Source organism: Mauremys reevesii, linkage group 2, assembly GCF_016161935.1.
Source record: "Mauremys reevesii isolate NIE-2019 linkage group 2, ASM1616193v1, whole genome shotgun sequence".
Lineage (NCBI taxonomy): Eukaryota > Metazoa > Chordata > Testudines > Geoemydidae > Mauremys > Mauremys reevesii.
This window is the reverse complement of record NC_052624.1, coordinates 261,886,699-261,958,787: the sequence shown is the minus strand read 5'-3', so window position 1 is coordinate 261,958,787 and position 72,089 is coordinate 261,886,699. Positions and strand designations below refer to the sequence as shown.

Below are 72,089 nucleotides of genomic sequence, written 5' to 3'. Positions count from 1 at the left end.
CAGTGAAATCCCACGGATCTTAGTACAGCTACATGTTCCGAAAGACAAGCTGCCTGCTTGCTCCATGCCCTGGTCATCCACTCTGAGAAGATAATTTGGAGGTAAATATGGAGATTCTAGTAGATTTTTTCCCTGAAGAAGATAATACGGACTTTTGTTGGCACAGTTACCAAAATGAACATAAAATATGTTCATTCCACCAACTTCATTAGAGGCCATGAGTGCAATAAAAGGGTTAAAAAGTCACCTCCTCAGCATTTAGACACTATTTTTTATTGCTAAAAGTTCAATTACAGTAATATACATTTTAAATACACTGGAGTTTTATGGCCTAGATATGTGTGCTTTTATGAATCATCCTCAGATCTTTCAGTTATTTTAGTCTAGTAAAGAAAATTAAATTGTTATTTGGTACTAAAATATTTTGTTTAAAGAAAACAACATAAAATGAATTAATTCCAAGGCACACTTAAAAATTTTCACTCTGGAGGAAAAAACATTTAAACTAATGAAAACTTGAAGTGACAGGTAATGAAATAAAATGGGCCTGGGTTCCGAATGCTAAGGTAACCCTAGGCAATAAAACTGGCAGAACAGTAAACATATAGAGGAATGGGGAATGAAGCAGAAAGATCTCACACTTTCTAGACATTATTTCTCCCTCCACCCCCATTTCCCACAAGACAGGAAGATTTCAAACCCTAATACGTACAGCATTCCCCACCCCCAAGATTCACACTTGAACTTTGCTGTAATTTTCAAATAATACCATGTATTCTGCTACCAAATTGGATCTAGAAGTTTGTGCAGCTTATCCATAATGTTGTTGTCAGAATCATTTATGGAATGTATATTTCATCTTCAGGGTTTATGTCTTGAAACACAGTTTATTATTCTGGGCTTATAGCAATGTTCAGTGCCTTGGATTCTGAAGCTGCTGACAATTCATTTTCATTTCTCAGTCTCTGCATTTCCATGTTTAAATCCAGTAAAGTTTTGGCAAGATGATGGTTCTGAGAGCGAATCTCCAGCTAGAAACACAAAAGAGGAGAAGATTTTTATGAGTAGAAGATAACCATCAAACTAAATTGCTACATGACTCTTGATAGGACAGATAGATAAATCTGGGTGGAAAGATAAAGGTAACTGATATAAAATGTTAGGAAAATATTCTCATCCTGTTTTCAAGTGATAACCTCTTCTTACTGGCTATTTATAGATAGCCAAAAAATTCTGTATTAGAGAAGCGGACTTCTCTAGTGGATACTTATAAACAGACTTCCTAAATAGACAAGAAAAGAAAGGAAAAATAGCTTATGCTCAAGAAAACAGTATGATGTTGTGAAATATATAAGCTGAAACACACAACAGGGTGCAAATTTATTAGTTAATATGGGGCTCGATCCTGAAAACTGCTGAGCACTATGGTCCCAATCCAGTAAAACACTTTAAGCATGTGAGTAGTCCCACTGGTATTTAACTTTAATCATGTGTTTTATTTGGTTTGTTGGATCAAAGTCACAGAAATCAGCGCCTTGCAAGACTGAGTCCTACATACACACCTTAGATGTGCTGAGGTACTGCCTAATTCAGCACACTGGATCACAGTAAATCAGGAAGATGGTTGCAAGAAGAGAAAGGAAGTTCTCCTGTTTTGACCACTGCATTGGGACCCAGGACAGAGAGGTTATCTTCATGGCTCAGCCACAGACTTCATATGTGAAGTTGGGAGAGACTGTGGTCAGGTCTATACCATGGACGCTATAGATGCACAGTTACAGCACCAACTCCATTGCCATTGTAACTCCATAGCGTAGAAGCAGCCTAGAGAAATGAAAGGGGTTTTTCCATTGCTGTAGGAACTCCACTGCTCTGAGCAACACTAGCTAGTCATGTGTACACCAAGGGTTGGTATAGCTAACAGGTGCAGATTCTCCATATCCCTGAGCACTGTAGCTATGTCAAACTACTTTTTAAGTGTAGACCAGACCAAACATAATATATATGCACATGGCAGCTGAACCATAGTTGAACAAGCAGCCATAATAATGGCTTTTCCTAACTTTTGAGTGCTTTACTTTGCAATCTTAACATTTCAAGGGTTTTTTTGGTATGTATTATTAATCATAATGTCTATATCCGCAAATTATCCAGTCTAAATAATTGAAAAACAATCTTAGCTTTGTTTTAGCAATATCATTAATTCTATAACTGAAAGTAAGAAGTTGTAAATGTCGATTACATTCACCAATCCAAAAAAAAAAAAGTATATATAGAATGTCAATACTGTCTTGAGTATTTGAGCTTTGCTGAAGAGAAAATCGGATATTATGTAATTTTGAAACAAAGATCTCGCCTGACTCTCATGTTTTTCTTTATTAATGCCACCACAGCATAAAGTGCTACATTATGCTGAATATTATTAATGCTTAACGCTAGTGCATTAAATATTTTAATAAAACTATAGTCTGAATAAGTGCTTCAACATCTATAAAATATGAAACCCTCTGAACAAGTTTTATTTTCCAAAATCTTATTAAAATGAAAGATGAGGGTGGAGATATACTGCAGGGACAGCGTATGGAAAGGTGCTCAGTCATTCCCTACACTGTGTTCCCTAGCAAAAGTGGTTTTCAGTTTTCAGTGCAATCATTTGTGCACCTTCCACGTGCACTACTGTCTTTTAAATACATGGACTGAGAAAAAAATATGACCACGAGCTAAATAAAATGCCTAATGAGGATTGAGAGAGAATCATGTTTATGACTATTAATGATTTAGGAGAAAATATTTTATGAGTCATGAGTTCTGCTTACTGCTTTTCAACTAGTGCTGGGAGTCTAGATGGATGGAAAAGAAAACTGAGTCCACAAAAGAAAGATGTAGGACATATACGCATATAGTCATATAGACATTGAGTATAAATTTGAATGGGGCATACTTCTAAAAACTTTGTTAATGGATTTAATAAGAAGCTTTGAAGCAGCTTGATTTTGAGCCATAGAGCGAAATAACCTTTTACCCAGTATCCCAGATGTCACAAATTCTTATTTTGTTTCCAAAAGCTTGCCTGTCTAGAGGAAGCGTAAGTATGAGATGTGTGAATGGGCAAGGAACTACTTTTGTAGTTTTGTAAATCAAAGAACAATGGATCATAAGAATGACCAGGAAGACAACAAAACCCAATAGTCAAGAGGCCACTTAAGACTCTCTGTTGTTCACCTAAATACAAGGAGATACACTGATAAAGTCATAATCTCCCAATGTTGCTTATTGGGGGCGGGGGGCACAATCACCAACATGACTAAGAAACAGTAACCTAAAAGGAGAACCCCAAAAGTGGACCAAGAGACAGATAGACAACACCTATTCAGGATTGGACAATGCAGTTGGGGTGAGAAACCTGTGATTCCCCAACTGGATCAGAAAGTCGTAAGGCGAAGCCCAGTGGGATGATGCCAGCCTGAGTTTCAGTCATAAAAGACCAGATAAATGAGGAAGAAGTGTGCTCCTCTCAAAGTCACCATGACAACTCGACAGCTGATATTCCTACTTCCCCTTCCCAGGAAAGTAGAGACAAAGACATCACAGACCAGCCTGCTGACCCAAGAATGATGCTTGTTAGCGAGATAGTACCTGAGCCAGAAGACACTGCCTGGTTCCCCAAGGTGCAGTTCCTAACTGATTCTGAATATCTACATACAAGCCAGCTAAAGAACAGATACTTTTTCTTTATATCATTTTTGTCTCTTTCAAGGACATTTAAACACCAGTGAATGGACCCCTGCCAGGCAAGATGTGTCCTAACAATTTTAGGTGTGAAGGTGTGTGCATGTGTGGCCATTAATAGTAATAGCATGTGCATATATAAACCCATAGGGTAAGTTACCATTAGGTACTGATTAACCTAGGTTCGAGGCAAATCTCATTACAGATTTCTAAGAGTCACCTGGGATACATAAAGATTTAAACTTTAACCTATTCTTTCCACATGGAAAAGTATAAGCTGCTAAGTAAATTGCATAGGGATAAAAAAAATTAAATAAGTCATTTAATAAGTCATTGGTGTTATGTTAACTTTGTAATTTGATTACTGATTATGCTCATGCAATAACTTGGTCAACTGTCGGTCTTATGTTGTTCTTTTTGTAGTTAACCAATTTTAAATTGTATTATTGTTAACTCCTTGACCTGACAATTATTGTCATAGCAATATTTATTACCATATTATTTAATACTTTCGGGAAATATAAGAATAATCTAATTTTGTGGTTGTTTGGGCTCTTGAATAAAAATTGTAATAACACACCAAATTCATTTTCTCTGATCAACTGGAGACAAGGCAAAAACAACTCTAAATTAAAGGGTTTTTAATTAAATATTCCAACAGCGTTGGACTCAAGTCCTAAGAAAACCCTTTTTATCACTACAAAGCGTTCCTTCAGAATGGTGGGGAACCCTGAAGGACTGGCTGATCAGGAGGGAGCTATAATTAATGATAGGTTTCAGAGTAGCAGCCGTGTTAGTCTGTAGCCGCAAAAAGAACAGGAGTACTTGTGGCACCTTAGAGACTAACAAATTTATTTGAGCATAAATTTGTTACTCTCTAAGGTGCCGCAAGTACTCCTGTTCTTTTTATAATTAATGATGTGCAATAAGACATATCTTCCTTCTACACAAACTACAAGTTATTCCATCCAGCGTAATACTCCCTTATCTTCACTGTGTTGTTCCCTTGAGCTGTCACCCCAGCTTTACCCCTAACCCGACTCCGTCCATACACAAAAATCTCTAGCGGGAGTGAAGTGGTTCTTTAAGCCGGATCTAACAGGCGTGGGTGTAAGCTAGCGTGCTGCCCGCACTACAGAAACTAAAGCAGCAGGGATGCAACAAGTCCCCAGCTGATAAGCTAGTCACTGTGTGCACTCAATGTTGCAGTGCAGCCGAGCCTTAGATGCCCTGAAGTCTCTGGATACAGGCAGGGGCGGCTCCAGACCTCAGCACGCCAAGCACGTGCTTGGGGCGGCATGCCGCAGGGGGCGCTCTGCCGGTCGCCGGGAGGGTGGCAGGCGGCTCCGGTGGACCTCCCGCAGGCATGCCTGCGGAGGGTCCGCTGGTCCCGCGGCTTCGGTGGAGCCTCCGCAGGCACGTCTGCGGGAGGTCCACCGGAGCCGCGGGACCGGCGACCGGCAGAGCGCCCCCTGCGGCGTGCCGCGGTGCTTGGGGCGGCGAAATGGCTAGAGCTGCCCCTGGGTACAGGGCTATCACGCAGTGCTCCCTCCTGCCGCGAGTCTCCCCATCGGCAGGCTGCCCGCTGTCCCAGCAGGTACGCACTATGCAGTGTGCTCTGTTATTCATGCCCCACACACACCATGCCCACCATACGGGGGCTCCTCCGTCCTGCCAAGCAGCGCCCCGTCAAATAGGGCATGTGCATTACATGGAGCCTGCCCCCGCCCCCAGCTTCACATGCTGCAGCACCCCCCCCCCCCGCCGCCACACCGCGCTGCCTGGGGCTGCCCAGTCCCCTGCCACGCCCGGCCCACAGGCGCGCCCTCCCTGCGGGCTCTCATCAGCTCCGCGCGGAGCCAGGCCCTGGCCCCAGGGACGCCCTGTCCACCGCCCCGCTCCGGCGGCCCCTGCCGGCTGCGGGGCGGTCAGCCCCGCACTTCCCGCCTCCTCCCCCAGCTGCCTTTGTTCCCCCCAGCCCTGGAGTTGGGACTGTGCAGGCTGCCACGTGCGGCCGGGAACATTCCCACCACGATCCATCTCCCCCTTCCACACCAAGGAGCTGGCCGGCCTGGGGCTGGGGGTGTGGAAGGGCATCTCCCCTCCCGCAGCCCCTGAAGGAAACACTCGCTCGGGGGGCTCAGGCTGCTGGCATAACTCGAAGGGGCGGAGACAATACATGTCTCCCTCCAGCGCACCCAGCTACCCCTCCTCCCTATGAGAGGGCGCTGAATTCACCCCTGACTTACCATTCACCCCCGCTGGATGGATGGACGAACACTCCCCTTCCCCGCCGGGCGAGACTTAGGACAAGCAAGTGAACCAGGGATGCCCATTGAAAACTCAGCAGCCATAGCTGTGAAAGTCTTAAAATGTGAAGCTTGAACCCACAGGGTTCTGCTCCGAGATCTCCCTTGCGAGAAATAACGGGGCAGGGCGACCATTTTACACTGAAATCCTTCTCTTGGCTCTTCACAATGCAGGTTCACTAGGCCTGACACTGCAATTGTGCAATTATAGTGCACTGAATCTCATGCTAAACTCTTTCTCTGCCGTAGCTGAGATCAGTATAATCTAACCCCACTCTATTCATAGGTATGTTTATAAAAGTATTGTTTTAAACGTTCTAATTGAATGAAGCAAGCCCTTTCTCGCTGAAGCCAAGTGTTTCTGCTGTTCAGTAAAGACAAGCACTATCTTTTTCTTTCCTAGAGCAAGCCGTGTATGGAATGAAACAGAACAGAGTATTTGGAGAAATGGAACATATCTGGTTTGGTTTAATAACGGGGGGCGAGGGGAGCAGGAGAAAAAAGCAGGAAGCTTCATTCATAACATAAAGACACAAATAATTCCCAGTTGTTTTGCCTGATCTTGAGCAGTGCTACTGCTGGATATAAATGAGGAAACTTTCATTTGTGTAGGTTTTTAAAGGTTTGGAAAATCAGATAGAAAACTGTGCTGGTAGTCAGAACATGCAGTGTCTACATTAAACATCAGCAATGTCCTGTCAGGAATGTAAGCATTCAAGGGCAGAAAATAAGACAATTTTCAATAGTTTTTGTAATGCTGTTCATATGTAGTGGTAACAGATGTGAAGGTCTGTAGCCCAGTATGTAATGATTAAATTGCAATATATTTCTTATTGAATAGGAAAAGCATCAGAGACAATAAATGTTGCAAATGCAGCAACAACAGTTTCATGTGAAGAATGTGAATATTCATGGTCTGAAGATGGGAAAAATACAGCAGTTTATGTTACACAGTTTATATTTTCATCTTGAATGTGCAATAGATTCAGAGCTACTTGGAATTGCTTGGAATTGCTACTTTGCTATATAGGGTGGTTTTTCTTTGTGTTTATTGTATCTATAAAGCATGACTGACAATAACTGTACAAGCTATACCAACAGCAGAAATGCACAATGGAGATATTCTGCACTTCTTCTGGCAATGTTGGACCACTGCAAACTAGTTACCTCTGCATCCCAATGGATGCATTTGATCCTGCATGCATTTGATCCTGTCCTCAAATGCATGCAGATATGTACAGTATGACAGTGTAGTCTGTAAGATAGGTACACCTGAGTGCTGAAAATTCTCTTGAACAATTTTAATATACATTGGACTTTGCAGAATAAAGAACATGTTGGAGAGATGAGATGCCAAATTCAGCCCATCAGCATTAGGGGTTGTGACTCTAATGCCACAGCTGAATTTAGTCAGAAGTCTTTAGCAATGAAAGTACTGTCGTATTTATTGTGTTCAAAAATACTTTCCAATTCAGCAATTTTTTAAAGAATACTTAATAGTTGGAGCAGGCAACCGGGCACCAAACATTCCTGGGCTTTATGCCCAGCTCTTGCAGGGACTTGTTGAGCAATTACGTAACCGGTTTGTGGCTCAGTTTTATTTTTAGAAAACAGGATATGAATATTAAGTACTTCATAGGGGTAGTGGAAGGTTTATTTCACTGCAGCATTGCCTAGTGGAGAGGACACTGGACCAAGACATCTTGGTTCTAATCTCACTTCTGCTGCTGACTTATTGTGTGACCTTGGGCAAGTCACATCATCTCTCTGTTTCCTCTCTCATCCTTTCATAGGTTCCAAGACTAGAAGAGGCCATTGTGATCATCTAGTCTGATCTCCTGTGAAACACAGGCCACAGGACTCTACATAATTCTTTTTGAATTAGAGCATATTATTACCAAAAAATATCCAATCTTGGATTAAAAATTGCCAGTGATGGAGAATCCACCACAACCCTTTGTCTGCCTAGTCTATGTTGATTGTGAACTCTCCAGTACTGGACTATCTCTCACTATATATTTGTGTGGAGCCCCAGTCTCAATCCATACCTCTAGGTGCTACTATAACATAAATAATAATAGTACTTTGGGATCCTTGGATGGAAGATGCTACCAATGGGCCTGATTCAGCCACCATTGCTCCATGAATAGTCCCATTGGTATAAGTACAAAGCCATATAAAAACAGAAAGTATTCTTGCCCAAACATGGTTTTGTGCAGAAATTCATTTGTAAATGTAGTTTAAGCTACTAGAAACAGAACACCCCACAGTCTATATATTTTTCTCTCAATAATAGAGTTAATGTGCTTGTGGAATGGACAGTAAAATGTTTGTCTTTATATTCTCTAACGTTGTTGCTAAGAGCTATATACTAGTAACAAACTTCACATAAACTTTAACAATTTTTCTTAGCTAAAACCATGGGGGAGGGGGTGAAATCTGCTGACATAGATAAAGAATTTGAAAAAGCTCCTCTGGTGTGTGCCATTTCAGTCTGCCAGTTTATAGCCTGGGAACATTTTCACAGCTTCATTTCCACAACAAAAGGGCGCCATTCTTTTCTTAAAGGTTTGACAGTTCATCTTGTCCTTGGTGTTTTGCATTATAAGGGAACTTGTATTGTCAGCCTTTCTATTAGCACTCATCTTTCTAGGGGTGCCAAAGAAAAGGACAACTGTATGACAGGTTACTGTAGTTTCTTGTGTGCACTATCATCTGCAGACTTCAGTGGTTAAAAATGAAAGTAGCATTTGTGCATATGGTAAATTTTAAAAATGGGATGAACTTTTCACATTTGAATGTTAGAAATTCACATTGTTTGTGCTCCACATAAATTCTGATTATTGTTTATATTCAGAGTAGTGCCTAGAGGTCTCAGTCGGGATTGAGACCTAACAGTGTATGGCACTGTACAAAGGTGGAATAAAAGTCAGTCCCTACATCACAGAGTTTACAGCCTAAATAAAGAAGACAGAGGGTCTCTTTTGTCCACAAGTGGAAAGGAAATGGATGTGACATACAAGCAGAATGATTAGGGTGATGGGCTGGCAACATGTCCAGTACAACTTTATTTAGCTCTCCTCCCCCCTTTTTTTTTGCTGTAATTATATATAGAGGTAATTATATGTAGAAAGGTACTGATTGTCTGTCTATGGTACATATCTTTACAAAACGTAAGTAGAATGTGGTGTGTTAGAAATATGTTGAATGTGAGATTGTTACAATAAAACTGGTTTAATGAGGAACTGGAGCTCTCACAGCATGGAGTTTTTCAATTCTAGTTTGCCAAATAAAACCCAGAACATGGTTCACAATGAACAGAAGTTGTTACTACGTGTTGACCGTTTGGTGTCTTATGGGAAATGAGTTTGGCAGTCTTAATTCTGAGTTCTAATGGACAAGTGTCTACATCACAGAAACTATCACCACAATTGGTACCCTGGCTGGCAAGCTTACCAGAGAGGCAAAGGACCGAAACTGCATTGTCTTCTGACCATTAGAGGGGTAGTTCCAGTTTAAGGATGAGGTTATAGGCAAGACAATGTGGGGAAATTTGCACTATCATTGACTATGCTGTGCATGTTCTGAGGGTAAGAGAAGGCTTCATTTTCCAAGGCTGTCAGTATTAGTACTAATTCACACAACCTTTAAAAATGGCTTTGTCTTCCTGAAAAAGTAGTAGCAGTTTAGCTAAACTGGATTAGAAAGAGATATAGTTAAATCAGAGCAACCCACTTGTGTAGACACTCTTATTTCAAGTCTGATGTCCATGACAAAGATTGTTTGAAAATCCAGTTGGGTTGTGGGAAAGATTTTAATGATGGAAAGTATAACAGGATGTTTACAGGCAAACAGAAAGGAGCCAGAGGACAGAGATATTGAGGTTGGGAGAGGGATGAACAGCAAGTGAGAGGCAATAGGATTGTGAGGACAGATTGAGGGGCTGGAAATAGATAGTAATGGAGAGACCTCAGACCAAAAGATCAGGGTGAAAAAGGAGAGAGCAGAAGTAATTGAGGGGACAGAGCAAAGGAGTTGGGAAGGATTTAAGCACCAGCAGGATAGTGTTAGCTTGTGTAAATCTGTGTAGCTCCCAAGGACTTCAAGGGAACTCCATCATTTTACTAGCTGAGGATCTGGCCCAAAAAAAAATCTGTCACCTACAAGTGCAAGATACAGAAGGCTCAGCAGAAGCAGCAGCATATATTAAACTGATACAACACTTGACCTTGCTTCCAGAAAGAGAGAGAACAAATTAACGTACATGGAAGGTTGCCAAACACTGGAGTGTGCAATAGAACTAGATGAAATATCATAAAATCAGTCTATGCTATGGGACAATCTGGCCATTAACACTGAAGTGAAAATATTTTGGGGAATCATTTGGATTAATTTATGAGTTTACACACGACCTGAGCTGCAGAGCACATGTATGTAGTAGATCCTACTTCTATTCTTCCTCCCCCCCCCCCCCCTCAGAAGAAAGTGCTGGGACCTGAGGCTGGATTAACAGCTGCAAGATGCTCTTGTTCTGCTCCATGACATTGGGGAGGTTCCTGTACCTCCAGAGAGATCCCCTGTGCCCAACCAAATTACTTGGGCTGGGTTGGTGAGAGGACTTGGAGATAAAAGATTAACTGGAGAAATCAGTAATTTGAGAAAAAACAAGGTTTTTTTCACACCTTAGCAGTGAAGTGGTAATCATGTAGGGAATATGGAAATAGGCTATGGGGTATTCCTTTGCTAGAGCAGCAGGTCTGAGCCATGCCCAGCTAGTTAATGGTACTTCTTGGATACTGAGGGATAGCTTGGTTGGGGGGAGGGATAGCTCAGTGGTTTGAGCATTGGCCTGTTAAACCGAGGGTTGTAAATTCAATCTTTGAGGGGCCATTTAGGTATCTGGGGCAAAAATCTGTCTGGGGATTGGTCCTGTTTTGAGCAGGGGTTGGACTAGATGACCTCCTGAGGTCCCTTCCAACCCTTATAGTCTATGAAATATTAGGGACATGTATACCTCTCCCACTGGTGTCAACAAAAAGTAAACTCATGGACTAAGCACCTGTCTTACCTGCCTGGAAGTTGGACAGTGTAAAGACAAGGAAATTCAGTATGACAATATGCTCATAAATTCTCTGGAGACAATTCTAAAGATACTATATTTTGTTTAGTATCTGAAAGAGTGACCAAAAAGAAGGATAGTAATTAAAAAAAAAATCAGGTTTCAGAGTGGTAGCCATGTTAGTCTATCAGCAAAAAGGAGTACTTGTGGCACCTTAGAGACTAACAAATTTATTTGAGCATAAGCTTTCATGTGCCCACTTCATCAGATGCAGCAGTGGAAAATACAGGAGATAGATAGATACACACACAGAGAACATGAAAAAGTGGGTGTTGCCATACCAACTCTAAGGAGACTAATTGATTAAGATGGGCTATTATCAGCAGGAGAAAAAAAATTTGTAGTGATGATCAGGATGGCCCATTTCAAACAGTTGACAAGAAGGTGTGAGTAACAGTGCGGGGGAGATTAACATGGGGGGTGGAAACAGTTTGTGGAAACAAAAGACAAGCTATCTATGTCTGACTTAGCATGATTAGGAGAGTGCATTTTATAGGACAAAAAAGACTTTTATTAACTAATGTCCATAAACTGGTCTGTGATGGGTAGGCAGCCTGTGAAATTCTCATAAGTAAAATCAAGATACAGGTGATATGAAGTTTGATCAAAAATTCAATCAGAAAGATTTCCAGAGGAAAACGTTCTCTTTTATGCTTATCTATCACAGAGACAAATATAGTAAGTGATCTGTAAGTGATCTCATCATTTCCTCACTGTGGTAACCCACTTTGACACTGGCAGCACTTCTCATAGTGAAGATTTCAGAACTAAGACAGAAGAGTTGAAGGAAACATAACAAAGATGAGAAAATCTGACGAGTGAGATTAGGAGAGAAATGCTTGAGAATTTAAAGCATATGTGACTGAGAAAGATAAAGAGACAAGTCATCTTTAGGTGGATCAAAGACATACAGAAAATAACTTGGGTTAAATGCAGCTACGCCCAAACCTCTCCGTTTGTTGCCAGAACTCAGAGACCAGCCATTTGAGCTAGAAGAGAACTCTGGGCACCAAAAGAAATCCAAGCTAAATCCAAGCCAGATTCTAGTGACTGAAAGTCATTATCGGCTCTTGTTTATTTTGCAGAAAATAAATTAGTGATCTCATTCCCGGTTCTAATGGGCAAATGCCTGCATTACAAAACCATTACCATATTCGACAATATTATGAACTGCATAGGAAGTCTCAGCAGAGAGGTAAAGAAGTGAATAGTATGAAAGTAAACTCCCCTCTGGCCCTACTGGCAAGTTCTGCTCCAATAGATCATTCATCATTGCCCCAAAACTGTAGCCAAGATGTAGCGCTGTCACTTATCTTGAATAGCTTTTCAGGAGTACAGGGTGTTGGTAGGGGAGGGCACTGCATCAGGCAGTGTTCAAGTGTTTACCTAGGCTATCCACATTCATATTTGGGGTCATTCTTCCACTTCCACTTGGTCATATTGTCACCAGCCTTTGCCACCCCATCTCTCACTTAATTTAGAGTACACTAGTGTTTTTGTCCGAGCTCTGTGCCTGGAGGAAGCTTTTCTGAAGGAACCAAGTTCTCCAAGATCATCCGCATTTCCTACCATTTTGTTACTCTGTAGCCTTCTACAGTAGTATTTTGGGGTAAGGAATTTCCAGAAGAAAAGCACTTTCTGGAATTCAGCATCTTGGATGGTGGAATGTGTCCACACAGTGGGTGTCTTGGATCATACACCTGTTTTTTTCTATTTTTATTAATTTTTACTGAAAGCATCCTGCAACACTGATGGTGGTGCAATCCCTATGAGGAAGTATAGTGACAGTGTGTAGCCTATTGGGCCATGGCTGGTCAGACTTAGTGGTTGAAACAAGAGTTCATTCTACCAGGTAGAGCCGGGTCCAGTGGAGGCAGGGTCCAGGAACGAGCCACAGGTTGGTAACAAAGGGACAGAAGTAAAATGCCAGAGTCGGAGGATAAACCAAAGATGTAGGCTGGAGGCAGAGCAAAGGATCAATATAAAAGAGGGAAGCCAAATGCCAGAGGGTAAATTAGAGTCATAAGCCAGAGGCGGAGCCAATGATTGAAGCCAGAAGTCAGAAGCTGGAGAAGTACAGGAGCTGGAGTCGGAGCAGGAGCAGGTTCAGAAACAAGGCCAGAGCAGGATGGGAACCAGGCAGGAGCAGGGATTGGAAGCAGGCTGGAGCAAGGGCTGGAAGCAGGAGCAGGGCAAATGCAGCTGCAGGCATGGTATGCATTGAGCAGCCACTTATCTGCTGTGTGTGCAAGGCTTATAAGCAGGACTGCTAAATCAGCAGCCAATCAGATGTTGTGGCTACTCTGTCAGTTCCAAGATTGTGCAGCAGGGCCCACTTGGTTGCCTAGAAGTGACATTAGTCAGGGAGCAGGCCAGCAGCTAGTCCTAGCTGGTCTGTCCCCTGACAGCACTCTCTCCTTTGGGGGTCATTTTCCAGGCCTTTCCACTTTTGGGCCTGCTTTCTTGTGTTAGGTCTGGTGGAAGGCATGCCAGAGGTCTGAGGCATAGACATGTTCCAGAGGTTCCCATGACAGCTGCTCCGGGCCATATCCATCCCAGTCAATCTGATATTAGAGTCTTCCCCAGACTTGGTGGGAGTCATCTGCTGGACCACATATTCCTCTTGGCCCTGCACGGTTATAACAGAGGAGGAATGTGGGAAGGGGGTCTCTACAAAAAGTTTCAAGAGGGAGATGTGGAACACAGGGTGCATCTTAAGGGATTCTGGCAGCTGCAATTGAAAATTTACCAGGTTAAGTTGTTCCGTGATTGCAAATGGTCCTAAATACTTGTGGTCCATCTTCATGGATGGATAGGTGGATTGCAGGTTTTGGGTGGACAGCCAAATCTTATCCCCTACCATGAGGTTGGTGATTCATTGACAGTGTTGGTTGATGTGATACTTGTATACTCTCTTAGCCTCTTCTGACTGGAGTCTGAGTTCTTAAGGTACTTGATGAATGTGCATGGTGAGGTCAACAACAGTGGGCACTGGTGAGTCGAGGGGCATTTTGCAGTTATACTTAGGATGGAGCCCATAATTTGCAAAGAAAGGAGTCTGCTGGGTCACTGTTTTTGTGGACTTGTAGGCAAATTCGGCATGGGGAATGACTGTCAGCCAATCGTTCTGGTGGTAATTTAGCAAGCTGCATAGATATTGCTCCAGGACTTGATTGACTTACTCTGCCTGGCTGTTGGTACCAGTGTGGTAAGCCATTGAGCTACAAGGTTCAATGTCCAGGAGATATAGAAATTCCTGCCAAAAGTAGGAAACAAACTGGGATCCCTGGTTAGATACTATGCTAGTGTCCAACTCATGTAGGTGAAAGATGTTGTTTTCAAGCAGATGGGCCATTTTCTATGGAGTGGGGAGGCTGTGACAGTATAAAATGTGCCATCTTAGTTGCAAGATCAACTACCACTAGAATTGTGATGTACACTTGGGAAGGTGGTGGTTCCATGATGAAGTCCATCCACACAATGGCGCAAGGCTGAGGTGAAGCGGGCATGGGCTGAAGAAGACCAAATGGCTTTGGATGCTGGATTTGGTCTGGGCACAGAGATCACAGGACCAGACATGAGTAGCTACTAAAGCATGGAGGTCCAGCCACCAAAATTCCTTGACACAGGGCCTGGGTCTTGAATTGCCCAAAGTGGCCCACCAGAGGAATTCATAGGACTTGCAGCCTGGGAGGGCCATTGGAGGCATAGATGTGCTCCTTATGATACAGAATTCCATCACAAAGGGTGAAGGTCCAGGTATTCTGGGTGCTGACATTGTCTAAGGCTTTGTGGATCAGGATTGCAAAGGGATTGTTGGGCACTGGGGAACGTATGGAAGGTAGCAGGTCACAGACAGTGGTACCCAAAATAAAATTTGATGGTTAGAGGATCGTGGATGGAGCTTCTTGGTTCAGTTTACAATACTCCCCACTCCAAAATAACACACCCACCTCCCCACTCCTGATCCCACAGCAGTAGATCCCCATGATGTCAAATCATATAAAGAAGAGAGACCAATGGACCTGTTGCTGATGTAGGTGCCAGGCCATCTTCAGGAATTCCAGGTTCTTTTAGTTAGTGAGGACTTGAATCATAGAATCAAAGAAAATCAGAGTTGGAAGAGACCTCAGGAGGTCATCTAGTCCAACCCCCTGCTCAAAGCAGGACCAACCCCAACTAAATTATCCCAGCTGGGCCTTAAAAACCTCTAAAGATGGAGATTCCACCACCTCTCTAGGTAACTCATCCCAGTGCTTCACCACCCTCCTAGTGAAATAGTGCTTCCTAATATCCAACCTAGACCTCTCCCACTGCAACTTGACACCATTGCTCCTTGTTCTGTCATCTGCCACCACTAAGAACAGCCAAGCTCCATCCTCTTTGTAACCCCCCTTCAGGTAGTTGAAGGCTGTTATCAAATCCTCACTCTTCTCTTCTGCAGACTAAACAATCCCAGTATCAGAGGGGTAGCCGTGTTAGTCTGGATCTGTAAAAGCAGCAAAAAGTCCTGTGGCACCTTATAGACTAACAGACATATTGGAACATGAGCTTTCGTGGGTGAATACCCACTTCGTCTGATGCATGACGAAGTGACAGTCTTCATCGACAAAACAATGGAGGCGTACACATTGCAATGCTCCTCCCTCCAATTTCACTCTCCTGCTACGCCAACAAAATAAAATCATCTCAACAAGAGGCGTAGGGCTTTTTGTGACAAAGTCAGATAAACACAGTGTCCGTATAGACATTGTGCTTGCTTCTATTACCATAACTTTCCTCCAGCAGGTGTCCCACGATGTGGAATAGTGTGTTAATGTACACCAACATTTCATGGGAATCCTCCAGAGAGATCTCTAGGAAACTTTCCTGGAGGTATTCACCAATCTTCTACGGAAAGTTTCCTTGGCAGAGCTGCTTTGTTCTTCCCCCACTATAGGAAACTTTGCCATGCCAATCAGCAATCACTGTGCAGGGAGCAACACGGCACAGAGACGAGACGCATAGGGACCCAGTCTGAAGCGACGCACATGCAGGAGATGCACCCTCGTTTACCCTCAGGAGTGAGGTATCGGCTTCAGTTACTCCCACCCATGGAAAATGGTGGCAGAATTTACAATAATGTATCTCGTTGCTTGCAGTGATTCCCTTAAAAAAACACCGAGACCCTTGTCCCCATCTTGAACCTTTCCCTCCATCCCCCAGGCCAAACTCACCCTGTTTAGGGCACTCCCCAAGCTGTGTGCTTACTAAAGGACAATGAGAAAGAGGTGTATTTAACTATTATGATTCAATGCTGTGAGTGCACTCACAATACTGCTTTTGTTTATTGTTTATTGTGCTTCTGCAGATGTGCTCTTGAGAGCACTAGGTAGGGAAGGTGGAGTTACTACAGAGAATTATTTCCCAGTTTTCTGGCTGGTAGGTTTCACCCATCGCTCACGGTCTAACTCCTCACCATACTTGGAGTCAGGAAGGAATTTTCCCCAGGTTAGATTGGCAGAGACCCTGGCCAGGGGGGTTCGCCTTCCCCTGCAACATGGTGCACAGGTCACTTGCTGGTTTGAACTAGAGTAAATGGTAAATTCTCTGTAAATTGAAGATTTTACATCAAGATTTGACGACTTCACTAAACCAGCCAGAGGTCATGGACCTATTGCAGGAGTGGGTGGGTGAGGTTCTGTGGCCTGTAGTATAGAGGAGGTCAGCCTAGATGATCACGATGGACCCTTCTGAAATTAAAGTCTATGAGTCTATGAGATTGCTATGGGACAGGGCAGTTCCGCCCCGCCCCTCCAGACCTTGGTTTGCCCCCCCCACACATGCTTTTCATGCTCCATTATCTCTTCCACTGTACCCTCCCCACCCTGACTTTGCAGGATATAACATAATCACATATAATGTTCTATATGCTGACACAACATTGCACACACACACCCTCCAGAATTTTTCTGACAGGATGCTCCTGCTCAGATTCATCACAGAGAATGGCTGCACTGTTTTCTGAGTACCTCTATATTTGCTGATTCAGAGAACAGCACTAACAAAGTTCCCAGGGAGATGGGTGATCCCTCAGCAGCAGAGAGTCTGCTGCGGAGAAGTCAGGCTTCTGCAATGCTGAAGCAGTCAGTCTCCGCTGCTCTGATGCCACAGAGCCCCCTACTGACAAAAAGAGAAGTTTTAGAAAATTCCTTTCCATAAGCTAAGTACTGGTATGTGCAAGGATTCAGATCATCTCTAACACTAAACTAACATTATCATAGTCTCTAACCTTAAATAGTTGTCATTATGTTTCATGCTACAGGACTTCTTCCATAACTTCTTCCATCACTAGATAGTTAAATCATTCCTCTTCCCCCAGATCCAAGTCTGGCAAGTATGAGCGCAAAACAGCACTATCATGGCCTGTTGTCCAGGAGTATGCTGGAGAGCAGGGAAGAGAGAAAGAAGAGTGGTCCATGATCCCAGTGGAATATGATCAATCAGCATGAAGGTTTGGCCATTGCACACATGCTGCCATCAGCAGCAGGCACTGTGGAGGACATTACACAGCACACTGTCCCTCAGCACCATCTTGTCTGGTACAGTAAGAATGGCTCTCAGAATCTCTGCTCGGCCTGTGTTTTTTCCCCAAATTTCAGAGTTTTTTCTCTGATTTCTAGAAGAATATATTGAACAGTGAAATCCTGCAGTCTTAGGTATGGGTTTGATGAGCTAACGGTTCTTTTTCCACCTCTAAATTCTATGGTAAACAGGTCAATAAATATCAAAAGCACATTTTTGAAAGAGAAGATCTCTTCCCCATTATTCTTGCTCACGCTGAGAGATAAGCCATTATGTATATTTAAAATATGCTGATACAGGAAGGGTTGTTGTTGCACTCTGATGAGTGAACTGTGAGCATGAGCTGCAGGAAAAGAACAGGGTTTCTGAGGAGAGCATTTTTCACAGCTGTTATGCTTTCTATAATAGGCATGAAATCTACTCTTTGAAAAGCACATCGCCTTTGTGAAATAGTTACTGGCTTTGAAAAAGACGTTTCAGTCCTACTTTATACATTGTAAAGAAGCACAAGCAGGACACAAGCCCATTTCTACAAATCCTTTGCCAGTCACCTTTAAAAGCCTGTCATTTACTGTAAGATGATTGTGTTGGCTTTTCTTTTATCTGACTCTCCTCTGTCTCACATACTCACAATGTTCTGCCTCTGTTGCCCCTGGAGGCACCACAGTTATATAACAGTACAAGTGGATGACAAAACTTATCCACAAAGTGACACATCTCCCCAGAACGAACACTCACAGGCACACTGAAACAAAGTGCAAAAGAGATCTGTTTGTGTATCGCTTTGTTTTCTCCAGCCAGTTCTTGTATTGATCATTTACCAGAAAAGACATATGAGCACAGGTGAGCAATTTCTTTTTGTGTTTTTTATTCATATGGCTCATCTACAATATTTATAATGGTTTTCTTCACTGTCTGATATTTCTCATTTATCTTAATTTCCTCTTTTATTGCAAAAGATTTTTAAGACTATCTCATTAAAAAACAAAATTCAAGATCCCTGTCAAACTGAAACTAACATTTCAATCCAGTTGTGTCAGAGATATGTCACTTTGGGGAAAAGTTTTGTCATCCACTTGTACTGTTATGTAACTGTGGTACTGTGGAATCATAGCACCATAGGGTTAGAAGAGACTGCAAGGGTCATCTAGTCTAACCCCTTGCCAAAATGCAGGATTTGGTGTGTCTGACAATCTTTATCTGTCTGGGTGATTGTTTTTCTAACGTTTCTAGCTGTCATGGCTCCAGTGGAGGAAAAACCTGAAAACATGACTGCTAATGGTTCACCGTTCACTAAATCTATCAATCGTAATTTCTCAGATTGCCTGAATAAACTTTTATCTGAGCATCTGATGTGTTGTTATTTGTAAGCTCCTTAGGACAAGGACTCCTCCACGTCTGGTACAGCACTAAGTACAGTGTTAATGCTTAATATATGATAAACAAAACATAAAGTAAAAAAATTGCCTGAGATCTCAATTTTTAAGTTTTATCTAGGATTTTTTTTTCATCATCCCACTTGACCTGGGAGTTGGGGGGTTGGATTGCATGACATAGGGCTCATTGGCAAGTTCGGCGCCAGATGGATTTCTCCCTTTTTTCCCCTGACAGCAATGTGAATGTTTAGATTTTTAACCATGATTTGGGTGGGGCTTCAGTGACAGCAATATTTCCCTGAAAGTCACATTACAATCCATCTGGCAAATACTAAACATGTTTTTTTTAAATAGTCTAAATAGTAACAAACTATTTATTGTACCCTTGTGAATAATGTGCTTATTCACACCTGTGCAAAGAGCCTGCACAAAGCCCATGCACCACTTAAGACCCATATAAACTCTCAAAATATGACTGTGGGTACAGATGAATTTCACCCTTAAAGTATAGGTGGGGTGGGTTGCACTGCCTATTAGTTGCCTGACACTTCCCATTAAAAGGCCCTGCTTTCAGTTCCTTGTAACTTTGCCAAGCTTTACCACTTGACCTGACATTTTCCAGGCTGGGTGTCTCCTTCAGGCTGATTCTTATAACTTCAGCCAAAACATTTCAGCTGTTTTTGAGAATGAAGCAAAGGGAAAATACACTCTTTAGTACATATTAAAAAATCCTGCTGACCTTTTCCTTGAGAAGTTCTAGCACACCCATACTTTGTAGTAGGTATTTCAAATTTGGCCCACAGTGGCCTTTGTGTCAGGGATGTGATTTTTGCCATCCCCATGAAAATCTGCCCAAATGTGACAGTTATAAGCCTTTAAAAAAAACCACAGCTTGCATATACTTGGTAAAGCTATATCAGCACTTCATAGCTAAATTCCTCAGGAATTTCCATCTGCACTGGGCATGCCCCAGACTGGGGTTAAGCAGGACTTTTCTGGCAGTTGCATCTCTGGACAGCTGCAAGCTGAGCCAGTGGTAAGCACTGGAAATGAGAGCAGGGAGCCTGTCTCTCTTGTGCTCTCTATGCCCCCTCTCTCCCGGCTAGGCCCTGGCAGCATGCAAGAGGAAGCTGCTTGATTTGTACACAGAGAGAACATGAGCTGGACCTGTTTGGGGGGTTGAGACAATTAGCCTGGGGTGGGGACACTGGGACTACACACCGGCAAGGAAGGAAGGAAACTGAGAATGGGATCTGGGGTGAGGTGGAGACTGAGACTGGTTGGGCAAGGAGATGGAGGTGGAGACTGGAACTCAGAGGTGAGGGAGACTGGAATTGGCAGGGTAAGGAGACTGGGAGCCAGGGCAAATGTGGGAGGGGAAAATGAGAACCAGTGTTGTGCCGGAGACTGAAATAGGACAGGGAACCGGGAGGAAGACTGGGCATGGAGACTGGGAATATTCAATCTTTTGTTTTATTCACATTGAACATGTGCGTCCCTAGGCCTTATTTACTGGGTCTGAATAATGTGCAATAAGCCAGGCATGGGACCACACACTGAACAGCAAGGAGAAAACAAAATGTTGAAGAGCTGAGCAGCTCACTAAGTGAGCACCATCCACTCTTTGCACTGAAAGACGCAGGGTCCTGTAGGAAAATAAATAGTACAAGATTCCAGATTTGAAGACTGTAGCATAAGGCATACGCACAAAGGGGTCTGAGTTAATGTTGCACAGGCAACCTTCATTCTCGCATTTCCTAACTTTTGAGCACTTGACTTTGCAACGTTAATGATGTTCCTTTCATGTAGTTTTTTTGTGTGCACTATATTATGTAACAAAATGCAGTATTTGAGTTAGTGTCCCTTCTGGGATAGGTCAAAAGAGGAACTTGTCATGAGAGATGATGGAAGAAATAAAATACTTTGCAGTTAAATAGCTCATTCCAATCAAGAAGCTCAAAGAGCTTTAGTTTAGTCTTACAACATCCCTGTGAGCTAGGGCTTTAGCATCAGTTTTACAGGTGAGGAAACTGAGGCATCAAGAGAGCATGGGCCTGAACTTGAACCACTGATGGGAGTGCGAGTTTTGCCATTTACTTCAATGGGAGCAGAATCTGCCCTAAAAGAAGTGACTCTCTCATGATTAACTAAGTCTGTGGCAGATCCAGGAATAACACCCAGGTCCTGTGTCTTTCAGCCACCTGTCTTAAATACAAAACCAACTTTATTAGATATTTAGGGCCAAATTCACCTGTGATATAATGGGGTTGAATGAGCATCCTAGCAGAAAATTTGATCTTAGAAGCCTAATACTGACACCTAGATGCTGACATGGTATGTTCTTTAAATACGGGGGCGGGGGGGAGGTTTACATCTTGCATCATGTAGCATAACAGAGTCTTAAGCTTCACATACAGTTCTGGTCTCGATAACTTCTCCTCTTTGGTATGCCTTGCCCAGCTTATCAAAATCTAATGGAGTACCTATACCCTTAGAGGTAAGCAATGCCCCATATACATCAGGCCAAGAATTGTGTTTGCTGAGCCTAAATTAAAGCCTAGTTTGGCTGGCTAGGATGGACAGAGGTGGTAGGGACCCAATTTATGACAGGACACTTTCCAAACTCAGTTTAAATATGATTTGACACTGTTCACAAAAACTAAACAGAACTAAACAATCCGAACTTGTTTAAAATGCTGTTTTACAGTGTTCAGCAAACACTGAGCCCCAGTGTAGATGGGGCATCTGTATCATCAACACACAATCTTGAATCAGCAGAAAGAAGGAGAGAGGAAATGTCTGATATCCTCAGCCCTAATACCTAAAGGAACATTCCACTAGGGATATTTGTAGGGTAATTCCACTAGACCCCATTAGAATACTCCAGTTGATTTCTTTTGGTTTCTACTGGAGGACCAATAGCCGAATGAATCAGTAATCTAATGGACTTGTTGTTCTGTCCCAAAAAGAGACAAAAAGGGGAACTGGGGGTATGACGGGGTGTGCATACCTCCCACTGGGCAAGTTAGGGTTAACTCCACATTATGGGCGGCAGAAGTCCTGCCCCTCAGACCGTGCTGGGCATGCTCCAACTTCTACCACAGTATAAAAGGGAGCAGCCCTGCTCATTCTAGGCTGATTGCTGAGGAGAGAGGATGGTTGGTGGAGGCTCCAGGCCAGGAGCTGCTACAGCTGCAGACTGCAGGAGCCCGAGGACCTGGAGACCAGGCTTGTGACCTGCTACCCTCAGTGAGTGGCCAGGAGCCAGAGTTCCAGGGAGTAAACCCCACCACGAAGCCTGGAGGTCCTGAGGGCATAGTGGCTGCTACCTCAGGAACCACGGTAGGAAGTGGCTCAGGGAGGCAGGGGGAGTGGTATCTACCACCTGAGCAAGGTCAGCATGTTGCAGTAGGATTCCCTGATGACTGGGTGACGACCACCCCTGTTGCTAAGAGGGCCCTGGGCTGGGACCCAGTGGAGAGGGAGGGTCTGGGTCCACTAGTGTGGCTGCCACCCAGCCCTAGGGGGCAGCCTGCTTCCCTGACTCCAGCCACTAGGCCACCCTGCCCTGACCCCAAGGGCCATTATATTGACTCTGTCTGGTAGAACACCTAGCCGTGGCCCAAAGGGCTGTTATATTGACTCCAGCCACTAGGCCAAACAGCACTGACCCCAAGGGCAGTTATATTGGCATCACCCATTAGGTCACACAACCCTGACACTAATGGAAGTCATATTGACTCTGGCCTCTAGGCCATGCTGTTTTCAGCTGAAGGACAGTCTGGTAGACTGTAACCCTGGTGGGATCGTGCCCCGCCCCAAAGGAGGACAGGGTGTGCATACCCCGTGACTGGGGGTCATAGTGGATCACAAGCTAAATATGAGTCGACAGTGCAAAATTGTTGCAAAAGAGCTAACATAATTCTGGGATACACTAGCAGGAGTGTTGTAAGCAAGACACGAGAAGTAATTCTTCCACTCTACTCCACACTGATTAGGCCTCAACTGAAGTATTGTGTCCAATTCCGGGCACTGCATTTCAGGAAAGATGTGGACAAATTGGAGAAAGTCCAGAAAAGAGCAACAAAAATGATCAAAGGTCTAGAAAACATGACCTTTGAAGAAAGACTGAAAAAATTGGGTTTTTTTAGTCTGGAGAAGAGAAGACTGAGAGGGGACATGATAGCAGGTTTCAAGTACATAAAAGGTTGTGACAAAGAGGGAGAAAAATTGTTCTTGTTAACCTCTGAAGATATGAGAAGAAGCAATGAGCTTAAAATTACAGCCAGGGCGATTTAGGGTGGACATTAAGAAAAACTTCCTAACTGTCAGGGTGGTTAAGCACAGGAATAAATTGGCCAGGCAGGTTGTGGAATCTCCATCACTGAAGATTTTTAAGAGCAGGTTAGACGAACCCCTGTCAGGAATGGTCTAGATAATACTTAGTCCCGCCATGAGTGTAGGGAACTGAATTAGAAGATCTCTCGAGGTCCCTTCCAGCACTACAGTTCTATGAAGTTTCACCTTATATGTACATAACTGGAAATTTCAAGCATGTATATAAAGATGACCAGATGGAACTGTTACAATGGTACTAGCGATACACATTTAAAAAGACATTGTGAAAAAAGATATTACACAGTCAAATGATTCCCTTAAAGACAAACTTCGAACTCAAAAGCAGAGGCTCCAGGAGATTTAAAAAATATATGAATAAACTTATCTGGTAAGTGCTGTTTCTAGTTTTTTGTTAAACATAATTGCTACCTCCCTTTCCCTTTCCCCTCCCCAGCTGACATTTGGCAAGAAACCCTCTGAAGAAGTCAAATACTCAAAAATCATATATATCTTTACCGGCACATCTCTTACGGTTTTTTAAATGTCTTTAAGATTTGTCTGCTACATTTTAACTATAAAAATCTAGAGCTGATTCTAGGGGTAACAAGAACACTTTAGTTTAAGGGAGTGAGTAGCGGTAAAAAGTTAAACTTTTCTCTTCTTCCGAAACATATGCTCAAGTTTTGGGTTGTACGGTTCTTAGATTTGAAATTGCTCTTTGTAACTTTTTTACTATATCTATTACCATAACCATGTGTGAAAGCTTTTCCAGCAAATTAAAACTGATTACAATATTCTGATTACAACTGATTGCAATAGTCTCAGAGAGCCAAGAACTCTTTTATCTTTTGCATCATCTCAATAGAAAGTGAGCTTGAAAGGCCTTCAGTAGTGAGATAGATGGGTTTGCAGCACAATAACCAAAGAAGGGAAACCTATAAAGTGAAAACAATTCATTTGACTGCATCCCATATTATTGTGCATTGTAAATTAATGTCCTGTGCTATTTTTATGCAGCTGGTTCTAATCAGACCAAAAAAGTGTATTCTGTAAAAAAAAAAAAAAAAAATTGTTCCTGTTCTCTGTTTCATGCATTTTATAAAATTGGTTCTTCATTCATTTTAGGGAGCTCACTCAGGACATGCACAGAGCCCTATTTAAATCAAAGAGGGAAGGGGAGGGAGATCCTTCCACATGGAACTAAGTTTATGGAACACTTTAACTAAAGTGTTCTTGTTACCCCTAGAATCAGCTCTAGAACTAAGGATGACATGGATAAAAAAAGAAGAGCGGCATACCTGAAAGAATGAGATGCTGCTCAGGTTGGAATAATGGTAGTTGATCTATTGTTTCAAACATACACAAAAAATCCAACAATATACAGTCAGGAGAGACTTATGACATGAACAGAATGAAACAAGAGAGGGTCACTGGTTTTGCTAGCCCTGATTCAGGCAAGCAGCACTGCTCAGGAAAGCATTTAAGAGTGTGCTTCCATGCTTTTCTGAACAGTGATGGACTTAAACTCATGGACTTTAAGATCAGATGGGACCATCATTATCTAGTCTGACCTGCACATTGCAGGCCACAGAACTTCACCCACCCACTCCTGTAATAGACCCCTAACCTCTGGCTGCGTTATTGAAGTCCTCAAATCCTGGTTTAAAGACTTCAAGTTACAGAGAATTCATTATTTACACTAGTTTAAACCAATCTGTATTGTTACCTCAAAAATGAGTTTTTGGGCACTGCTGCACTAAACTGCCCATCACCCTCTTAATCTGTTCTTCTGGAGGTAAAAGTTCCCAGGGTTTCTAAGGAAACACTCAAAGGACACAGCTATAACCTTCTGATAAAGTAACTGACACAGGCAGTGATCTTTCCAAAACAAAGTGTCTTTTTAACACTGTGTAGCCTAAAAATCCTAAACAAGGCACTATAATCCCTTATTGCAAGTTAAAAGAGCACTTGAACTACAATAGCATATAGTTCAAATGACACTAAGCAAAGCAATTTGTTTGCAACAAATTGCTGATAGCAGATCTTAAGTGGCTTTAAAGTTTACATACATAAAATACAATTAAAACACATAGAGACATTTCAAGCATACACATATTAAATACTATAAAAACTATCCTAAACTATACTTATACTAAACTATAATTATAGAACATTAAGCTTACTCTATAAATCCGTTGCTGCTTTCTTTTAAAAATCAAATAACTGGCACTGTTGTTTGGCTCTTGGTCAGTTAGTTCTGTTTTGCTCCAGCTTTCTTTTCTCTCTGTGCAGCAGTTTGTCTTTGGCTTCTCTTGCTGGCTTTCCGGCTCTTCCTGCACAGCTCTTGCCATCTCAGATGCAGTCTTCCGACTCCAAAAATGTTTCCAGCAGCTGGCCTTTTATGCTACCTTCTATCCCTGTCTTTAAATAGCTTTCTATTCTTCCCTATAGTTACCTCAGTCACACATGCTCAGTCTTGACCATTAACTCAGAATTCTGATTGACAGTTCTGACTTTAAAACAAGTTGTAACTAGTATGAGTGAGTTCTGACCAGTTAGAGGCTTAACTGACTGACCTCTCTGTCACCCCTCCCTTTACTGCAAATGCTTAGTAGTACTGTTCTATTGGCTGTCAGGTCTTTGCCTGGGCACGTGTGGTCTTTGCCTGAACATGATTTTGCACATGCTCAACAGTTGCCAGTCTTGCACATGCTGACTGAGGTCCTTTACTACAGATCCAGACTAACACAGCTACCCCTCTGATACTTCAGAGTTGTGATTCTGCAGAACCACACCCACACCTACTTGACTCTTTTCTAGGGCACCTTTTTTTTATTTTTGTTTGTTTATTTGTTTGTTTTTTGAAATCCCAAGTTCTTACTGAGCATGCTCTGCCACATCCATCTCAGAGTGGAGCGATTTTTGCTTGTTCAGAATAGAGATCAGAGATACGAAGATGAGACTGAAGAGTTTTCTCTGGCAATATTATCTCTAGATATTATAAGTGGTCGTTGGGGGTTAGGGGGGTTGAGGAGTTGCCTTGTGCCTGGTGGTTGGGATTGCAGTGGATTTGCATTGTGGGAGGGAGTGCCTGTTTTTTTGCATTTCAAATCAAAGATGGTAACCTTACTCCACTTCCTAATCCCCCCCAAACCTTCAGACTCTGACCACCCAATTTTGACTTTTGGCCTGTATCCGGACTCCAGCTTTAATACCGACTTGTCTTGCGTTTGGACTTTGACCACACAGCTTTGACCTCTGGCCTTCACCTGGACTCTGGCTACGGTTCTGATTCTGGTTTGGCTAGGGACTCTGATCTTGGTTTGACCCTGGCATGTCCCCAGATGTCAATTCCAGCACCACACTTGATCCAAGCCCAACCCTATTCCTAGGCTGCAACCTATGCTCCAACCACTAGGCCTGATTATTGGAGGCAGCATGTAATTATCTAAACTAGAATTTGGCTAGTACCCTGGGGCTAACACCCTTATACTTTTATTATGAAAAGTGACATCATTATCACAGGTGGTCTGGGCCTTTATTTTTTGTTGCCGTTGAAAGAGAAACTATACTGCCTCAGAGCAGCATTTTGAGTCTTCAGACAGTAGCATCTGTCAGAATTAGGAGAGAAAAATTATTATGAGAAAATGAGGATGGATACAATACAAAACACACATGGTTTAAGTCATTTTAATGAACCCATTGGCCGTACCAGGTTTCTCATGAATTCTCTGAATTTTGGATTGGAAGTTTTAATGAGGACTTCAGTGGGGCCAGGATTTCACCTGAGATTTGTGCGGTGACTGGGTCATGTTAACACCTTTGACTCTCCGGCCCCATTGGTCCATCTAAATTAACACAGTTTAGAAATGTAAACTACTTAATTTCTGACATGCCAGTTCCATTCTAAATTGTCTTCTCTGATCATTATAAACAAGATGTTTCTCACCTACACACATAGCAGATGTTAACTGCAAATATGTGGTTGAGACTACAGTGAGCCTTGAGGTGCTGATGAAAAGGCTGCATGCTTCTGAGCCACTCAAGGAAGAGCTCTTGGAAAGTACTTTGATTGTCAGTCACAATTGCTCTGCTGGTATCCCCTTGCTCTTGGAGGAAAGCAAATTGCAACACCTCCATGCAAGGTGCAACTTTATTTCATATCCTTGCACTGGCCCTATGGGTAGAGTACGGGCTCTGCCTACACAGCTACAAAAATGTGTTTTCTTTTTACTTTATTGTGATTCCTAATCATATAAATGCCTTTAATTGTGTGGATATTTTTAATACTTTCAGAGAAATGTATGATGAGATACAGTTAGAACCAAGCACTGTAAATGATGCATTGTAGCTTGAGAATAAGCTACAATGTATTATTAAAGACAGAAGCTTTTTATAAACAACAGCATTGCACCTCTTTCTGATTCTGTGTATGGAAAATACCATCAGTCTAATAAAATATTTTAGCATGGAACTATTCCCAAGACAAATATAACTCCAGTACTTTATATATCAGCAGACTGGCAAGGCTCTGATGTGCATATAAAGTATTGTACTATCACTTTTATGATATATTCTTTAGTACAAGACTGCTCCCAACTAAAATACATTAAGGCAATAGTACTTTGAGTATACTGTACATCAGAAAGACTTGATGGGATAAAACAACACAAAGAATGGGTCTTTTCCACAGAATTAGTCAAGTCACAATTGGTACAATATATATATTTAAACATAGTGAAAATAGAATGTTTTGGAGAGAAAGGGAGCTTCTGATCTTAGATAACCATAGCCTCTCAACCCTTGATAATTATAATGTGGGGAGAGAGGGGATGTTCTGAAGGAGTGGGGTCTTCCTCTTCAGTGACTCGTGCCATTTAGCTGGTAGCTACGTTGTCCATAGTTTGCAGCCATAGATTCTTTACATGTTTCTGTGCAAATCAAAGCAGCTTAGACTGGAGGAAGACGGTGCGTGGAACAGTGGATCCACAGACAACCTGTATCTCAAATTTGAGTGTCCAGTGGGGAAACGTGGTTACCTCAAAAACATTTATTCAAAGTGAATACAGCTCTCAAAAAAAAGCTGCCCCCTCTCAAGAAAAAGTTGTTTAGCTGATGTAAGCTAATTTCCTCTTAAAAATTCTGGATGCACTCACTGGCTGGTGCATTTGACCAGAGGCTAGAAGTGAAAATAGGCCTCAGTTTCCTTTTAAATGTCACTGAATTGGTCCTATTCCCCATATGTTGGTGAAAGAGCATATAATCAACTACCAGCTCTCTTCCTGGAGTACAGTATGGAATGCAAATAACTGAGGAGAGCCAGATGAGAAATTCAGCGAAGTACTGGGAGCAGCATTCAAATCATACGGTATGTTTCTTTTGCTGTGCAATGGCAGTTACAAGGCAACTGAGTCAGGAGGTCAATTTACATTTGGAGCATCAGGTCACTTCTACAGATCACTTTCCAAGTTGAGTGAAATAGAGAAGCTACACAAGCAACATGAGTGGTGAAAAATTAAATTATATTTTAAAAATCCTTTGCTTTAATGCTTTAGGGCAGGAGTGGGTAAACTATGGCCCGGGGGCCACATTCGGCCCTTCAGACGTTTTAATCCGGCCCTTGAGCTCCAGCCAGGGAGTTGGGTCGGGGGCTTGCCCCGCTCTGCACATGCCGTGGCTCGCACGGCTCCCGGAAGCAGCGGCATGTCCCCTGTCCGGTTCCTACATGTTAGGGGCAGCCAGGGGGCTCTGCACGCTGCCCCTGCCCCAAGTGTCACTCCCACAGCTCCCATTGGCTGGGAACCGAGGCCAATGGGAGCTGTAGGGACAGCACCTGCAGACAGGCAGCGCTCAAAGCCACCTGGCCGTGCCTCCGTGTAGGAGCCGGAGGGGGGACATGCTGCTGCTTCCAGGAGCTGCTTGAGGTAAGCACTGCCTGGAACATGCATCCCTCACCCCCTTCCATGCCCAACCCCCTGCCCCAGCCCTGATCCCCCTCCTGCCCGCCAAACCCCTCACTCCCAGCCTGGAGTACCCTCCTGCACCCCCAGCCTCCCATACCCAGCCCCACCCCAGAGCCTGCACCCCCAGCCAGAGCCCTCACCCCCCGGCACTCCAACCCCTTGCCTCAGCCTGGAGCCCCTTCCCGCACCTGAACTCCTCATTTCTGGCCCCAACCCAGAGCCCTCACCCCTAGTCGGAGCCCTCACCCCCTCCCACACCCCAACCCTCAATTTTGTGAGCATTCATGGCCTGCCATACAATTTCCATACCCAGATGTAGCCCTCCAGCCAGAAAGTTTGCCCACCCCTGCTTTGGGGTATTTATGGCAACTGAAGAAAAGTTTTATTAAAAATAAATCTTTTGAACATGGACGTGGCCCTTTGAAACACTCATACAATAATTTATTCTTTGGTTTAAAATGAAGACAGTTCATTGATATTCTTTAAAAATGGTTGTTTAGTGGTTGGAGCTGGAGCTTTATGCATAAGGAAACAGAACATATTGTGCTGAGCTTCTGTCTAGGGAATCTTTTTGTTACTTGTATTATCGTTTTAGTAATCTTTAGAAGAGCTTCCCACAATTATGTGGAAGCTTAAATGATTGGCTTGATCATTGTATACAGTCATCATGTTTGAAAATCTCAATAACAGTTTAAACCAAATATTTTTACATCATGTGATTAATCTCAGCTTCAGGCCATGCAAAGAGGCCATCTTAATTAACTGTGATGGGAGAGAAACAGTCTCATGAGATGACAATCAATCAGAAATCTCTTGGACAAACTATGTAACATTAAATTAGACTGAAATCTTCTACAGTGATGAACAAGACCAGGTTGGAGAACAAGCTTACAGAGTGAATTGATCTTGATAGTCATGTTCAAACAGTGGACAACAGAGTATAGATGAAGAAATTATCATTCAGATAATTTAGATTTAAATTAGGCTACATTTAGATTGGAAGCTCTTTGGAGCTCAGGTTGTATGTCTGTACTTACTTCTGTGAAATGCTTTGGCATACTTTGGTAGCTCAATAATAATAATAATAAATGTAGGAGGATCAGACACTTGTTGGTGGCACCAGGAATGGCCCAGTATTAACAGAAGGGTGGAAAACAACAGTGCCAATGTAGGCTCCCTGTATCAGGCCTCTGCTTGCCCGAACCGCTTCCATGTTTAGACTTTAATTAACCCCACAGGCCAGATGGAAAGAATGGAATGTGTGGCAACTAGTTATCAGTGCAACACTGATACCAGGAGGCAATTATAAAGCCTGCTTGCACCTGGCTGAAGGGAGTGAAACAAAATAACCGGTCGGGAAAAGTTACTAACGAGATAATTTGTTTTCTGCCAAGTATGATTTAACCTGTTCAGTGTAATTGCTACTTTATAATGTATCTGCTATATGGGAACTAGAAGGGAGGGAAGAAGGGGGGGCTGGGCAGTGGGGGTAATAGAGATGCTTAGCTGAAATCATGTATAAAGAGAGAGAGCTGCTTGTATGGAGTGTGCTTGATCTGAGACGTGTCTGTGTCTCCGAGCACCGCTTTGAGATCTCAAATAAACCTTTGTTTGCTTCTCCACCTTGGTGTGTTTATTGGAAGCGAAGCACACCGGGCAACGAACCACTGTTGCTGTCGCCTCGGGCCTTTGTGCCGGCAACACACTGAAACGCTGAAAGAATTGCAAAAGTTTGGCTATGCATCAAGAAAGGATCAAAACTACTTCTTAATGGCCTCATGATTCTAATCAGTCAATAGGTCTTATGGACAAGCTAATTTCAAGTATTTTAGATCTGATTTGCAAGAAAGGATTCAAGATCTGACTTGCAAGAAAGGATCCCTTCTGTAATAAGAAGTGCTTGACTACTAATATTAGAATTCAGCCCAAGTACCAGAATACCAAGAATACCCAAAGTAGGTGAGACAAACAGTACAATGATTTTTAAGTCCATGGCTGAGAAAAAGAGCTGAGTGATATTCAGGAGATATAAAAGAATGTTTTAGGAATGCATCATACTCTTCCCTAAAGTTAAGCTCTGCTACTAATCAAGAATAATGTAGACTGTGACGGGTAGGTAAACAGCTGGCATACTACCCAGTAGTGGGGAGAAAATAATTGTTGGCCAAAGACCGTGGGGCAAACCCTTCCTTTTATTAAAAGTGGTGTGTTATATTTAATATCCTATTGAGAGCAAAAGGACTTCTGATTAAAATGCATGGAACTCAATATACGGACCACTGAAATAACAAGTCAGTCTTGCTGAGACTGAAAATCTGTGGTTCCAGGGAGTTTAAGTGTTTCCAACCTGGTGCTTCAACCACTAAGCCACTGTATTGAGAAAAAAGAAAGGGATTAGTAGTGTTACAGCAGGCATTTTCTGACAGAAGGAATCCTGGGAGCATTACTTTACCCAGCAAAGTTCCGTGTGGGGCATAAGGAGAATCAGTGTTTGTTTTTTATAAAGATTCTAATGAGACACTTACGGAAAATGAATACTGAAAACTGCAAAATTGAGTCAAAGGAAGTGGGATCAGGAGACTAGACTGCATATTTTTACAGTATTTGTTTGATATGCTACCATTTGCTAAGATTATATTATCGTCTGATATGATAGATTTGCTCAATTACAGTAATATTGTTTAAACCCTTGGAGGGAAAGTGGAGTTTTGTGGTATTTCAATGTTCCAGCTTGTTTATGTGCTGATAGTCTATTAAAGAAATGTACAATATTGTTTTATAAGAAAGTTTCATTATGCTTATATATTTAAGGTCTCTTTGGGACAAGGATGATTTATGGCACTTTCTTTTATAGTTGATCCAATATGTTGTTTGACTTTGTGTAGCCATGGTTTCACAGACTCGCTGATGCCTCACAGAGGTGACTGAAAAGCATTCTATTCAGAAAAAAATGTTTCCTGGTTTTCTGTATTTCATTTCTTCCCTCTAAAAAAAATTAGAGTCATTAGTATAAAAATAGAGTATTTGTTTACTAATCATCTACTCCTGCTGCTTATTTTCCACCTGCAGTCATAATCCTTTCTGTGAGATAATACATTTGGTTGCTAGGGAAATGCTTACTATTTTCAAACTTCCAAAACATGTGGTTCTGAAACCAAATTACTTCAAGCAAGGAAAAAGGTCTGGGGTGTGCAGGTGCCATGTCCAGCCATGGGAGGAAGTAGTTAATGAACGTTGTTGAGGAAAAGGAGAAGAAATATCCCTAGTGCTCCAGAGGGCAGGAGTGAGATGTGAAGCTTGGAGGGAAGGCTGACAGCTGGGCCTCCAATAGGGAAGCAGGCTTTAAAAGGGGATGTTTGATTTATGGTATAGAGCCCTTTTTCCAGACTAATGAAACCTGTTTGTAGAGTCTGTAGCAAAATGGCCTGAAGGCAAGGGAAGTGATTTTTGCTGCCTGGTAATAACAGGACTGTTTGTTTTGCTTCCCTAGAAAGCCAAGAGCTGTGTCTGAAGGATTTGTGTCTGAGATCAAGCAACTTATCAGGCCTCCAGCATGGTTGTGTGGCCCCTAATAGATCAATCTGGAGGGCAGTAGTTTGCATCTGAATTCAAATGACGAACATCATGACTGTGCGTTTGCTAGCCTAGATGAAGGTTCTCTTTGCATTACTTGTTCAGGGGGAATCTGTAATAACGACAGTTTACCTCTGGCCAAAGACAATGTCCTGACCTAATGTACCTATGGTAGAAAGTAGATTAGACCCTGCTGGCATTTATGGGCACTAGTCCTTTTTCACACCCGGATTCAAATTGTGCATTGTGGAGAAAAGCAATGGTACTCTCTTGAGTTCTGCCAACAAATGCTGCCTGTTTGAGATAACTATTCATTAACTTCTCTAGGCTCTGCTTTTCCTTGGTGGGGTGAAGATGCTAGCCTGGGATCTGGGGTCTACTCAGTTGCTCCTTAATAGGATTCTCAGATGGTAACAGCAACAGGAACACTGATGTCTGATCTACACATAGATTTTGCACCAGAGTAATTATGTCAGTTAGGTACTGATATAGCTATACCAGTAAAACCTCTACTGTGACAGTGTTATATTGATTCACATATAGGAATAAGCTTTACCCATATAAGCCCCTTTATTAATAGCAATATAGTTGTGTACACATACCATTTCAACTATACCAGTACAATTAAAGTGGTACAACTTTGTGTTTGGCAAGGTCTTAGTTAACAGAGTAATTAAGCTTACAGCTTGCATGTAATGTATCAGAACTGTTTAACACTAAACCAGAGATGTTAATGATCCCAAGTGTCCAACTGCTCACTCAGGGACAGTACACATCACCACCCCCATGCAGTACATCAGCAGACCCGCCAGCCATTCTGCTACCTCATCATTCATCACCCGACTTGTTCAGGAACTGTCCCACCAGTTTGATTCATTTGGCCAGCAAGCAGATACACCTCAGTGTTCTCAACTCTCACAATTTTATCACAGATCTTGTGATATTTGGTGTTTCCCTTAAGGCCTTCAGCTCCTGAACTCATAGGATTGCACAGGAATCTTAGCTTTCATTTTCAAAAAGTAAGTTCCTTGTCTTCATGATTGCAGAAAAAAGCTTGAAGATGTGTCCCCAGTGTAAGCTAAAGGCTCAGAAACCAAAGGACAAATAGACTCATAGACTTCAAGGTCAGACGGGACCATCGTGATCATTTAGTCTGACCTCCTGCACGTTGCAGGCCACAAAACCTCACTCATCCACTCCTGAAATAGACCCCTAACCTCTGGCTGAGTTACTGAAGTCCTCAAATCATGGTTTAAAGACATCAAGTTACAGAGAATTCACCATTTACACTAGTTTAAACCTGCAAGTGGGCTGTGCCCCATTCTGCATAGGAAGGCGAAAAATCCCCGGCATCTCTGCCAATCAGACCCAGAGGAAAATTCCTTCCCAACCCCAAATATGGTTCTCAGTTAGACACTGAGCATGTGGGCAAGACCCACCAGGCAGATACCTGCGAAAGAATTCTCTGTAGTAACTTAGAGCCCTCCCCATCTGGTGTGCCATCTCCAGCCTTTGGGGATTTTTGCTACCGGCAGTCGCTGACTGGGCACATGCCATTGTAGGCAGTCCCATCATACATTCACCTCCATAAACTTATCAAGCTCAGTCTTGAAGCCAGTTAAGTTTTTTGCCCACACTGCTCCCTTTGGAAGGCTGTTCCAGAACTTCACTCCTCCAATGGTTAGAAATCTTCACCTAATTTTGAGCCTAAACTTGTTTATATCCATTTGTTCTTCTGTCCACATTGGTGCTTAACTTAAATAACTCCTCTCCCTCCTTGGTATTTATCCCTCTGATATATTTATAGAGAGTAATCATTTTTCCCGAGCCTTCTTTTGGTTAGGCTAAACAAGCCAAGCTCTTTGAGTCTCCTTTCATAAGGTAGGTTTTCCATTCCTCGGATCATCCTAGTAGCCCTTCTCTGCACCTGTGTCAGTTTGAATTCATCTTTCTTAAACATGGGAGACCAGAATTGCACACAGTATTCCAGATGAGGTCTCATCAGTGCCTTGTATAATGGTATTAATACTTCCCTATCTCTCCTGGAAATACCTCGCCTGATGCATCCTAGGACTGCATTAGCATTTTTCAAGGCTGCATTACATTGACAGCTCATAATCATCCTGTGACCAAACAATGCACCCAGGTTTTTCTCTACCTCTGTCGCTTCCAACTGATAACTAAAAAGACCCAAAAATTAATTATTATTTTTAAATGTAATGATCTTGGGAACAAGACTCATGACTTTTCAATGCTTCAGCAGAGTTGCCAGCTCTTGTGAATTAAGTATGAGTTACAGATTTTGGCACCCACAGAGGGCACTATTGCAATGATGTCAGAAGCTCCTCCATTCCTGTGATTTTCGGGGCTTGCGGCAGAGAGCTCTGATCATTTTCCAGATCCATTTTACAGACCTCATACAGAAGGCAATATGGGGAGAGGTGGGAAAGTAGGAGGTGAGAGAGTCAAGACAATAGGTAGGGCCCTACCAAATTCATGGCCATGAAAAACACATTGCAGACTGTTAAAATTGGTCTCCCCCATGAAATCTGGTCTTTTGTATACTTTTACCCCATAGTACCCTATAGTATAGGGTAAAAGTACACAAAAGTACATAGCATTTCTCAAACTGGGGGTCTTGACCCAAAAGGGGGTTGCATGCCTATTGTAGGGGGGTTGCAGTAGTCCCATTCCTTACTTCTGCACTGCCTTCAGAACTGGGCAGCCTGAGAGCAGTGCTACTGGCCGGGCACGCAGCGCTGAAGGCAGAAGTAAGAAGGTGCCCTCCCTTCAATTGCCTTGCAAAACTCCCCTTTGAGTTGGGACCCCCAGTCTGAGAAATGCTGACTTAAGTGCTTTACATGTGCATATTTTGCTGTTTTTAAATACATATTCCTGCTTTGTTACAACACTGTGAAATTTAAGATTTAAGTATCTGAAACCATGAAATTCAAGATTTTAAAAATGCTATGACTGTGACATTTACCAAAAATGGACCATGGATTTGGTAGGGCCGTAGTAATAGAAATGGATGGCAGTTCCCCTGCGGGGGGAGGTGGAGAGAGCAAGGAGAAGGTAAGTGGACTGTCCATCTGAGAAACTAGAGAGAGGCATGTATTTGTGTGTGCACTAAAGGCTGACTCTTCAGGCTGAAATTATCAGGTTAGCAGAGGAGGGATGTACAAAGTCAAGAGACTAAAAACATGATTTGATTGGCGGCAAAATCATGAGATTAAAAAGCCCCCCATCTCACTCGAGGGGGGTTGTCATCTGACTCAGGATTTTTGATCCCCACCCCTGCCCTGAGGCTGATCCCTGCATGCAGTGTTGGGGTTGACAGTATTTCCTAAGCCTGATGCCAGGGGCTGTAACTATGCAGCTCCCCAGCCACAGACCTGCAGCCGTGTACCCCAGCAACTGCACTAGCCACTCCTGCCCTAGAGGGGGCGCTACCACCGCCCTCTCCCTTTCCGGGCGAGCCGCTTCAACCACACCGGCTCAGTGACCCCGCGCAATTCCTCTTCCTTGGCTCGTTCTCCACGCTCCGGACCCTAGCCCCGCCCCCTTTCCTTGGGCCTTGTGAGTTTCAGCGGTTACGCATGCGCCTTTTCAGCACCTTTCGACGCTCCGCCCTTTCCTTCGTTCTGCTACCGGAAGGCAAGGGCTGGTGCGCATGCGCATTTGGTATCTTCTTGTACTCCCGGAGCCCTGATCGTCATAGTGGCTGCAGTTCCACGCATGCGTGTTTGGTCCCTGTGCCGGGAGGGGGGCATTTTAACAGTAAACATCCTGCCGATTTGAACGGCGGGTTTGGGCGGCAGGAAGGGCTGCGGCCGCCATCTTGTTTGTTTGAGTGGCTCGGATCGGGGAGGAGGCGGAGCGGTGTAGTTACCGAGCCCGGCCCCGCCAGCCGCTGCATTGGCCTCCCCTGCCGCCACGCAAGACTCGGGGTAAGGAGCCGGCCTCGCTGCGCCCGCCCCGGCGGAGCAGGCAGCGCGTCCCGCGGGGGGCTCTGCAGCCGTCCGAAGGGCGGGGGCGGCCGGGCTCAGCGCTGCGCTTCCTCCGGGACGCGGAGAGGCCTAGTCCTCGCCGCCCCATGCTGCGGCTGGGCAGGCCCGGCCCGCTGCTCCTGGGGATCCTCCAGCCGAGTCCGGGAGGCGGAGAGACGGGGGGGGGGTCGCGGGGCTTTAATGTGTCTCCGGGGGCCGCTTCCCCAGAGGCGCGGGGTGCTGCGGCCAGTGCCTGCGGGAGCCGGGCGGGCTGCTCTCTAGTCCGCTGTCCCCTGGAGCTCGCCCCGCTGCCGAGCCGAGACGGGTGAGGCCCGTGAGGGAGCCCCGGGCTGGCAGCGCGGAGCAGTTCGACGTGAGCCAGCTGGGAGGGGGCTGCTGCAAAACTTCCCCGTAAGCGAAGGTGACGTGCCCCAAAGTCCCCACTTCCCGACCCCTCGGGTGCGGCCCTGAGCTGCTGGAGGTGAGGGGCTGCTGCCGGCATCGGATCCGTGTCCAGTCCGGGCACCGGACAGGTGATTGGGGGGGAGGGTTCAGTGCGTGTCTGAATGCCGTGCGCTTTTAAATATGAAGCGATCAGAGGCACTCTGTAAAAATGTTTGCTTCCCTCTGTACGGGTCAACTAATTTATATTCTTGTAGACTATTATGTGGGACAGTATTTCGCGAGCCTTTTGCTGAAACTGTAATCTCTGGGATTGGGTTTATGGGGGCTTGTTTGGCGTGTGGGAAGTGAAGGTTTAGAAGGGAGGACCTGAAAGGGAAAAGTTTGAGAACCCACTTACACTAGAAAATTATATTTTGGGGGGTTCAGATCAGCCCTATATTAGTAGAGATGGATAATCTAGGGCTTTTCTACTAGCAACAGTTCATGCAATAGCTAGTGATTAGTTTAAGTGGTGCATCAAAGGGATATCCGTGTTACATGTGCTAGATTTTTAGAGTTAGAAGAAGTTTTGGGGACAATAGGATTGCCTGTATTGCCCTCTACATGCTTATGTTTGTAGCTCTGTACTGTAATGACTGTAATCTAATCCTGTCTTCATGGTTTCATCTGGTCTGCAGAAGTCAGGAAGGATCACACACACACACACACACACACACACACACACACAGGCTCCTGATGTACAGTTGTATTCTGGAGGTGGTGGGGGGGGGTTGGGTTCACCTTCCTCTGAAGCATCCCGCCACACCTAGAGATGGGATACCAGTTGGGATGGACTGGTGCTCGGAAGTGGTACAGAGACTCTTGCTCACATGCTTATGGTCTAGCTGATCACTAGGTTTGGTGTTTGGAAGGAATTTTCCCCAAGATCAGATTGGCAGGGACCATGGGATTTTTTTCACTTTCCTCTGCAGCATGAGAGGAAGCATGGATTGTGTGCTAGGATGTATCTCAACTAAGCGATTCTCTGCCATCACAGAGATCTTGGGATCCCTGCTGTTCTCAACTCATGGTGCGCAACAGTTTAGCCTCCTAAGGACTAAAATCTTTTTTTAAGTGAAGTCAGTGGACTCAACATAGGGGTAAATGGGTGAAACTTAATGATTTGTGATGTGCAGGTGGTCAGAATCTGTGATATTGTGATTCCTTTTGGCTTTTCTGAAACCTGCCTCAGAATCACCCTGCCTGCCAAACTTCAGCTGTAAGTCATATTTTCCTTTTTAAAATTTTGTTGTTTGGTTTTTTTTGGTTGCTGTGTCTTATTTAAATTAATTTACCTTATTTGTTGAATTTGAACACTTTCAACAAGAATATTGCAAAATTTCAACTGTAGTTTCTTTGGTCAAGATTCAGCAAACACACATGCTCTCTTTCACAAATGTGAGTAGTCTTATTGACCTGTGTTTGTAGGATCAGGGCCTTAGTTTACTTTCTAAAGACTCATTGTAAGCATGTGGCATGCTGTGAATTTGTAAACAGTAATTAAAACAAAATGAACCCAGTATATTGACAATCAGAGAAAGTGAGTATAGTGGGAAAATTGGCAGATATGTTATTTAAGTTAGTCAAGTATAGAGAAGAACTGTGAGGAACTTTAGGGACCTAACCAAGCTAGATAAATGGACAGATACTGTGGACTAAGTTCAGTGTTGGTAAAAGCAAAGTAATGTCCATTGACGGAGGAAATTTGAACTAGCCTGGCCATTAACTTAACTCTGGAAAGAGGCCTGGGCCTCATTGTGGAGTGAAGACCTACTCAGTGTGCAGCTGTGGTCTAAAAAGCAAAGACGACATTAAGATGCACAAGTAACAGGATGGAGAATAATATTAAAACTCTGCTGTTATGTAAATCGAATACCCTCATCTGGAATATTCTGTGCAGGTCACCTGACTCAGAAAAGGCTATAGCAAAATTAAAGGGGCTGAGGGAAGGGCAGCAAGAACGTGGTGTATGAAAAAACTATAGTATGAGAAGTGACTGCAAAGATTGGGATTTTTTACCTTAAGACACAAATATGATGTAACATGATAACAAGTATATAAAATAATGATATAGAGAAGATAGATCAGGAACTTTGGCTCTCCCTTTCTCTTAACTAAGAACAAAAGAACACGATGGCAGATTCAAACTGATAAAAGGAATTTTTCATGGAGTGTATGATTAAAATGTGGAAGAGCCCAAGATTTTAGCTAGATTCAAAGAGCTGTTGGACACTTATATGGCTAACAAGTATTTCCAGAATTACAATAGTTTAATGCTAATACATTTTAGAAGGGCTGTAAAACCTAATGCTTTAGGTTTAACCCAGTCTCTAATGACTGGGAATTAGGATGAGACTTTCTGGGGGGCAGATTACCCCACATCAGCCCATTCTGAGGTTTCTTGCACCTTCCTCAGACACATCTGGTACTGGCCATTGTCCAAGACAGGATGCTGGGGTAGATGGACCGTGGGTCTAATACACTATGGCAATTCCAACATTCTTTTTTTCACTTTTACTTTATATACACGGTGTCATCAAATGTACAGGCATAGTATAGTCAGTTTTCCTGTGATTATTTTGGGCTTTCCACACAACATAGACACGCACTTTAAACAAAATAGGAATGCTTGATTATCAAAACACAAATAGGCAGGAGGGCTCAAGGATGACTGTGGCATTTGAAATTATTTCAACTTGATTAGACTTCAGTTTGGTGTCCCTTTTTAAAAGGACATCTTTTGACAGGTTCAAAATTTGATCATAGTAGAAAGTTTCCCAATCTGAGGTGAGTGGGGCTGCCCGTGAGGTGCCCAATAGGATTGCTGGCAGAAGACTAGATTACTGTGTAGAACAGTGGTTCTCAAATAGAGGTTAGGGGCCATGAGTGGGTTTCAGGGGGGCTGCCAAGCATGGCCAGCGTTAGACTTGCTAGGACCCAGGGCAGAAAAGCCAAAGTCCTACCATGCAGGACTTCAGCCTGGTGCCCCAAGCATCCCCACCTGGGGCTAAGGCCAAAGCCTGAGCAACTTAGCTTCACAGTGCCCCTTGTGGCATGGGCCCCTGGGCAGTTGTCCTGCTTGCTTCCCCCTAATGTCAGCCCTAACGTTTATATGCAGAAAAACAGTTGTTGTGGCACAGCTGGGCTGTGGAGTTTTTAAAGCGGGGGGGACAACTCAGAAAGAAAAAGGTTGAGAACCCCTGGTGTAGGGGAAAGTTGTAGGATCCCAGATCTGATCCATTGCTTCTCTAGTTAAAATGCCAGGTGGCTACTTGAAAGTAATTAATTACCCTTCCTGCATCTGCTGTGAGCCCTAATATTGTTGGCTGCAGGAGCAACTCACATGCACAGGTGTATAGTCAGGGAGTACCATGCCAACCCCAGCTTCTCTTTGCACATCTAGCAGTTAGTTCAGCGTTGGGTTGTATCAAATGTCCTATTGCTCTCCCCACCGCCATCTGTCTGCACTTTTCTGGAGAGAAGAGTCAGACCAAAAAAAAAAAAGTAAGGGAGAGAAAACAAGAAAGAAACAAGGAAAAGAAAATATACTGAAAAGAGAGAGGACAGAGGCGTGAGAAAAAGGCAGCAACCGTTGCTGCCATGCTGCAAAGGATCATGCGTGTTGCCTGTGCAGTAGTGCACCCCAGATGGGGATTCCAAGAATAAAAAGTTGGTGAGCACTTCCGTAATAATTCCACTGGAAATGTATTTTTAAAATTTGTACAAGCTGCATGTGAATGTATTCTCATTGCAGTATTGGGATAGTGCATTAGAACTTAGAAGTGATGCTGACTTGTGTATTAGTTCAAGCAGACTGCATTGCATAAAGTAGACATTGCAAATAGAAATTAGAGTTTTAATGTAAGATGTTGTAACTTATAAATGCATTTGTTAAATTATTTTTAGTCTGGTAACATCACTCTTTAATTTTTTTCCTCTATTTATATGTATACTTTCTGTGGTAGCACGTCCATAATATATGGAGGAAAACTGCTAATCTCTGCCAGAAGCAATTTACTTCTACTTTATTTCCTCTTTTCAAGATTTTCAATACACCTCTACCCCGATATAACGCGGTCCTCAGGAACCAAATTTCCCTACTGTGTTACAGGTGAAACATCGGGGTAATAGCGGCAGGGCTCCAGCAGTGATTTAAAGAGCCCAGGGCCCTTTAAATCACCACCCGAGCCCTGCTGCTGGAGCCCCGGGTAGTGGTGGCAGGGTAGCAGTGGCAGGGATCCAACGGTGATTTAAAGATCCCCGTGCTCCTGCTGCTGCAGCTCCAGAATGGCGGTGGCAGGGCTCCAGCGGTGATTTAAAGGGCCGGGGCTTCCCGCAGCAGCCAGAGTCCCAGGCCCTTTAAAGTGTCACCCAAGCCCTGCTGCCTGAGCCCCAGGGTTACCACGCTATATGTGAACCCGTGTTATATCGGGTCACGTTTTATCAGGGTAGTGGTGTACTTGAAACAAGTAACTCTCATTCTTCTCTAATGTTGCCCTTGAGTTTCAGGCTCTCCATAACCCTTGCATAGATTTAGCAATTCTCTGCTAGTCCTGTGAAACGTCAGCATGCTGACCACTTACCATTTGGGCTTCCTATCCCCATCTTCCCCACAACAAAAGTGTAGTAGGTTCCCAGCCCTGTTTGTTATATTAATGACTTGTGTTTGTGTGAAAGATTAAACCTTTCCCTGTCACATTGGGGAGCACTTCTTCTTCTCTCCCTTCTCCCCCACCTCCCAAAATGCCCATGTATATTCCCAGAATAGAAGAAATAAACAATTTGTCCTCACAAGGAACCAACTTTGTTACCCCTTAGCATTTAGTGCTTGTGTGTTCCTGGCACCATGGGAAAGTTACTTCCTCTTGTAGCTCTAATGTGGGGAACATGTAGGCCAAGTGCAGCCATACTGCCGAAAGATAGTAGTGGCAATATATCCATGCTAGCAGCTGCTATCTGTGCTGTCAGGGAACTGGAATGAATACAGTTGTTTGTGTCTTATTGGTCCACATAATGCTTTTCATGTTTAATGGGAAGCCTTCATTAGATTTTCAGGTTTGAGTCAAGTATGTTTGATCTTTCCCTGACGTTCAAGCTATATATTTTGAACTGATTGTGAACATGTCAAATCTAATTATGCCAATCCACAAAAAAATCAAAGAACAGTTTTTACAATTGGAGTTGGAAAGTTGTGACAGAGATTTAATGCTGATGGCTATAACTCCTCACTCCTTCTCCATTCTCTTATGCCTAATGTTTTTGAGAAATATTTCATTGTACAACAAACCCACCTCATAGATTTGTGAAATACTTTTTTAAACCCATTGCACTGAGAAATACAGTTTTTGATTTATAGTGTCCCCTTTCATTTGATGATCTGGGTAATTCCCATAAAATTGCTCCTTTGGCGGGTCTTTTGGAGGATCCTCTGCATTTCCCCCCCCCCCTCCCTCCCCCCAGCTTTCAGTGAGGATGCAACAGATTTCTGTCCTTGGTTCCTTTCTCTACCCACAGTTAACGTGAAGAGGGAGAAATCTCATTTGCAGATACAAATGCAACTACAGTAATTCCTCGCTTAACGTTGTAGTTAGGTCCCTGGAAAATGTGACTTCAAGCGAAACGATGTTAAGTGAATCCAATTTTCCCCATAAGAATTAATGTAAATGGGGCGGGGGGGGGGGAGAGGTAGGTTCCAAGGAAATTTTTTTCACCAGACAAAAGTCTATATTTTATAATATATATACACACACAATAAGTTTTAAACAAACAATTTAATACTGTTCACAGCGATGATGATTGTGAAGCTTGGTTGAGGTAGTGAAGTCAGAGGGTGGGCTATTTCCCAGGGAATGCCTTACTGCTAAATGATGAACTAGCTTTTGACTGAGTCCTCAAGGGTTAACCCACTGTTGTTAATGTAGCCTCACACTCTACAAGGCAGCAGAATGGGAGGAAGGGGAGACAGCATGGCAGACAGACACACACACCCTCTGTGAGAGAGATGTGCATTGTCCCAGTAAGTAGGCTGACCCCCTCTAAGTACACTGCTGTGTTAATTAATCAGCAAGTTGAGACAGCAGCTGCTCTCAGGAAGCTCCCTTGGGCCTGACCCCTGTCCTGTTGTTCTCTCCTCCCCTTCCCCCATGGAGATGGGGTAAGTGGGGTGCAGGGGGGAGGGGGACACCCTGACTAGCTCTCCTCTCTCCCCGCCTGCATAGCAAGCAGGAGGCTCCCGGGAGCAGCTCCAAGGCAGAGGGCAGGAGCAGCACATGGCAATGGGGGGAGGGACAGCTGAACTGCTGGCAATTGATAGCCTGCATGGAGCTTATGGGAGCGGGGAGCTGATGCGGGGCTGCCAGTCCACCCTGGTTCCAAGCCCCCACCAGCTAGCTCCAACGGGCTGCTCTTCCTGCAAGCAGTGGACAATGCAGGTGGCTGCCAAACAAGGTTATAAGGGAGCATTGCACAACTTTAAATGGGCATGTTCTCTAATTGATCAACAAGGTAACAACAAAACAGTGTTAACCAGGATGACTTTAAGTGAGGAGTTACTGTACCACAACTATTTCTGGTGACTCTCAGATCTTCCTCTATTCCAGGCCTATCTTTCTAGCCAAACAACAAGCTCAACATGGCTGAAAGTGAGCTCTTCACCTTCCCCTCACCTCCCTTTTCTATCATTGTGAACAATACCACCATCTTTCCTGTCACTGAGGCCTGTAACCTGGCTGCCCTCTTCAACTCAGTCCTCTGTGAGATCTTACATTCAGGCTCTAACTCTTGCCAATTCTTTCTGCATACGATCTCTAAGATTTGGCCTTTTCTTTCATCCACACTGCTAAAACTCTGATCCAAGCTCTCATCATCTCATTTCCCAATTAGTGCAACATCCTTTTCTCTAGCCTTGACAAATGCAAATTTGCCCCGCTCAGATCCATTCGGATTGCTACTGCAAAAATCGTTCTCATAGCACATTGCTTGATTACATCACCCCCTCTCTCTGAATCCCTCACAAGCTCTCCCTTCTCTTATCACATCAAACATAAGCTACTTGCCTTCACTTTCAAGGCCCTTTGAGTCCTGTCCCCACCCTAGCTATAATCTCTCATTCACTCTTGAGGGTTGAGTCCCGCCTCCGAACAGCTTGTAATGCTAACCTCCATCATCCACTCCTTAATCTTCAAAGGAGTGCTTTTTTTAATGTGGCCCCTCATGCGTTGGAGGAGCTCCCTATAAACATCTGTAAAACTTAACTCATTATACGACTTAAAAACTTTTTCCATGATCCTACAAAAAAATTGGTAGCCTAACCATTGTTAATGTGCTGAGAGGCTACCTGTAATGCTGACCTATAGTCTCAGTGTTTCCTTGTACTCCTCCATTTATCTGCCTGTATCCATCTGTCTCTTGTCTTATACCTGTCTTTGGGACACGAACTGCTTTGGTGGTTTTTGTTTTTTGTTCTGTTTGTACAGTATCTAGCACAGTGGGATCCCAGTTCGTGACTGGAGCTTGTTGGTACTATGGTAATACTATAGGGCTAATAAAACACATTACATGAGTGGGCATGCTGAGATCTGGTTGCAGAATATTGCACAACTGTGGAGTAACTGAAAGAATGTAAGGGTATGTCTCCATTGCAATTAAACACCTGTGGATGTTGTCAGGGGCTGTTTAATTGCAGTGTAGACTTCTGGACCCAGGCTGGAGCCTGGGCTCGAGGACCTTGCATGGTGGGAGGGTCCCAGAGCTTGGGACGCAGCCTTAGCCAGGAAGTCTACACTGCAATGAAACAGTCCTGCAGCTTGAGCCCAATGAACCTGATTCACCTGGCACAGGCCAGCTGCAGTTTATTTGCAGTTTAGACATTGCACTTCTGTAAACCTTTGGGACCACAGGTTTAAACCTGTCCTGGAATCACAGGAAGCCTGCATTCCGTATGCTACCTTGCATCTTGGAAACTTTCCAGCATGAGACAATTGTCAGTTTTTTGCTAGAAATTGATACTCCTCTGCTTGATGCATCAAATTAAATTGCTCTGCTTCTAGTGTCACATGTTGTGCCTGCTCGGGAGGTGTTCTATATAGGAGCTTTAAAGGCATAGGTTTGATCCTCCATTGTAGGTACAGTGAGAGCGAGAGAAGGTGTCTGTGCCTGCTGCAGTAGCAGCAACCGGGGCTGTCAGGCAGCCCCCAGCAGGGCTCGGACTGTTAGTCTCGAATATTTTTGGTAAAAGTCACAGACAGGCTGTGGGCGTCTATGAATTTTTGTTTATTGCCTCTGACCTGTTCATGACTTTTACTAAAAATACCTGTGACAAAATCTTAACCCGTATGAAACTAATAATTAAGGTTTCCCCATAAGCTAGTGATGGGACTGTAGTCTTGTGTCTATCTCATATTATGGTGACCAGTCCCTTTATAAATACAGTATATTTTCCCTTCTCAAAGCTGCTAGACAAAAGGACAACAGGAAAACAATGTTACACTCAGAGGGAAATGGCTGTAGATAGAGTCCTTTAGAAAGGTTGGAATAAACCAGTGGTTCTCAAACTTTTTTTTTTTTTTTTGCTGGTGACCCCTTTCACATAGCAAGCCTCTGAGTGCAACCCCCTCCCCCCTTACAAATTAAAAACACTTGTTTATATATTTAACACCATTATAAATGCTGGAGGCAAAGTGGGGTTTGGGGTGGAGACTGACACCTCGCGACCCCCCCCCCATGTAATAACTTTGCGACCCCCCACCCCAAGGAGTCCCGACCCTCAGTTTGAGAACCCCTGGAATAAACATATGGAAGGCTTGTAGAATGAGTAGAGATCTTAACTTTTTGTTTTGGAATGAAAAGATACAGGAACTGTTTGAGGATGGAAAGACTATGATCATTTTTCGTGTGATAAAATTTGGGTCAGTAGTATTTCATATGTGCTGGGGTCTGAATAGCTGGCACTTGATAAGGCTATGTAGACAATTATGGTGAATGGAGATGGAAGCATGAATAAAGATTTTTACAATGGAGGAGTTCTAGTGACTAGCATCGGGAAATGAGCTCTTGGAAGAATCATAGACAGGTCTAATAAGAGACCACAGTTCATGGTCAAGGATGATGGTAAACTTAGACCATTGCTGGCACATGTTTGTGTAGGTATACTTAATCCTGCCTCAGTGCTGGGAGATGGACTTAAATGTTTTTTGAGGTTCCCCCCCCCCCCCCTCCAGCCCTACATTTCTGTAGGTGTGACTTTTTTCTAGTTTACCTGCTCAAGTTTCCAACGCAGTAAACATCTACACTTATAAACATATAGCCACCAATGGGGGAAAAAAACAAGCAAAACTCTCTCAGGGTAGGTTTACACTTACCTTCCAGGTCGATGCGGTGAGTTCGACTTCTCGGAGTTCGAACTATCGCGTCTGATCTAGACGCGATAGTTCGAACTCCGGAAGTGCTGCGGTCGACTCTGGTACTCCACCACTGCAAACGGCGGTGGCGGAGTCGACAGGGGAGCCGCGGAGTTCGACCCCGCCGCATCTGGACGGGTGAGTAGGTCGAACTAGGGTACTTCGAATTCAGCTGCGCTATTCACGTAGCTGAATTTGCGTACCCTAGTTCGACCCCCCTTCTTAGTGTAGACCAGGCCTCAATCTTAAACAAAATCCTTTCAGATTTCAAGGTATTTGGGGCATTTTCTGTTCTACTTGAAAATTTCTGTCCTTTTTCTTGTACAAAACCATTCTAGAATCTTACTGGTTGAAAAGAAAACATGTTGATATGCCACTTGGAGGCTATATATACACATATGGTGAGATTTTTTTTGCAGTAACCCAATTCAATATAAAAATTATATTTTTCTTTACAGGTTTATACCTTATAGGCGGCTGGGACAATGTTCTACGCTCATTTTGTCCTGAGCAAACGTGGGCCGCTGGCCAAAATCTGGCTAGCGGCCCATTGGGATAAGAAACTAACCAAAGCCCATGTGTTCGAGTGTAATCTAGAGAGCAGCGTGGAGAGTATCATCTCACCTAAGGTACCTATTTTACAGTCATCTTGATGTTAGTGTTGCTGGTTCAGCAGAGATAAATTACGACAGCACATGATCAATATACAAGAAGTAACTAATATACTGATACCTCTAACCTGAAAAATTCTAAAATGTTAACTCTTTTAATGAAAAAAGTGTGCTCACAATTGTTTTACATGAAGTATGAAGAAATCCATGAATACCTGTATTCTAAGAAATAATCTGAGCTTTTCACTCAATTCTTATTTTATAGTTTTGCAAGAAGTGGCCAGGTTTCAAATTTGGTCCTTTGGTTAATAGGTTTTATGCAGAGTATCTTTATCTGAATTATCTTGACGTACCATGTGTATACATAGAAATTTTTTATAGAGGGAAAGGGGAAAAAACATCTTGTACCTGTCAGCAAGTAGCTTTCAAAGGACTTGCGGTAATATTTGAATACGCTTGACATTGAGAGCTATTGAAATTAAGAATAATTATTTAAATACTCTTTCTTGTCCTTTATGTTCAAAGGGTTGAAATATGAAATCAATAGCAAGTAATGTTATTGGGTAGCCGAGTACAGTTTTCCCCAGGCTAGGCCTTAAGTTGCCTTTGGTGCTTTGCTTGGTATTAGCTACAGCCAACAGAGCAACTGTGAAAAGTGCTGAAGGACATAACCTCACAGTTAAGGGGGAGAGAATGGAACACTTTCTTCTTACCAGATACCTAGTAATCAGAGGGAAGATTTTTCAGGTCTTGTGTGTTCATGGATGTTTTTCTTTTTTAACTCACCTCTAAAAATAGACTAGTTATGTGCACGTAAGTCAAATATAAACTATTTTACTTGACAGCAGACATTTGGATGCCTTAGAGAAAAGCTTTTTAATTTTTTTTTAAAAACCTAAAGCTTGTTTCCTAGTATCCGTAAACACTTTCTTCAGCTAAACAGAAGTTCTGGCTGTCAATTCAGTGCAGCTAATATGATCTTTACAAGAGTTATAAATATACACAAATATAATAGCTGAATCCTCTATTAATCAGAGCATTGTAGATATGCATGGTGCTTTACAGAACAGGCTGATTCCCTGCCTACAAGAGTTTGTAATTGAAGGGTATGTTTACACTGGCAGAGTTACATCGCAGCTCAGAGAGCACTGAAGGGAAACCACTGTCGTGTGTTCACACTGTCAGCTACGTGCACAATAGCATGTTCACACTTGCAGCGCTATTTGGAGTGGTGCACTCTGGGCAGCTATCCCACAGAGCATCTCTTCCTCTTCTGCTGCTAAGAACTGTGGGAAGGCGGAGGGGGTTGCGGGACATCCTGGGTCCAGTCCCAGTGCGCCGTGATGCATTGCTTCGCATTCCAGCAAATCTTGTGCTTCTGTCTGCCTTTGGCACCATCTTTCAATGGTTTGTGTACTGTGCACTCTGCCTCTTCGGTCTTCAGGAATGGATCCTGCACTGCTGACCAATATGCTGCTCGCTCTCACTAACGCATCACAAGTGGAGTTTGACGTTGATCTCGCCAAGCGTAGTAGCTACAACATGAGATTGCTTGTGGCATTCACAGAGGTGCTGACCACAGTGGAACGCTGCTTTTGGGCTTGGGAAACAAGCACTGAGTGGTGGGATCACATCGTCATGCACATCTGGGATAACGAGCAGTGGCTACAGAACTTTCGGATGAGGAAAGCCACATTCATGGGACAGTGTGATGAGCTGTCCCCAGCCCTGTGGCACAAGGACACAAGAATGAGAGCTGCCCTGTCTTTGGAGAAGCGCATGGCGATTGCACTGTGGAAGCTGGCTACTCCAGATTTCTACTGATCGGTCGCTAAGCAGTTCGGAGTGGGAAAGTTGACAGTTGGAGTCGTGTTGATGGAAGTGTGCAGGGCCATTAATCGCATCCTGTTCCAAAAGACCACGTTGCCCAGAGACATGCATGACTTTGTGGATGGCTTTGCACAAATGGGCTTCCCTAACTGTTGAGGGGCGATAGATGGCCCGCATGTTCCAATTCTGACACCAGACCACCTACCCACCAAGTATATTAATTGGAAGGGGTATTTTTCTATGGTTCTCTAGGCGCTTGTGAATCACCGTGGATGTTTTACAGACATTAACACAGGCTGGTCTGGAAAGGTGCATGAGACACGCATCTTTCGGAACACTGGTCTGTTCTGTAAGCTGCAAGTAGGGACTTTCTTCCCAGACCAGAAGATCACTGTAAGGGAAGTCAAAATGCCCATTGTGATCCTGGGAGACCCTGCCTACCCCTTAATGCCATGGCTTACAAAGTCATACATGGGGAACCTTGACTGCAGCAAGGAACAGTTCAGTAACAGGCTAAGCAAGTGTAGAATGACTGGTGAGTGTGCTGTTGGCCATTTAAAGGCCCACTGGCCCTGTCTATATGGGAGGCTGGACATGGCTGATGACAATATTCCTATGCTTATAGCCGTGGTTTGTACGCTCCATAATATTTGTGAAGGGAAGGATGAAAGCTTCACTCAAGGCTGAACCACTGAGGCTCAGAGCCTGGAGCTTGAATTTGAACAGCCAGAGACCAGGGCTGTTAGAGGGGCGCAGTGCAGGGCCATAAGGATCAGGGATGCCTTGAGGCAGCAATTTGCACAGGGTGGATTTGATTTAAATCACTAGTCAGGAAGACTCGATTTAATCCTGTTTTTCTACATAAAAGTGCATTCTTGTTGGTTGTTATAACCTTAATACATATTCTTCACAACTCGGAGATCGATGTAGGTTTCATTTTTAGAAGGTACACACTATACATTTTAAAGTGATTTATTCTGAAAACTTTTCAGATTAGTTTTACAGCTATATCAGAATATGAATGATTGGTTATTTCATTTACCAAAGGTAATTGAAGCAGATATTTATAAAGTCACTGGGAGGTGAACTATCTCCAGTTCAGTAGGTTAATCATTAATATTTGAAGGATTTTCTTGCCAGACAGACATTTAAACAGTTTGTTTTATTTAACTAAAACAACGACATTACGTATTGTGGATTTTTTTCTTCAACAGCAAACACACAATATTTAAAAAAAAAAAAAAAGCATATGTTCCTCGCTTCTCACATTTACCTTCAGACTTCTTCTCCTTGTCCAGATCTATTCTGCCCCACCCCCCCAATCTTCTATTCGTTGAACTTTTTGAAACTTTGCACTTTTAGAGAAAGGTAAGGGATTGATTTGTACACAAGTTTGCAGAGGGACAATAGTGTTGAGACCTGTTGTTTCTCACCTTTGTGTCTGTCTGTCTCTCACATTTTGACTGTTAACAAGCATGTTACCTCTGGAGACACACATCCAGTTTGAGAACTGCAAAAGTAAGCATCTCTGATGGTATCTTCTAGACTGAACACTGAGTCCCCTTCAGTAGATAGAAAGATTAACCTAAATAATCTATACACAAGCCCCTGGAACCTCATAAAATTGGGTCCCTAATCCATGAACCATTGGAACTCATTTACAAAACTTTTCTTAAACATTACATGAATATATTGTCTTATACTATAGAATTAGAATTTATGATCCCTATTCCATGATGAGATGCATTATAGCTCAAAGGTATCTTAATTAAAACTTTCTTTAGATCAGATTTTTTTGATAAAATGTTTTTTGATGGGAAAACCTATTTAAATTTAAAAAAATCCAATTTTATTTATTTATTTTTAAAAAATCGTTGATTTTTATCCATCCTGAATTTGAAGCTGAAAGCCACTAATAATTGTTGCTATGTTCGGGAGTGCAGTGCTTGTAGTGCTAGGAGGTGATTGTGATTGGTGCAGACGATGCACTGTGAAGGTTTAAGAAAATTGCCTGTTGCTTTGCAGGGCTCTGTTTGCTTTCAATTAACGGAATAAAGATTGCTTTGAAACCAAAACAATTATTTTATTAAACAACTGGAGGAGAGAGGCAAACAAAAAAACACATCAGCACTGGGAGGGGGTCAGGGAGGGTCCCAGGAGGAGGTGGGGTCCCAGGACAGTTAAAGATTTGTGTGTGTCCAGGTATCATATGTAACCTTGTCCTTTGGAGTACAGTGCAGTGGGTACTGTACTTCAGCAAGGTTAAACTGCAGAGGGACGGGTGTTGAGTGCAGTGGGTACTGGAGTCCGCAGGGCTGGACTGTGATGGGGCAGGAGTAGAATGCAGTGTGTACAGACAGGAGTCAGGAGGTTGATAAGAGTGTGGTGGTGGTGTCTGAGGGGGAGCATGGTAAAGAGTTTTGCGACAGCCGCTTCAGGGGAGAGTGGATGCAGAGGTGTTCAGTTTGCAATGCTAGTAGCGTCTGGAGCATGTCCACTTGGCGCTCCATAATGTTTAAGAGCAGGGGGAGGGATAGCTCAGTGGTTTGAGCATTGGCCTGCTAAACCCAGGGTTAGAAGCAGCAAAGAATCCTGTGGCACCTTATAGACTTGCATCCGACGAAGTGGGTATTCACCCATGAAAGCTCATGCTGCAAAACGTCTGTTAGTCTATAAGGTGCCACAGGATTCTTTGCTGCTTTTACAGATCCAGACTAACACGGCTACCCCTCTGATACTTGAAACCCAGGGTTGTGAGTTCAATCCTTGAGGGGGCCGCTTAGGGTTCTGGGGCAAAAAAATTGGTCCTGCTAGTGAAGGCAGGGGGCTGGACTCAATGACCTTTCGAGGTCCCTTTCAGTTCTAGGAGATTGGTATATCTCCAATCATTACATTACATTAGCTCCGTGGCTTCGTTCTGGCGCACCGCAGAGTACATCATGGCATCACGCAGAAAGTCCTCTTCAGTTTTTCGTGGCCGCTTTCCAATCCTGCGCAGCTGTTCAGCTGGTGATAACAAAGAGGAGAGGCTGGACTCCTGTGCTGATATCTGTGAAGCCAAAATGCAACGTTTTACAGCAGCAGTATTGTTTGCAACACAGAGACCACTGATTGAGTGATTTAAAACACAGCCACTATTCACATACCTGTCACTAATTGGCTGGACCCAGGCAAGCACACATGAGCCACAAGACCTCCAAAGTGACGAGTAACCACAGGGGCAGGGGAAATCAGTGTTCCAGGACCTACTGTACACTGGGCACCTGTCTCTTGGGGAGAGCCAGCACTGGGGGGAGGGGGGGAGGCTTATAATCATTACTGTCCCCGCATTTTCCACAGACAGTGTTCATTATGGAAGATATCTTGCTGCTGAGGGTGAGCAGGGAATCAAGGGAGGGTCTTCTCCAAAACTGCGGCTTCTGCCCTGGCCCTTATGCAGCATGCTTGTGTGCAGCAATGGTCCCTAGTGACAGCAGAGTGCAGTGATGGCAGCATGGTGCAGGAAAGTTACCCTTAATGGGGCAAGAAACAAAGCAGCTCTGCCAAAGAACCTGCGGCAGCGGATTGCCCAGTATGTCCATGAGCATTTCATGGAGGTCTGAGGCAGATTCCTGTGAAGTGAGGGAGTGAATAAACACTGTTCCGATGCTCAGACTAGGTATGTGGTGGTACACACATCATACAGACACAAGCCTGCTTTCTGCAACCCTCCTGCCCCCAACAATTTGCTTCAGTGATTCCCAAAATCAAAGCCACTTACCAGGGCCTCCTCTCCTGTTTGCACTTTGCCAAGCTCCGATCGATGTGACTGGCTAGCCTCCTCTGGGGTAGAGAAGAGCTCCTGGCTGCATACATCTCTGACCCTCGAGTCGTCCTCTGCCTCTGGGTCCCCCTCTACGTCCTCGTCCAAGATTTCCTCCTGGCTCAGTCCACTCTCTACTGGCACGCGAGTCACCGAAGTATCCACAGTGGCCTTCGCAGTGGAGGTGGGGTCACCACCGAGTATCATGTCCAGCTCTTTGTAGAACCAGCAGCTCATGGGCACAGCACTGGAGTGGCGGTTTCCCTCCCTCGCCTTGTGGTAGGCGTTCCGCAGTTCCTTCACTTTGACCATGCACTGCAGTGTGTCCCGGTCATGGCCCCTTTCTGTTATGCATTGTGAAATCTGTCCATAGGTGGTATAATTTCTACGGCTGGAGCACAGCAGGGACTGGACAGCTTCCTCTCCCCAAATGCTGATGAGGTCCAGCAGCTCAGCATTGCTCCAAGCAGGAGATTGCCTGAACCGTGGAGCAGCCATGGTCACCTGGAAAGATACGCTGAGAACAATGCACACCTCACTGAGCAAACAGAAAGGGGACTTTCAAAATTCCGAAGGAATTTAAGGGTGGGGCTCAGAGTTGGGCATCTTTGGCAGGGCAGTAGAGTTCAAACCGATGACCAGAGAGGCGAGAACAGGCATTGTGGGACTGCCCAAAGGCCAGTTGCAGTGCTGTAATCAACCAGGTGTCTACACTGGCACAGTGGCGCTGTAGCCTCGGCACAGAAAGCTGTACGCCTCTCATCGGGGTGATTTTTCTTTAGTGTGCAGAAACTGCGCAGTTTCTGCCACTAAGTGGTTTGGCAGTGTGTACACCTCGGGAGTTACACCGCAGAAAGCTGACTTACTGCACAGAAATTTGCCAGTGTAGACAAAGCCTTAGTTAAGACAAGAACCTTATTAGACAACCCAGGGAGGAGTCAGAGAAAGGAGGATGAGAACGAAGGCAGTGGAAATGCTCACTCACAGGGTTATGCATGTGCCTTGAGGCTTGCAAGGATTTTTGTAAGACTTTCAGAGCTAGGCATTCTTAAAATCTGTTTGGTTTTTGGGGGCGGGGGTTGTGTATTTTTTATCTGGTTTCTGGAGACTTAGAAGAGCTTTTATTATTGTGTGTAATGAAAAGCCTGGGTATCTGTAATAATTCAGTTAAATTGAGGTTAGAAGTTTTAGGACTTAATCTTCCTGGGAAATCTTATTCCACTTATCCATCAACACAGTTCTCAAACTTCTTCAGATTATGAGCCACTGAAGATATTCTTTCCTGGCCACATCTTTTGATAACCACACTCCTTCCCTGCAGCAAATACAATACTTGGTTACATAGAAAAATAACACTGAACCCATTTTAGAGACTTGGTGACAAGAGAAACACAAATTTGTTTTAATGTGATGGGTACAGCTGCTTCTTTGTGCCCTCCCAAAATTTTTTAACTGTGCTGTTGTATTTCCTATTTTGGTGTGAAACTCTAGATTTACTACTAGTAAATCTTTCCTCAGTGCCTGCAGTCACTTTTAACCTTATTTCTGGTTCAGTATGCAGTTTAGTCCTATTCTTTCTTCTCACTGAGGGATAGCTCAGTGGTTTGAGCATTGGCCTGCTAAACCCAGGGTTGTGAGTTCAATCCTTGAGGGGGCCACTTAGGGATCTGGGGCAAAATCAGTAGTTGGTCCTGCTAGTGAAGGCAGGGGGCTGGACTTGATGACCTTTCAAGGTCCCTTCCAGTTCTAGGAGATAGAATATCTCCATTAATTTATTTATTTATATTTATTTATTATTATCATAGAGCCTGGGGCCCCTGTCGTGGACCAGGAGGACCCCATTGTCCACCTATAAAATCTTGGTGATGTCCACAAATTTGAGCAGGAGTGAAGGTTAACCAAAGAAACACAGGCATGAAGGAGCTATACAGGATGCAGTGAGATGGATTTGGTTTTGTGTGCTGCTTGCTAATTTATTCCAAAGTGACATGTTTCAAACTTAACTTTATTAATTAAAACTGAATGTTTAGGAAATAAAGCATTTGCTGTAGTCGCTAGGCATGCTGACTCAATGAATACCCCTTTGTTTGCAAACGTAACAGGCCTTCTCTTCATTTCCCCTAAGCAAAAATAACAAACTAAACCTGCATGCCACTCTATACTAATAGAGTGTGGTAGTCAAAATATTGGGCTTAAAGCTAGGAATTCCCTGAATTCTGATCCTGGCTCTGATGCTGTCTCCCTCCATGGTGCTGGACAGTTTCCCCATCTATAGCATTGGAGTACTTAGCTGCATCACACTGTGGGAACTGATTGTAAAGCTTTTTGAACGCATATGCTATATTAAGTATTACTTTTGTAGATATTTCTTGAAATAGTACAATTAACAAATGGCTGTTCAGATTTAGTTGAAAGGATGGGGTTTGCGAACTATTTCATGTTGATTAATATTGTCTCTGGCAGTATAAAGTTACTTTGAGATGGTTTACTGTTTATCCTAAAATTGATGTAAAAGGAGTGTATCATAAGAAAAACTCTAGCAAGACTGGCTTGCACTGAGATTTTTTTTCTCCTGTGAAAGTACTGTTTGTTTTTTTATAAACAAGATATACCTGTTGTTGCAATCAATAAATATATTTTTAGGTGAAGATGGCACTTCGAACCTCAGGACATCTGTTATTGGGAGTTGTTAGAATCTACCACAGGAAAGCTAAATACCTTCTTGCAGACTGTAATGAAGCCTTCATTAAGATCAAGATGGCTTTTCGTCCAGGTACTTGTCATATATCTTAAACACTTTTCCCCACAAGTTACATTACAATATGTAGTGAAACTTAATAAGCACGTATGCCGTTTTACATTCCTGATGCTCCTATTGGAATAAGAGAAGTTTGTGTTCCTTTGCATAGGGAAATACCATCTTTCAGTTGACCGGCTGAAATTCTGCTTCTTTCCCCGCACTGCTTCAGTTGAGTGTTCTGGACTAAGGTTTCAGCACTCTTGTCAATAAGACCTATTCAGCAGGTGATATGGGGATGTGCTGCTTGTTAAATAGCTGCACATGCAATTGGGAAGCATAGAGAGGAATTTGGAACCAGTGGAGTATCAAGAAGCCATGCAGGCAGGAGGTGAAAAAGGGAAATATAGAAGCAAGTTGTTCAAAGAGATGCTATCTTATAATTGTATTCCTTGTGCCTAAACATTTTTTGTCTACAATCGTAAAAGTAATACCTAAGCTGCAGTAGCTGAAAGGAATGTTTTTTTTCAGTATGTGTATTTTGTGTTACAGTATTTGATGTCTACTCGGTTTTACTGTTTTCCTTAGGATAGTCAGTTTCTCCTATTGTGTGGATGTTTCACACAGCAACAAAGAAAAATAATTGAAGTAGAAGTAGCATATTTTTGAAAACTGGCACAAAACAGCTTTAAAAAAATGTTGAGACGAAGTATGTAGCATTTTTATTTAGGCTTTTTGGATCTCCCTTTCTGATCCAGAGTCTCAAGTATATGGCCATGGCTTTCAGTGACACTTCACTGCCTGCTTTATTGCATTTAACTTTCACCTGTAACAAAAACATTTGGAGTGGGATTTTTCAGAATCGTTGAGCAGTGGCTTGGTGTTTTCCCACTGAAGTTAGTGAAGACAATGGGAGTCTTACCTAAGGGAGCAGAGAGGCCAACATTAAGCGTGTTGGGAAAAAAAATCCTATCTTTTGTGTAGATATAGAAACTTATGTCTGAGTGTTCTCCTTTTCAGGTGTTGTTGATTTGCCTGAGGAAAATCGAGAAGCTGCCTACAATGCTATCACTTTACCTGAGGAATTTCATGATTTTGACCAGCCATTGCCTGATCTAGAGTAAGCTTACTTTCTGTTACTAAAGTAGGCTTGCTTTTCTGGAGTAGCAATTTCAAATCTAAATTGATTAGTTAACACAAACAATAGCAGATAAGTACCATTTCAAATTGGATACTTAACCTTTTTTAAAAAATGAAATACTTTTTTTGCCTGTGGAACTCCTGGAATGCAAATTGTTATGCCAATATTTATTTGGTTTACAGTTAAACTTAAAATGCATTGTGTAAATTGAGAAATAAGTCACAATATTTTCCAAGTTATTTACGCTTTCTTAACCATTTACCTTAACGCTCTTTGCTGTGCATTATATAAATTTAAACTTTTGCTGAATGTAGATAATGTAACTGCTGAATTTCATAAGTACTTTTTGGAGCTTATTATTCCAAAATTAACCTTAGTGCCACAAGAGGCACAGTATATCTGTAGCTTTTCTTTATTCCTAGCTTTCTAGAAGCTGATCACAATTTTTTCTGTTGCCTCACTCTTAGTATATTCTAAAGTCATATTTGTTGTTTGTTACATTTTTTAGGGTTGTCTTCATGACTATTTATACAAGTGCACAATATATTTCTATAGACAGGCTTCATAATAAAACAATAGTCTGTTAAGTAACCTGTAAACTGTTTTTAAATTGATTAAATATAATCAAGGAAAGTCTTTTAAACCTGTGTGTTCTTTTTATTTAAGCGATATTGATGTGGCTCAACAATTCAGTTTGAACCAGAGTAGAGTGGAAGAAATTACAATGAGAGAAGAAGTGGGCAACATCAGTATTCTTCAGGATAATGACTTTGGTAAAATGCTTTAATATTTTTAATATATGTACTAAGTTAGGTTTTGCTGGCTCTTGGACTAGAATGAAAGTTTCACAAATCTTGTGGAAATTCTACAAAGAAAGTGGGTTAATTAGCACTGAGAATTTTACATGAAATATCACTTAGATGTATTAGTCAAATGTTTTTACAAGAGTGAATGCCCTCATTATAGGATGAGTTTTCCAAAAATCTGTCATCTAATAGCCAAAAAAATTGTTGCTGCTTGTAAAGAAGCAACAATAACCATTTGTCAGGTGGATTAATGCTTAAGTGAATATATGAAATGTTAATTTTCTCTTTAAATGTGGCAGTCTAAATTCATTAGCCAGCAGCTCTTTTCTACCGAATTTCATTGCATTCAGAAATAACTTTTTGACCCCTTATAAGTTTTTCTTAGTGGCGGAGCAATTGCAATGATGAAAGTGGTATTCTGAGATTTTTTTTGTTTCAATATTTCTTGGTATATTGTTGTACAAAGAGTTGCTTTAGAACTGATAAAAATGTATATGAATATCCTAAAATTTTCTTTGCACCAAGCTTGTTTAATATTATCCATAAAATAGGAATCTGTTAATTGGTAGTCTACACACGGGATTAATAGACCTCTCTGGTATTAATCTGTTTTTGGATATGCATTAAACACAAACTTAGTGCTTAGGAAGCTTTTTCTTTGAATAGATCCAATGGAGGTCTCTAAAATGAATATTTTAAATGTTTTAGTGCAGTACTGAAGCCATTCTCAATCGGTATGCTTAGAACATGTTTTCTACATAAGAAAGATAACTTCAGGAGGAGGACGAGAGGAAGTTGTTTTGAACAAACCTATGAAATAAAAACAGCTCTGAAGAAAGTGTCTTCAGTGTGTCCACCATTAACTCTACATTTAAGAAAGTAATTAATAGATAAATTGTAAAAGGGTTGAAAACTATAGAAATATAACTGCATTTTGGTGAACAGAAATAATTCTAAAACTTACTGAGAAATTACAATTATAGAACAAAATTATCTAGTGGGTCATTTTTTCATAGTGAAGTGATTAATGATCTGCTTGTTGGTTTGCTTAAACCTAAATTCTTTATCTGTTTTGGCTAAAATTATATTCTTGCAGGTGATTTTGGAATGGATGATCGTGAGATGATGAGAGAAGGTAGTGCATTTGAGGATGACATGCTAGTGAGTACCAGTGCGTCCAATCTTTTACTGGAGCCTGAACAGAGCACCAGTCATCTTAATGAGAAAGCTAACCACCTGGAATATGAAGACCAATACAAGGATGACAATTTTGGAGAAGGAAATGATGGAGGAATATTGGGTATGTTTGAGAAATTTAGTGTAGCAACTGGGTTTTGTTAGCTGTCCCTTGTTTTCTGTCTAAATTGTAAGCTCTCTGGGGGAAGGGCCGTGTTTTGTTGTTGTTTGTACAGTGCCTAATAATTATTATGCCAGTAAACCATTTTATTGTAAAATATGCAGTTTGAATTAAATCACTTCCCAAATTCAAGGCACTCCACTGTACGTGTGAGGCTTGGAAGAGAAACTAGTATGTGAATTTTCTGCCTCATTTAAACCCCTCTGACTTCCTTGGGAGGGATTAAATTTATACAGTGAGACGGTTAAGTGTTGGATCCTTTTTAGTATGATCCCTGAACTTTAAAAAAATCCTGTGGAATTCTTGCATGATAGACTTAAGCTTTGCATGCAGCATGCAAACATTAAGTATAAATGGGTAGTCAGAACATAACAGCATACTAATAGAACAGACACAAGTGTGATAACTAACTTGACTTAATATTGTATGTTTGCTGGATTTCACTTTAAAAAAACACATTTTTTTCCTTTGATGGAGCGTAACTGCTACAAAAAAAATTCAGATAGTTTGTATATCTTTAGTTTCCTGTGCTGTTATAAGTGTACAACATTTTGATTACTTGGGGTTTTTTGGTTTGTTTATGCACACTACCACAACTGAGTCTTCTGTTGCTATTTCAGATGACAAACTTCTTAGTAATAATGATGGAGGCATCTTTGATGACCCACCTGCTCTCTCAGAAGGTGGGGTAATGATGCCAGAACAGCCTCCCCATGATGATCTGGATGATGATGATAACGTATCAAGTGAGTATTTAATCTAGGACTAAGTTCCATTTTTAAAACTATCACTAGGAATTGTTTAGTTTCATAATAAAACACGTTATCGACTGAAGTTTATAAAAGCTTGTGTTGAACCTGTTGATATATTGTGGTGTTTTTTTTGTGTTCCAACTTAATCCAAGATATTTCAACTTTTGTTTTGTTTGGTAGTGGGTGGACCAGACAGCCCAGACTCAGTAGATCCAGTTGAACCATTACCTACTATGACTGATCAAACAACACTGGTTCCAAATGAAGAAGAAGCTTTTGCTTTGGAGCCTATTGACATCACTGGTAAGTAAGCCATTTGAGAACACTTTAATTGAAATATTTGAGACCTTTTGATCTAGGAAAACCTTGTGTTAGTGGAATAGAAATGAATCTCTTGGTATTATTGCTAACTCGGTTTAGGTGTGTGTGTGTGTCCCATTTTCTTTTCAGAACATGGAATTTTGTCTTGCTTTCCCAAGAAATTCACTACCAGCTGTCTTGCTTGGAGCATATACAGTGCAGTCGAACATATTGGAATATCAACCTTGCTAAGGCAGAACCTGAAGTTTTTTGTCTAGTTATCTAATAACTGTTGTATGTTTAAATCAGACAGTTTCTTACTGAAACAAATTAAAATCTGCATACTAAAATTATATTTAGGACATAGCTGTCTGGAGTGTATAAGAAGCAACTCATGCTGATGTGAAGGAAAATAAATATTGTTAGTCTAATTTTAGTTCAGTTATTACTAAAACATATACTTGGTTGTTTCTCTGGTCAAAATGGATAGTAGCATAGTTGAGTTGCTAGCAAAATGACTGGTATTTACTTGTTTACAGTACGGGTAACATTAAAAGCTAATATCAGTTCACATCTTAAAAGCACTGTACAAATATTTAGTGCTGCCACCAAATAGGATAAGAAATTTTACTGTCTTAAATTTAGGGATTTCTTAGGAGCCTGTAGGATTTTTACTGTAACATAGTATCAAGTCTCCATTTCTCTCTTGTCTTCAACAGTCAAGGAAACCAAAGCAAAGAGGAAGAGAAAGCTGATTGTAGACAGCGTGAAAGAGCTGGATAGCAAGACTATTAGAGCCCAATTAAGTGACTACTCTGATATTGTCACTACTTTGGACTTAGCACCTCCCACTAAGAAATTGATGATGTGGAAAGAGACGGGAGGAGTTGAAAAACTTTTCTCTCTGCCTGCTCAGCCTTTGTGGAACAACAGACTATTGAAGGTAATACAGATTTCTGAAGATTTATTTTTAAATGAATTACATTAAGAACTGATCATGTGGGTGAAGCTGAAAGCTTATATAGCAAGCAAAAATGTGCATTAGCAGCATCTGGTAAACAGTACATTTTTGAAAACTTGCTTCAACTGAAAACAAACTTCTGGAGTCTGCATGTAGTTCAGTCACTGATATGTAGGCTGGAAAGGATTAGATTTTTAACAGTAAATGTCAATCAGTAGTGTGTTTCACCACCCACACAAGCCAAGGAAAAAATATTTTCATCTGACTGAAATTTGCAGATAGTGAAAGTAAGAAAAGTGTTGTGTGACCACTTAGTTTGATTTAAGGCTGTTTACTTTGTTTTGATATATGCTGACAATTTGATTAGACTATTATTAATCTTTACCTTTTTGACTCTTAGCATCTACTTTAATTAAATAGGTATAGTCTGGCCACTAATTTTGCACAACTATGAAAAATTTAAATCGATAACATTTTTTAAATGATTAAAAAGAAACATCTGTATTAGTCGAAGCTATTAAAAAAAAATTGGATTCAGCCAAGCCTGCTGATATGTAACAATTCTTAAACATTCAGGGAAAGAAGCTTTTTAGAACAAGGGCACATAATGAGAAATCCATCTCTGCAACAAATATAATATGAAAAATTGTGTGTTTAACTACAGATCAGAGAACTACTAGTCTACAGGAGTGATTGTTTTTTCTTATAGCTTTTTACTCGCTGTCTTACACCTCTTGTACCAGAAGACCTCAGAAAGCGGAGGAAAGGTGGAGAAGCTGATAACTTGGATGAGTTCCTTAAAGACTTTGAAAACCCAGAGGTGCCCAGAGAGGAACCGCAGCAGCAGCAGCAACAGCGAGATGTTATTGGTTTGTAACTCATTAAACAACATGCTCTACTTCCTTTCAAAGCTTAATTTTCATTTGGATTTGTCCTTTATATTAAATTACTAGAGGGGAAACATTTACCTAGGTTATATAGCACAGGGCTTTGTAATTACTCATTGTATAGCTTGCTACAGTCAGTAACTCCTTTGTTGGTAGATCTTTTCTAAATATAGCAGACTTACATGAGACAGCTGTGTCCAGTGGATTAAATGGGCACTAAGGGCTGGTCTGTACACACATTTGCACTGATTTAACTAAATTGACTTTTGCGTCAATTTAATTAAATCAGTACAAAAACTGTGTAAGTATGAAAATATGGACCTAATTGTTGTAAACTCTGGAGGTGCTGTGAGTTGATTGGTGTGAGTTTAAGAAGTGACATGATTATTTATAAATTATATATACAATGGAATCAGAATATCTATTTATAAAATGTATTGAATATCACAAAATATAGATGAACCTATCTTGGAAGAGCCAAGCCGCCTACAGGAATCAATGATGGAAGGCAGCAGAACCAACTTGGATGAATCTGTCATGCCACCCCCACCACCTCAAACAGGCGTGAAGCGCAAGGCTCAGCAAGTGGAACCAGAGCCTGTATTACCTGTGAGTAAGATTATAGTGAAGATGTGAGTTACACAGGAGTAGTGACTATATGCTCTTTATCTAGAAGCAGATAACGTTCTCTGGTGGGAAGGAAATGGTATTAGTTTCTGCTACAAATCGTCAAAGCAATTCTCCCAACCCCCACCCCACAGAAACATATCAAGGTGGGTCTGGGACCGTGTCCTACAGAATTTGAGTAAAAATGAAACCAGCTCCAAAACAGTAAGGTCATGGTAAAAAGGTCTATATGGGAAAAGCTGGTGCTATGCTAAGTCCTTACATTTAAAGGAAAGAGAATGTCCCAATGCATTGGTTAACATGTTTGGAATACCTCTTACAATGAGAGTTGCTTTTATAACCGCTCAATTGATGATGTAATTTAATGCAGGTTTCACCAAGATATAATTCAATGCAACACACAGTTATAGTATTGCTTGTGCTGCTGTCTATCTTGGTGTAAAGAATTGCTTGTTGGCAGACTATTTTGGCAAGAAAAACCTCAATTGTCTGTTTTCACCCTTCATTTATAAGGATGGGGAACAATTAACAACTTGGATACCTCTGCTTCAGTGTTTAGCAAGCAGTGTGTTTCCAGTTCTGCATGATCTGTGGGGAATGGGGTCTTCAGTACCGTATTTGTAAGTCACTTCTGAAAATATTAGCTAGTGCCTTCATACCAGTGTCCTCACTCTTATCCCACAGAGGATGCCACCGTAGGTTTTAATGCATTGAAGAGGCATTTCCCCAATCAGTTGACAATGGGGTTTATACAACAATGCATCTGGCTATCTAGGCGATCTTAAAGCTATATCTAATCCAAAGTACACCATATTTCTCTGTAGTAAGATCAGTTCCCAGGGTGATGTACTAAGCCAACTTCTTGGGAAACAGACTTGTGTTACTAATATTTTATTAGAATTTCTAGGTTTAATGAAATATAAAATTAGAGATTTATGGGGAGCTAAGGAAAATAAATGTGGAATTTCTTTGCAAAGAACACTTGGATTATTTGCAGCAAATGTCTGAAAATTAGAAACTTGGATTAAGTTTTTAATTTTGTATATTTAAATTGTATATTTAAGATTTTCAGTCCTAAAAGTTGCAGTAGCTGAAATCTTCATGTTAATTCCCATTTAACTTTAATGTCTTGTGTGTTCTCAAAGCCTCAGCCGTTACAACAGTTGGAAATGCCACCTGTGGAAATGCCACCAGAAGAGCCTCAAAATATCTGCCAGCTAATACCAGAGCTGGAACTTCTGCCAGAAAAAGAGAAGGAGAAGGAAAAAGAGAAGGAAGAGGAAGAAGAGGAGGAGGTAGGCATGAGCTCTTAAGGATCAGTCTATAGATTTGACACAGGAAATACTCGGTGGGGTTCCTGAAGATATTTTTACTGCCATCTCTTTAATTGTGACATCCCTTAAACTAAGTGTTTCAGTTAAGGAAGCATTTTCTGATTACTTGGGGAGAGAGACGAAGGGTAGAACTTTGAGAGATGGAGAACGCTTAACTTGATGAGCTGCTCAACTGATTGGAGAGGTATTGGCTGTACTTAACATACGGTTAACAGCTATAGGTGTTACATTTTGAACTTCAGGGGGTGTTATCAGATTTTAAGCGTTGATCAATTTTGTAAAAACAAGTTTTACAACAAAAAAAGTTTAAGATCAAGTGAAACGTTTTCACAAATCTAAAATTCTTATGTAGAATTTTAAGCACTTTGTGGCATTTGAAACACACACGTTACATAATTATGGTCCTGAAACTGACTTAAATGATTTCCATTGCACAAGCTGAGAGAAAATTTAAAAGTAAACAGAGTATAAGTGACAAATTAAATTCATTCTTAGACTGTAAATTCTTTGGAACAAAGATTGTAACTTATGTGTTTGAAAAGGATCCCTGATCTTGATGTGGCCTCTTGAGTGTTAATGTAATAGGAATTTTAAAAAATAAGGCATGAATGGCCTAGGTGAAGATACTTCTTCGCAGTGTAGATTTTAAACTGACAATGTTGTGTACATAGCACTGTGGTCATGTAAAAAAGCCATGTGCATGCACTGAGGAATAATGTACATATAACTTAGTGCGGTACAATGAAAAGGATCAGACAGGCACCAAAACATAGTTTTGAAAACCCATAACTATCACATCAGAGTTCTAGAAATAAGGACATCTCCTTAAGCTTGCAATTCCTGGGTTTGCCAATTGGCAGTGGCTTTTTTTGCTTAAACACAGTGATGGTGGGACAGTAGGAAAGCCACACATCAGCCTGTAAATTAGTTTTCATCCTGCTTTGAACAGTGTTAATTGAAGCAAAAGGAAATTAAATATTTGAAGATTACTAAAGCAGATGGGATTTGGCTTGCAATCTTATCTAGCATTTCCAGTGTTTCAGAAAGTGCTTCTTTTTAGAATGTAGAACATTTCCTTTAAAAGTTGAGCCTACTCTCCATTAGGAGAGGTAGGATGCTCTTGTAGATGAAGTGCAGGAATGGACATTGAGAGAGTTAAGTTCTAGTCTCAGTGGTGCCATAGATTTCCTCTGTAGCTTTGAGCAAATCTCTTTTCTATGCCTGTTTCATGGGACTCCAAGAATCCGAACGTCTACATCAGGGGTAGGCAACGTATGGCACGCGTGCTGAAGGCGGCACGCAAGCTGATTTTCAGTGGCACTCTCACTGGCGGGGTCCTGGCCACCGGTCCGGGGGCCTCTGCATTTTAATTTAATTTTTAAGTGAAACTTCTTAAATATTTTAAAAACCTTATTTACTTTACATACAACAATAGTTTAGTTATTCATTATAGACTTATAGAAAGAGACCTTCTAAAAATGTTAAAATGTATTACTGGCACTCGAAACCTTAAATTAGGGTGAATTAATGAAGACTCGGCACACCACTTCTGAAAGGTTGCCAACCCCTGGTCTACATGACAATTCTGCAGTAAAAGCCCGCTGGACATGGGTCAGCCTCAGGTGTTTAATTGCTTTGTAAACATACCTTTAACATACAATAAGAGCAGGCAAGCAGCCTTTTGTCAATTATTTTTAGTTCCACCGGGATATCCAGTTTCCTTGTATGTGTTGCCATTCTTCTTCATCCCTTGTAAGTCAAGCCATCGTGACCTTCCAGCAAATTCTTGATTGGCTTGAGGAGAGGAGTGCTTGAAAACAACTCTAGAAACATGGATTTCATTTCAAAATTTAAGTGTGTAAATATTAACCTAAGCCTACAGGTGTTTCTAAGTGTGAATTTTTTGTTGGCTGCAGGAAGAAGATGGTACGGGGGGTGATCAAGATCAAGAAGAAAGAAGATGGAATAAGAGAACTCAGCAGATGCTTCATGGTCTTCAGGTACATATAGCACTTATCTTTAAAATTACTTCTTGAACCAGTTTAGCGTGTTTTGACCAATGAAGAGGTCAAGTAGAAGCTAGGCTGACAGTAGACACCACATACGTGACTGACAGTTTAAAGGTTTGATTTTGAAATGAGCATAGAAAAAGTGTAGGTTGTGATTAGGTAAATCATTGAAAGCACTCTAAAAGTAAACATGTGTATTCAGTAGAGGGACAGTTGAGCCAGATACTTGTAGGACCTGTCTGTGTTCTACCTTTGGATCTGTACTTCAGCTTGCAGCAAAGGCAGGAACTCCAAAAACTCAAATTCCTAATTGTTTTCCGAGTAACACATATCAGCTTCTGCAATGGAACCTAGGCACCTCCAGTTCTTTCAGCTGCCTGCAGACCACATTTGGAACTCCTAACCTTCATTAGCAGTTATGGAACCGCTCTTGACCACTTCCACAAAGAGAAGCAGTACTCAGTGAAATTGGCCAAGAACCATGTGAACACAGCTCAGCATTGAAAAGACCATTCACATCCAATCATATATACCTAGAAACAGGTGTACTTCCTACCATTCTCACATACTTCAGACACACACATGGCTGAGATCCTGACCTTCATTCTGCTGCTTGAGCAACTGTCTGAGGGAACCTTTCGAAGAACTTGCATCCCTGAAGTTGGTCTTAATTCAGAGAGTCAAGTCACTGTATTCTATATCAGTTTGCAGAAAAACAAAATCATTCCTGCTGTCTCAGGAAACCCTACAAATGTGGGATAAAGCCATGTCTCAAGATGTTGTTACACTTAACTGACGGTGAATTTATATGAATTCTACCTGAATCTGGAGCACCTGGATCAGATTGGTCTTGAGTAGGACATAAGAGTTCTGTTCCTGTCTCTGAACAACAAAATACTGGTTCCACACAAAGCACCAGGAAAAGACTGCACTGGAGAGTCTTTTAAAAGCTATGGAAGAAATTCACATATGACTTTACTACTTGCTCAGAGAGATTTTGCTATGAGCAAGTTCATGAGAAGCACACATTCTCAGTCCTCCTGGTTGAAATAAATATGATTCTCAACTTTGTTGGGGAGGTCAGTAGATAAGTTTGAACTGAACTCCCGGAATCCAATCACTTTGCAACATCTCAGTCTAGAAGTCATCCCTTTGTAGGCATAATTCTTGGGGCAGGGGGATTTCTGATCAGTTGTCTGAACCCTAGCTGCTTGACATGAGTACTAGTTTGCATTTGGGCATAAGATTGCACAAATTTGAACAGAAAATCGTTGCGATCTGATACAAAAAAGGCCCCCTATACACATTACTTGATCTCCTTGATCTGTCAGTCTGGATTCCTTTTTCCCTCAATTCATTTGACAGCTCTTTAATTTCTATAGACACTGAAGATAACCCACTTTCTCAATATTTGTTTGAGGGAGAGGGGATTGGAGCATTTATAATACCCTATTTAAAAGCCTGCCTGTCCTGTGCAATATTAATGTGGCTTTAGCTGCTGATAAAAGCTGCTTTTGGTGTCGCATTGAACCTGTGAGCTCACTTCATACGTGGAAGTTTTAGTTGATATCACGGATTTCTCATTCTGAAAATTGAATGTCAGTGATCTGTCTTGACTAAATTCTTCACAGATGAAGCTGGTATTCAGAAGCATCCTAACTTCCTTCTGAATACAATGCCAGAGTTCCACCTTAGTTGAATCAGTTTAACTAAAGGAATAAAATTAATTTAGTTAAACTCATGCAAACCCCTTTGTGGATACTTCTGTTTTGGTTTGACTATCCATGGATTTTTTTCCCATCCAATTGACTTTGTAAGGCAGACCGTTCTCTACACGTACATCTACTAACTGTAATTTATGTTCAGCAGAAGCTGTCACTTTGGACTGTCATTACAAAAGTATTGTTGGCTAGGAGAATCTCAATTCTCCTGAACCCTAGCAATTTTGAAAAAAGGAGTGATTTGGGATGCTCTCACCGAAAAGGTGTCTGATTTTTTTCAGAAGTACCCACTGTTGGAAAATCAAGCCCCCTTAAAAATAAATAAATAAATAAATAAAAATCTCAAGTTGAGCATCCAAAAACACAGGGGCACCCAAAATCTCTAGTCATTTCTGAAAGTCTTGTCCTTTACTGTAATATGCCTCTTCTCCCAAATACTTACTGAATCACAGGCAAGCATATGGCTTTAAGTGGTTTGGGATTCTACCAAAGGATTGAAGTTACTTGATCTCATGTGTATTGTAATATCTCTCTAATTGTTCTTTCTGGCAGAACTAGTGGCGCATCTATCACAGGTGTGCTCCCTGCTAAAATGGGGTTTACTTTGAGAGCCAGTGTTTCCTGAGTTGGAGGAGAAGTAATAGTCACCTGCCTCAGCAGCTGTGGATGACATTAAGTGGAACCTCAAATCCTGAATACAGCTGCCCCTCCCTGCTGATTAAAACATCTTGCACCCATTAGTGATGAGTGCCTTGACACCAAACCCACAGCTGCCAAAATGCTTTGAGCTTTTGCAATATTTGACTTCTGTACTAATCAGTGTTGATCAAATAATTGGGTATATAGAATTTTGGGGGGCTTGTTTATGGTATCAACCAACTTTTGTGTGTTTCTTTTTTTCCAGAGGGCTCTTGCTAAGACTGGAGCAGAATCTATCAGTTTGCTTGAGCTGTGCAGAAATACAAACAGAAAACAAGCTGCAGCAAAATTCTACAGCTTCTTGGTACTCAAAAAGCAGCAAGCTATAGAGCTGACACAAGAAGAGCCATACAGCGACATCATTGCAACACCTGGTCCCAGATTCCATATTATTTGAATGGTTAGATACATCATAGCTAGTGTTAATTTCACTAGTACATATGTATTGCCCCATGTGTAGGGCCCACAAGACCATTGGAGAAAATTTAGATTTTAATTGTCTGTACAAAGTCCTTGGTTTTCTTTTGGTTTTGGTTCTTGTATTTTAAATTTACCACTTTCATGTTTTAGTGACACTGCTGGGGTGGATGGCTTGAGTTCCAACTGCAAAAACAAGACAAGCAATTCAAGGACCCAGATAAAGATTGTTTTATTCAGAGCAGATGTGTGCAATATTGGTGCATGTAATGTTGTGACAATGAAAATGTCTTACTATAATTTGACTAGTTTAATTCAGTAATGATATTTTTAACCTACACAAGTAAACCTGAAAGGCCAACCTATTGTCTGATTAAAAACTTTGCCAAACTTGTCTAATATGTTCTGTCTGCTTCTCATAGTAATGAATGTTTCCTTCCCTAGATTTCTGTGTCTGTTTTCTTCCAGGGTACCATGGGTCTCTTGCAGCTGCCAGTGTGAATGGTAGTGCCTGGCATGTGAACTTTGCTTTGTCATTTTTGCAGTAGGATTTTGTAGCCCTTGATGCTAAAGGAAAATAGATGTCTATGGAAAGCACTTCCTATAACTGATCCTACTTCTGCAGGAGGACAGAGTATGTGTAAAACATCTTAGACAAAACATTCCTTTTCATTTATCACCTCATTGCAGTCCACTACTGATAATGGCTAGCTACTGTTAATAGGCAGCAAATAATTCTCTAGTAATTTCATTTAAAACTTAAAATATCCATATGCTTTAGGTTTGATAGAGCTGTACATAAACCCTAAACTTTTTTAAAGAACAGACTTCTGGATTGTATATTTTCTGACATTAATCAGGCCTATGGAGATGAGCATAGGAGAAGTTGAACAGATTGCATTTGTAAAATATTGAATTAAATCAAGACACAACCTGTACTGAAAGGACAGCAAACTAAATATATAGTACAAGCAGACATAGTTACACTTAAAGCAAATGTTGCTGTGTAAAGTGTATTAATGGCTCTTCAGATATATTTATAGTTTTAGTAACAATTTTCCAATAATGCACACTCCTCTGTTCAGAACATTTTAACAGCTTTGCAAAATAAGTCCTATTGGGTTTTACTATAAAGAATAAAAGCTTTACTGTTAGGACCAGATAGTATCAGAAATTATGTGAATATGTTGATTATGGAAACACGTCTTAACTTTTTTAGGGCAAAATTATTCACACTGAAAGTTCTGGTTTTAATGTTGGCACTTTTGTGAAATGATTCTCTTTTGGGACTCTGAAATTTCAGTGTATACTCAAGTGTAAAATTATGTGAATGTTTTAAAAATTTGAGACTACATAATGACCGTGTTTTAATAATTGTTGAAAAAGTTAATTGTATAAAATAGTTACTGCAGCTTTATTTTCAACATAATGTGCCTGTAAAACCATGATTTGCCCCTTTGTAAAAAGACATTGTAGATAACTTGAGTGTTTAATTATAGAAAGGTCATTAGTTTCTTGTTACACATTTTGTTAGTCTGTTTTTTGTTGCTTTTCAAGGTTGATATTCTTGAAAATAGGTGATGCTGTATGTATAACTTTTCTAATAAAAATTGTTATAAGCTGTTATGTACTGGTGCTATATCCTGTTTTGAGTACCTTTCAGTGACATGTTGCTTATTTGGTATTAGGAGGAGAAGTTAGTTCTTTAAAAAGATTCTTAAAAACTCCCTCAAATGTGTAATTACTTTTTTCCATTAGGAAGGAACACTTTAAATCAGAGGTGGGCAAACTACGGGCCATGGGACCGTCCTGTCCGGCCCCAGAGCTCCTGGCCCAGGAGGCTAGCCCCGGGCCCTCCCCTGCTCTCCTGCCTCCCCCGCAGCCTCAGCTCACTGCGCCACCAGCGCTATGCTCTAGGCAGCGGGGCTGCGAGCTCCTGGGGCACAAGGGACAGTGTCCAGCAAGGGGAATGAGCAAATGCTACTTGTCCCAAAGTCCTTCACTTTCACAGTCCAGAGGATATATCATGCCTTTCTGCTCATTAACTACATGAGATCATCTGAGAGATGCAGAGATGCAATGGGATAGGCTGTTAACACATTCCATCATTAGTTTCACTTCTGATACAATCTATGCTATCCCCATTGCGAAGATGTTTCAGTGTAGTGCAGTTGCCAAGCTCTGAATTCTTCCCTCCCTTCACCTCAGTGGCATGTGAACTACTTGCCATGTGACAAATGATGATGTAGAACAGAGTAGAACAAATATTTTCTATTAACCAGCCCAGGAAATGAACTCTTTGGTGGAGTGCAGACTGACTAAAAATAAATACTGTATGTATGTATTGGTTTTGTCTCCATCTCCTAGTTTGGGATCAGGGATTTGGAGAATTTCAAAGCGAAGAATGAATTAAACCAATTGAATGAAGGCCTTTATAAACAAAATAGATAATAGATTTATAACAGTAATTCTTACACACTTGAGGTCTCCTTTTGCTTTCCATGTTCCTCCTACTTGTCTGCTTCTGGTCAGGAGCAGGATTTTGTCTTGGAGTAGTTCTGCAGGTGTCCGTCACTGGCTGCCTTTAGGGCGTGTTGCAATCCAGTCTATTGCATTTTGCTTATTCTTGATCATTTTGGGTCCATTGCCAATTTTTTGTGCCTTCTATTCTGTCCCTCTTAGTCTTTTTCTCAGTTGAATATGACAACTGCTTCTGAAGTCCAAGCTACTGACCATGTCAGATGTACTCTTTGGGCCATCTGCTAAGATGTCAATCCAAAGGTAATTGGTATATCTCCAATTATTACCTATCTCCTAGAACTGGAAGGGACCTTGAAAGGTCATCTAGTCCAGCCCCTGCCTTCACTAGCAGGACCAATTTTTTCCCCAGATCCCTAAGTGGCCTCCTCAAGGATTGAACTCATAACCCTGGGTTTAGCAGGCCAATGCTCAAACCACTGAGCTATTCCTCTCCCCCCCTGACTTCAACTGCAAAGAAAATGAGATCTCTCTGAAATGACTCTTGTATAACAGATTAGATTATTTAGCCAACCTCTACAATACATGCACACAATTCACTCAGTTACCCTGAGTGAATAAATTGTATTTGACTAAAGCAGGGATTTTCAAACTTCATTGCACAGTGACTCCTTCTGACATAAAAAATTACTACGTGATCTCAAAATGGGGGGGGGGAGTCTAAACCTGAGCCCTGCTGGCCTGGGCAAGGGGGGCACAGCCCAGGGCTGATGCCCTTGGATTTTGGCCCCGGGTGATGGGGGCTTGGGCTTCGGCCC

The 72,089-nt window shown here is 42.1% G+C and overlaps 1 protein-coding gene across 3 annotated transcripts; it reads left to right on the top strand.

Moving 5' to 3' along the window:
- The first annotated feature begins 36,685 nt into the window (after positions 1-36,685).
- On the top strand, positions 36,686-68,877 carry RAD21 (RAD21 cohesin complex component). Of its 3 annotated transcripts, none has more exons than XM_039526354.1 (14): positions 36,686-36,921; positions 47,261-47,431; positions 55,689-55,818; positions 56,803-56,902; positions 57,590-57,696; positions 58,826-59,029; positions 59,707-59,832; positions 60,019-60,141; positions 60,858-61,081; positions 61,809-61,968; positions 62,444-62,595; positions 63,759-63,908; positions 65,864-65,947; positions 68,582-68,773. In XM_039526354.1, the coding sequence occupies exons 2-14, from the start codon at positions 47,288-47,290 to the stop codon at positions 68,771-68,773; spliced, it is 1,896 nt and encodes a 631-aa protein (XP_039382288.1). In that variant the 5' UTR covers positions 36,686-36,921; positions 47,261-47,287. The 3 variants fall into 3 exon arrangements, with proteins under 3 accessions (XP_039382288.1, XP_039382289.1, XP_039382290.1); XM_039526355.1 differs by lacking the exon at positions 36,686-36,921 and adding an exon at positions 37,357-37,493; XM_039526356.1 differs by lacking the exon at positions 36,686-36,921 and having other exon boundaries at positions 47,288-47,431; positions 68,582-68,877.
- The last annotated feature ends 3,212 nt before the right edge of the window (positions 68,878-72,089 follow it).

Excerpts from the sequence above, each read along its gene's own strand:
- RAD21 (XM_039526356.1), top strand. The coding sequence starts at position 47,288 with ATGTTCTACGCTCATTTTGTCCTGAGCAAACGTGGGCCGCTGGCCAAA. Across the intron at positions 61,969-62,443 it reads GCAACAGCGAGATGTTATTG|ATGAACCTATCTTGGAAGAG; the intron begins GTTTGTAACTCA and ends CACAAAATATAG. Across the intron at positions 62,596-63,758 it reads AACCAGAGCCTGTATTACCT|CCTCAGCCGTTACAACAGTT; the intron begins GTGAGTAAGATT and ends GTGTTCTCAAAG.